The 61770-nt window shown below is 35.2% G+C and overlaps 6 protein-coding genes across 7 annotated transcripts; 4 read left to right on the top strand and 2 right to left on the bottom strand.

Annotated features, from left to right (window-relative positions):
• Positions 1–4320: 4320 nt before the first annotated feature.
• LOC133852243 (uncharacterized) lies at positions 4321–13221 on the top strand. The gene is made up of 15 exons (XM_062288956.1): positions 4321–4634; positions 4730–4826; positions 4979–5092; positions 5438–5535; positions 5642–5725; positions 5874–6028; positions 6185–6257; positions 6371–6416; positions 6538–6647; positions 7996–8103; positions 8188–8241; positions 8658–8719; positions 9460–9772; positions 11657–12557; positions 12647–13221. The coding sequence occupies exons 1-14, from the start codon at positions 4563–4565 to the stop codon at positions 12500–12502; spliced, it is 2232 nt and encodes a 743-aa protein (XP_062144940.1). The 5' UTR covers positions 4321–4562; the 3' UTR covers positions 12503–12557; positions 12647–13221.
• Positions 13222–15942: 2721 nt separating this feature from the next.
• LOC133851818 (G2/mitotic-specific cyclin-1-like) lies at positions 15943–19068 on the top strand. Its single transcript, XM_062288407.1, has 10 exons — positions 15943–16106; positions 16218–16350; positions 16475–16531; positions 16763–16808; positions 16932–17087; positions 17176–17301; positions 17738–17827; positions 17936–18157; positions 18255–18532; positions 18621–19068. The coding sequence occupies exons 1-10, from the start codon at positions 16052–16054 to the stop codon at positions 18763–18765; spliced, it is 1308 nt and encodes a 435-aa protein (XP_062144391.1). The 5' UTR covers positions 15943–16051; the 3' UTR covers positions 18766–19068.
• A 917-nt stretch (positions 19069–19985) lies between these two features.
• LOC133851430 (phosphoserine aminotransferase 2, chloroplastic) lies at positions 19986–21727 on the top strand. Its single transcript, XM_062287858.1, has one exon. The coding sequence runs from the start codon at positions 20087–20089 to the stop codon at positions 21362–21364; it is 1278 nt and encodes a 425-aa protein (XP_062143842.1). The 5' UTR covers positions 19986–20086; the 3' UTR covers positions 21365–21727.
• Positions 21728–22641: 914 nt separating this feature from the next.
• LOC133851697 (protein GRIP) lies at positions 22642–33583 on the bottom strand. Of its 2 annotated transcripts, none has more exons than XM_062288240.1 (22): positions 33352–33583; positions 32132–32625; positions 31843–31958; positions 29982–30151; positions 29690–29783; positions 29145–29231; positions 28935–29015; positions 28393–28518; positions 27991–28099; positions 27830–27909; positions 26691–26819; positions 26494–26594; positions 25947–26080; positions 25730–25827; positions 25528–25650; positions 25379–25406; positions 25180–25238; positions 24465–24536; positions 24343–24390; positions 23910–24015; positions 23711–23769; positions 22642–23246 (listed from the first exon to the last, which is right to left on the bottom strand). In XM_062288240.1, the coding sequence occupies exons 2-22, from the start codon at positions 32598–32600 to the stop codon at positions 23136–23138; spliced, it is 2400 nt and encodes a 799-aa protein (XP_062144224.1). In that variant the 5' UTR covers positions 32601–32625; positions 33352–33583; the 3' UTR covers positions 22642–23135. The 2 variants fall into 2 exon arrangements, with proteins under 2 accessions (XP_062144224.1, XP_062144225.1); XM_062288241.1 differs by having other exon boundaries at positions 32132–32612; positions 33352–33576.
• A 2199-nt stretch (positions 33584–35782) lies between these two features.
• Positions 35783–40585, bottom strand: LOC133852181 (serine acetyltransferase 2). The gene is made up of 10 exons (XM_062288878.1): positions 40072–40585; positions 39359–39556; positions 39213–39272; positions 38604–38699; positions 38436–38460; positions 37933–38027; positions 37121–37287; positions 36933–37006; positions 36212–36271; positions 35783–36058 (listed from the first exon to the last, which is right to left on the bottom strand). Exons 1-10 carry the CDS (start codon positions 40333–40335, stop codon positions 35946–35948), a joined length of 1152 nt encoding a protein of 383 aa, XP_062144862.1. The 5' UTR covers positions 40336–40585; the 3' UTR covers positions 35783–35945.
• A 15981-nt stretch (positions 40586–56566) lies between these two features.
• On the top strand, positions 56567–61393 carry LOC133852482 (protein STRICTOSIDINE SYNTHASE-LIKE 6-like). The gene is made up of 4 exons (XM_062289245.1): positions 56567–57094; positions 59739–60046; positions 60143–60275; positions 60962–61393. The coding sequence occupies exons 1-4, from the start codon at positions 56651–56653 to the stop codon at positions 61229–61231; spliced, it is 1155 nt and encodes a 384-aa protein (XP_062145229.1). The 5' UTR covers positions 56567–56650; the 3' UTR covers positions 61232–61393.
• Positions 61394–61770: the final 377 nt, after the last annotated feature.

Raw genomic sequence — 61770 nt, 5'->3', positions numbered from 1 at the left:
AATTTTATAAGATTTATTGTTTTGAAAAATGTGTTATAATCTAATAGAATTGTGACACATCAGATTTGAACCAAATTTTAAAAAAAAATGTTAGAATATCTAGTATTTCTCTTGACAAATGACCTCCCAAATGTGGATCGACCCACTATGCTATACTTTCTAATTGTGAGTCGCTAATTTATGCCCAAATAAAAAAAATAAGAATTTATTTATTTTATTGAACATCATCTAAAATTTTTAAATAAGGTGACAATATATTATGTAACATCTATAAAATTTAATTCGAACCATAAAATAAATGTTCTTTATTTAACTGAAAAAAAAAAAAAAAACCCAATCTGCCCAAAATATCTAATTAAAATGGTGTGAGTATATGATTCTCCAATTTTTATTATTATTTTTAAAAATAAAAATAAAAATTAGAGTCCTTACGATGGCCAACGTGCGGCCTCAAGACAGTGGTCGCCACCTTTAAGTGGCCACAACACCACCCTGACTCTTTTTTTAAGAAAAATATTATTTTTATTTCGTATACATGTAATCAGCATTCCCTACACCTACAAAAATTGTACATGAACAAACTATTTTCTAAAAAATATAATATTAATTATTTTTTATAAATGTTTTGTATTTTATTTTTTAAGAAATGCTTTGTAGAGTTTTGTAATTTTTTTTTTTTTTTTTTAACGTAAAAACCTTCTTCATTCATCATTTCCGGAACAATCGCCCGGAAGCATCCAAAGGATACAAAGATCATAACAAATACACTGAACAGAGAAAGAAGGCATTTACAGTCGCTCAAAGGCGAAGCTAAAACTAAGGCCGAAGGCCGAAAGCAGTAACTAGAGGTAGAGAACCTCTAATCACAAAGCCAGGGTATACCCTAACTTAAAGCAGCTACCGGAAATCGGTAGACTGTGAAACAAATGAAGGATTTACAACCAAACAAGAAGAAGCTCAGGAAACTAGCACAGGAAACAAAATGGCCGGAACAGCCAGCGCGTGCAGGACACACATCGTCTCCGGGAACCTCCCCATCAGCGAACGACCATCAGAAGTCCAGATCGACACCTTGCGAAGCCGGAGGAACAAGCCATAACCCGCACGGGCGAGGGCCGGATGGAAGACCCCCGGCGCGTGCGGATCACGCGCCGTACAGGAGAGAACAACACAGTTCCGCCAGATGACCATTGAGACCGGAGAGGGCCGAAGACCGCCACAGGAAGATTCTTGTCGAAGGAGAGCCGACCAAGGTTAATAGATCTAGCTTTGACCGCCATCTCCATCAGCCCTTCGCCCACACCCGTCTATCTCCACGAGCCAGAAACCAAAGCCTCTGCTTGCACCAACAAAGACGAAACAAAAACAAAAGAAATAAAAAAAACAACCACAACAAAACTACCTCCACCAGTGAAACACTGGGAGGAAACAACTCCAACAGCCCTAAAGGCTTGGAGACAAAACCCTGGCCCTAACGGTCAAGGGAAACTAAAGCAAAAAAACAGAGCCGAGAAGAGGAGGCGTGAGGCCTCCCCCCCCGGAAGACAAGAAAATGCTCGGAGCCCTCGCTTTCTAGAAAAATCTCAGACTTTCTCTCTCTTCAACGAAAAGAGAGAAAAAACCTCAAAGCCTATAGAGTTTTGTAATTGGTTTAAAGGGTGTGTCAATGGTGGAACTAGATCTCCATAAATGCGTTTGATTAATAAGTATTAAAAAAGAGTTTTCGGGTGTATAGAGTACTTAATACATGGATAACCCTAAGGGTGGCCACCATTGTCTTCCGGCCGCACAATGACCACCATATCACAACCATGATGGCGGTCTGATGGTGGCTATCACCACCATGGATCAACACTTTGTGTTTTAATTATTTTTTTTTTTTATTTTTCTATTATTTTGTAAAAATGTTTCTTAATATTTTATTTAAAAAAAAAAAAAACATTTCTCAATATTGAATCAAACCAATTTTCATTCATGGACTTTATATGCAACACTTTTTTCAAATCCAAAACTCAAAATGCTTCTAAAAACCAGGATTAGTATTACTATAAACTAAAAAATACACTTCTATTCTCCTATTATTTTACTTTATTGATGTATCAATGCCAATTAATATATATTTGTTTTTTGAACAAGCTCCTGAAATTTCATTGCTGAACAGAAACCCCAAAGGAGAATACACCAAGGCCAAAGCCACATAACAAATACAAGAGCAAGAAGGCTGAGAACATTGCCCGAAGGCTACATTAGTGCCCGTAGGCCATTGTGGTGGATAAAGCTAAAGAAACTTCATCCACTAAGCCAGGAAAAATCATGGCTTAAAGCAGCTACCAAAAGGTAGACTGTGAACAAAGATTCAAGAATGTACAAATACAAATAGAAAAAACCAGAGGAACTAGCACCAGGAGAACCGCTGTTGGAGCTCAAGGTGTACGTGTAGAAAATGCACCTACTCCGAGAATCCTTCAAGCATCGAACGACCTCTAAAAGCCCAGATCGACACTAAACGAAACCGGAAAAGCAAACGATGACCCTCACGCGCTAACTCGGGGAGGACACTCCCCGGCACGTACTGGCCACGCGCCGCGCAAGAAATAACCACACAGCTCTGTCGAGTGACTACCGAAACCAGATGAGGCCGACAACCACCAAAGAAAAGCTCCTGTCGACGAACACCTAGCCGAGACTTATAGATCTAATAATAAAGCATAACTCCATCGGAGGCCCACCGACATCCGCCATTCCCACAGGCCAGATCCTGGGAATCCTTCTGCTTGCACCAACAATAACAAAACCAAAACAAAATAACAAGAAAACACTAACCTCACCAGATCTAACTCTGGGAGGGACCACAGCTCCACAACCTTAAGGTTGGGAGAACAAAACATCTACCACTGGAGACTAGTGTGATGACAAAAGCCAAGGCTAGGAGGAAGACCAGCACCGGGAGGAGGGGAGGCTAGCCTCCCCTCCCAGTGAAACAAAGCTCAAAGTTCTCTCATTGTATCTAGAACCTTTCAGAGACAGAGACAAAGAGAAAAAGCTTATAATTATGGAACTCTTAATATATATTTGTTGTTAACAATAGTTAATTGGCAGGTGACGCATTACTCTTAATATAAATGGTCAATATTAAATGAGTTTGATGATTTTGTTAACAACACACGTCTTTTATTGTATAAAGCAATCCCTACTCAAAAGGTTTCCAGGAATATTCCGAAAAGGATTACTCAAATGATAGCTTGCTCTTAAAGTCTAAACTGAAATACCCTATATGCATGATTAAAAACCCCCGCGATTGCAGGGTCAGCAATTTGCAACGAGTCATCTCAATGTACGAAAGTCGCAATTCGAGAGAAAAAAAAAAAAAAAAAATTGTATGAAAGTGAAAAGAGAGAAAAAGTATTAGATTCCTGTAATTTCAAAAGTTAGAGAGATTAAGCCGGATTAGGATTTTTTATAATTATTTGAAAGAATTTGAGCAGGTGATCGTGAGAGATTACTTATAAAATTTACTTGATTAAATAAAAATTAGTATATCTAATTATTTATCCGATCACGTAAGTTTCATAAATAATTTTTCTTAATTACGTATCTAAATTTTTTTAAATTTAGATAAATAATTATAGAAATACGTATTCAAGATAAGCCAACGTAGTAATCCATTATTTCAAAATATGATCAGAGGTGGTTGTATTGCCTTCAAGGAGTCGTTGACTATCCATTTTTTTTTTTGGGGCCGTCAATCATTACAAAACAGTTGGAATTGAGAATGGCTTAGATATGAGATTCGGAAATGTAATTTCCTACAATTTTTTTTAAAAAATTTACACTGCCGACGTAATGGCTAACACCACATGTGTTGTAACATTTTTAATTTTAAAATTTTATGAGAAAAAGAAAGTAAAATTAAATATACAACACTTAAAATCAAATTATTTACCATATTAATTTTATATCGATTGACGTGTTTTAAATATTATTATTATTATTATTATTTTTTTATAAAAAAAATTGTTGATATTAAAACCCATTTAAGTCTTGGTAAATAATGAATGTGATAAATAAATGTGAATATTAAAGGCTGGTTTGGATGTGTAATTTTTTTGTATTGTATTTTATTATTTTTTATTATATTTAAAATTGCTGCTGCTGAGAAAATTTATTTTTTGAAATTATGTATGCATGGTTTAGAGAACTTGTGACAAAATTAAAAAAAAAAAATTGTTAAAACTTGTGTTGAATTTGAATTTTATAAAAATAATAAAATATAATAAAAAAACTTGAGTTACCCAAAATGCCATTACTCTTTCATTTTTGGGTGCCCTACATTACTCTTTCATTTTTAGGTGCGTCCGGGCACGATTCGTCTCAAATCCCGGCCAGTTGACGGTGGAAGATGACGCAGTGAGTGGCGAGTGCTAATGGGTCACCGCCAACAGTTTATGTAGCACTAGGTTTTAAGGACGCACGCCCACCAGCCCTTACGAGTTACGACCAGAATAGAACATAAGGCAGTGAGCTTGGACTCTGAATAAGCGCGCCATGACTTTCACGTTGTGATGGCAGTATCCCTGAGAGGCAACGGCAGCAGTGGTTTGTTATCTCGTCTAAAAGCCCTAGTTAACTTACAGGTCTCCCTTCCCTCTGTAGTTATATCTTTCGTTGGTTTCTCTGAGGCGTTTCTTCGAACAGTTAAGTAACTATTTTTTTTTCTTCGTCTGGGCAGACGTTTCATGGGCAGAGGTTCAACCACACGTCAGCCGAAGAGGGATTGCAAGCTAAGTTCTACCCAGAGATGAGTTCTGATGTTGTGGCTCCTCGAGGTTTCCTAATACCGATATTCACTGTATCTAGCTAGTCATTTATAAAGCTTGATATGCATTTTGTGCGGGCATGATTTTGATTTGACTTTTTTCGCCATTCCTCGGATACACTGTTTATGTATTAGTAAGGCTTGGTTTCAATGATTACTTAGGAAGCCACATTGACATGTCGAAGTGGAAAAAGTTGGATTCGAGGATGTTTGGGATAGACCGTTCAATGATTCCGCTACCCTCTCGGACTGTATTGCAAATTCTTAGGAGTGCAGGTAACGTTTTGAAACTTATTTCCTTTGCGTATTAGATTTTAGCATTTGTGTTTCATTGACGTATGAGCAAATAAGTAGATATTATTTCTAGCTCGGTGATGCTTGACATGCTTGCCTGTAAACAGGAAAGGCAGTGGTTAAAAGGGTCGACTAAATGGATTTTGGTCTAAGCTTGTGTTCGAAAGAAAATGTATATTGTTAGATCGAAGAATGTTTTTAGGAGTGTGTTGTGTTTTAAGTCTGCTCCCATTTTATATGGTGTTCTGCTTTTATTGTATGGGTCTTGTTGGACATGAGTGTCTTTTATTCATAACTAGGTAGTTTCCTTTTCCTTACGATATGCAGGGTTTGAAGCCTATCTAGTAGGAGGATGTGTGAGAGATTTACTCCTAAATAAGATACCAAAAGATTTTGATGTGGTCACCACAGCTCAACTTAAGCAGGTTTTGTGACACCGATTTGGTTTTTATTCTGATTCCTACACGTATGCTGATGCGGCGGTGTGATAACCTTCAGAGTTTTCTATTGTTTTCTGAAAACTTATTACAGATCAAGAAGCAGTTTCATCGCTCCATGATTGTTGGACGACGATTTCCTATATGCAGGGTGCATATCAAAGGGTCTGTAATTGAGGTTGGTGCATTTAGTAACTTTATATGCGTCGATGTAAGATTCTTCCATATGACTCTTTGGTATATAATTTACCATATATTCTGCAGTCCTGGGTTTAATATTCTATCTTAATTTTCTTGTTTTATTTTCTATAATTCTTTTGCAACAGGTATCTAGTTTTGATACTGTGGCAAAACAGGATGAAGAAAAAGAAAAAGAAAAAGGAAAAGAAGATGTTCTTTCCTTACAAATGCCAAGAGGCTGTGATGAGAAAGACTTCATCCGTTGGAGAAACTCCATAGGTCGAGACTTCACTATCAATAGGTAAGGTTTCTCTTTTTGATGCCTTTTTTTTTTTTTAGTGTTTTTATTTATGGGTTTCGGGCTCTGAAAGTTTTTTTAGCGTCCTTGCTTATTTATATGTGACTTTAGTTTGATGCTATTTTAACTCAAAATCTTATTTTGGTTTTGTGGAAGCAGCTTATTCTTTGACCCTTTTGTGAATAAAATATATGATTACGCCAATGGAATGGCAGACTTAAGATCCTTGAAGGTGACTCTTCATTTGCTTGCTAATACAAGTCAAGTTTAGTTTGAATTAATCTATTTCAAAGTTGCCATTTGAAGTTTACTTAGATTTGATATTGTTGGGTGATGTGGACTCAGCTGCGAACATTGATCCCTGCTCAATTGTCATTCAAAGAGGATTGTGGTAGATATTTTTTTTGTTAATTTGTCTATAACCTCTTTTAGCATCATGATATTTGAAGCCATTGGCTGAATCTGGTATCAAACTAAATGACTCTGATCAATTATATCAATTGTTATTGCAGCAAGAATTTTGCGTGGCTTAAGAATTGCTGCCCGTTTGGGCTTGTCATTATCAAAGGACACGGAGAATGCAATGCGTAACCTTTCTTCTTCTGTTCAGGGTTTAGCCAAGGTAGTTGCTGAGGATTTAAACAAGATTTAGTAATTTTTTTTTTTTTAATAAGTGAATGAAATATCATTGAAAAAGAAGAAGAATATCATTAAAAACAAAATATCATTAAACAAGATTAGTATCCTGAATGAAATATGTCACTAAAAAGTTTTTGGGTGTTTGTGGCATATTTTTTTTGATAAGTAATAAAGTTTTATTAAAAAAGTGTAAGACACTTCTAAGTACACAGGAACATCCAAAGCAGCCCACAAAAAGAAAGAAACCCAACAAACCCTCAAATACCAAAATTCCTCAAACCCTAACCCTCAAGAAGCACTCCCTGCTACAACACGTGAGCCTTGTCTTTCTTATGCCGAGTGGACACACTTGCATCACCGTAGTTAATGGGGCTTACCAAATTCAAAATCCCTCTTACCTTTGGTCTTCGGGCCCGCAACCTTAACTTCCCAAAGAAAGTCCTCTTCAAAGGCATCTAGAATCACCAAGGACGGATTCTCGTCCTCAACACTATCCAACTCACAATCCAATGCCATGTTGGGAGGAAGAACACCCAAAGGGTAAGGGGAATCTCCATCCTCCCCATCCCAAATCTTATCTCCCTACTCTCACACAACCACTTCCCCAGACGGACCAGAACCTACTGGCCACTTATGAGATTGGGACAAACCATTCACCTTGAAATCATCACCCTTTCCAATGGTAGGAGTGACACAACCACTAAAAGGGGAGGGAATCCTTACCACCCCATCTTCCTTTACATCTAGAGTCGATGATGACACGACCGATTCTAAAAGCGAGATATGAGGAGTAAAAACTTTCATAGCCGGTCTCGGGTTGAGAAACCCCCAGCAAAGGAAACCCTTCTTCGAATTAGATGGCTTAACAATATCCTTCAGGAATCTGCCACTCCCGCAGAAACTTTCACAGCCGGTCTCGGGTTGAGAAACCCCCAGCGAAGGAAACCCTTCTTCGAATTAGATGGCCTAACAATATCCTTTAGGAATCTGCCACTCCTGCAGAATCCATCACTGGAAGCACTGCAGTTGTTTCCTCGACTGAAAAACTGACAGGGAACCTCATTGCTACCACTGACTCTGCAAATAAATTCTCAGCCAAATGCACTAATGTGCCTTCCCTTACCTTCCGGTAGTACCATCTCCCTTTTTGTTGTTTATGGTAGAATTGTTAACCACCTATTGTTGTCCTTTTAAAAAAAGAAAAGAAAAAATGTGCTGTTTCTCATAAAAGCTGCTTTAGAGGAGCTCTTAGATGTACTAGCAAATGTAATTTTATGTTATCAACTTCTGCATCCTACTCCTTAATAAAATGGCATTGTCTATATATACAGGACAGGATAATGTTGGAGTTGAACTATATGCTGTCTTACGGTGCTGCTGAACCTTCTCTCTGCTTGCTTCAGAGATTTAGCCTGCTTGAACTCATCCTTCCATTTCAGGTAAGTGGTTTTTCCAGGATCTGATTCACAACATTGTAATGATTTCTGTCATAGCTTACATCTAACTTGAAGTTTGGATTACAGGCAGCATACCTTAAAGAGGCTAAGGAATCTGTTAAGGGTTCCGTTATGTTGATGGTAAGCTTAACTCTACAAGGAAGGAGTAAAACAAACTCTCTATTATGTCATTATTTAGTTAGTGACAAACATGCGCCTATGGTATGAGATGTAGTATGAAATTGATTCAATCTTGGAATTATTTGATATCATGGAGTTAGACAGGAAATAATGGATATACTGGTAGATCGGCTAAGATACAATATGAAGATACAATATGAAGTTGGAGTAATGTAACAAAAGCTGTTATGAAGTTCTTTTTCAACTTTAGTCATTGTAGTAACATTGTTTGCTCTGGTACTACTTGTAGATGCTTGCGAATGATCTTTTGACTCTACTTTATTATGAGCTTAATATGGCTTAGAATTTGTCAAGCACAATTTTTTTTCCCTTTCATTGTCTTACTTCCTAACATGTCCTCTTTCATTTTTGGGCAGAGATTATTCTTCCATTTGGATAAATTGGTTACTTGTGATCGGCCTTCTGGTTCCATTCTGTGGTGAGCCAATGCTTTATTTTCTCTGTTATAAATATAAATAATATCATTATGTTGTGATCATCATAAACTTGATTGGTGGGACATAGTTGCTTGACTTATTAAGTTATCTCGAATTTGAAAAAAATTGAATAATTTTGCTCAAATGCCTTTTCACTCCAGCCTCGTAAAAGCCTCGGCAGATAATGTGGGAACCCATGAAGGGTTTTATTGTGGGGATGTGGGTCTAGACAGGAACTAATATGTAACAAGGTGAAGAATTTGTTCAAGTTCTGGGAGAGACTTCAGGACCACCAAATGTAAGCTGAGTTTCCTAGGCATGAGCCTCAAAACATTTGGAACTCTGTCCTGTATGATTATTTTACCAATACACATGTTGCCTCTTCATTTGTGTAGCAAACATCCTACCCTTGTGGATGATGATCTTTTAGTTCAAGAGGGTTGCTGGCTTCCTGTCAAAAAATGTTTTTACTTCCCGTTTCAATTATAGACACGTGGTTAGGAACTCATTTATACCTTACTGTAGATACAAAACAGTGGTCGGTTGTTTTCATTTGAGGGAAAAAAAAAAGTGGATCATCCGTGCGACTTGTTTATTTATGAAAAAGATGCTTCATTTTTGAGCTTTAGTCTTGAATAGACTTGTCTCAGATGGCTGATGTAACTGGTGGTTTTATATGTTTTTGTTTCTTTTCAACAATGGTTTCCGTTTGGATGGGGTCATATTTTTGTGTATGGAACAGGATCGGACTGTTGGCTTTTCACCTGGCATTAGTAAATAACCCTCAAGAGGCTAGTGTGATTTGGGCATTTGCTTCTACTCTGTACCATGGAAACCAGGAGAAAGGTGTTAAATTTGCTAAAGAACATGCTCAAATGCATGTTAATTTTGTACCGGAGATCTCAGGGTCCTCTGATTTTAAATCAGATGAAGAAATTGCTGAAGGAGTTACTCTTTTAGCATCTTTGGTGCAGGATTCCATAGCTGCTTTGACTAATAGAGATAGTCTTTTCGAATCAATGTGCAGATACCCAACTTCTCCATGCTCTGGTTTTGTAAGTACATATATCCCATAATTTATATTGCTAATAACCTCATATATGCAGCATAATTAACCCAAGCATAAATATGCCAAATGTTGGTTACATATCACTCGTCTGAGGTAATTTGAATCTGACATTGTAGGCTTTCATTGGGGGCACATTTGGGTTAATGTTTTGACTGCAGAGCCAGAAATATTGGTCTGCAATTCATCAGACAAAAAAAAAGAGGCAAAAATGATAGCGCTGCAACTTGTGCGGGCTGGTCTGGGTTGGAGGCTGACCCACACTCAACCCCAGCTCTCCAGCCTTGAACCCTGACTTAGTCCAACACAACCATCAAACCATATAACTCAACCCAATCCTAGCTTGTGTATTATTTTTCGTAGTTGGGTTGACTTCGACCTACCTTGTAATTCAGGTTAGGTCAAGTTGATTTTTGATCTGGCTACCTTGTAATTCTTTCTCTTAATCATCATTAGAAAGCTAAAATTTCACAAATATCAAGTGGCTACTGAGATATAAAATTAAGATTGATATGCTCCAAATAAAAAACTTAAAATGAAACATTATAAACATGAAATTCATGAGTAAAACAATATATTTATTAGCTAATCACAAACAATCTGAAATTGATATGTGGTTTACAAGTATTTGAAATGTTATACCTTTTTTGAATTATGGCTTGTTAGGTCTGGTACGGGTTGGGCCATGGGCTGGGTTCATGGGTTGGGTTTGGGTCGAAAGATCTTCAACCCTAGGCCAACCTAAATTTAATTCATGACTGAATTTTTCAACCCAGGCCCACCACCAGCTTGTAAATTGTAACCTAGCTTGGCCAAAGTTCAAGTTGGGATTGGATTTGTCTAGCCTCACTTGCCCATTGCATCCAAAAAAATAAATAGGAAATCTGCAGACTCAATACCTCTATCTTGCTTTTTCATCAGTGGATGATAAGGCAAATGCTTTGGCTCGTGTATAAGTTAATAGTGTGGCTGATTTCATCTCATCTTATTCTATGAATCGTCGATCACAATGTTACTGTGTCACATGATTGCGTAAATCTGGTTGAGAGAAGTTGTCATCTCATTCTAGCTTGTTACATGACTGATTCATTGTCACATACATACTGTGTTACTGATTCATTGCCACATATATACGTGCGCAATGTGTTACTGATTCATTGTCACATACATACCCAGAGTGTGTTTCATCATCATCATCAGCATAATTTTCTCCTTGTTAATGACTTTACAAGCACAGGTACTTGTCATGTGTGCATGTGCATGCATGAAAGTTTTAACATAAAAATGCCATATACTGTATAAGGAAGCTATCTAAATTCCAACCTATCTAAATTATCAACATACTAACCTCATTTTGCGGTAAGTTAATATTTTAGGTTAAAAAGAAATCAAATGTGGATATGCTTGACGGTTTCAATAGTTGGCAATGGTAATGTGGCACATGTAATATGCGGGGTCTACCCTGTGCATCTACACAACTGAAGGCCTGCATATATAGGGCTGGTTTTGATCAGTGTGCACCGATGGTCACAGCTGTTGCTGGCATTTCTCATGCCATAAATCTATGCCCATGTATCATGTTCAGGGGAAAACGGTGTTAAGACAAAGTTACTGAACGGGCAAGCTCACAGCCTATTTCCTTCCACCACAAACTCCAATTTTGACCCTATATTTAATGATTTACGAGCCGGATATCCATTGTGGTTGCTCAGGCATGTTACCCAGTTATGTCTCACCATCTCCTTCCATAGTGGAGATACTTGTCTCAATGATTATCCCCATGGTTTCTTCCAGTAAACGTATGTGTTTTACAGTTTTACTTGTATATAGTTCTGATGTGCACCTGATCTGATAAAAAAATGCGGTTCTTTAGGTATTCATTTCGAAGACAAAAGGGGAAGATGTTGCTGAAATTTTCCGAGTGCTCTTGAAAGATATTGAGTCCTATAATAGTGGAAGAAAGAATTTTCAAATTGATTACCACACGCTTGGGAAGGGATATGTGCACGAGATAAGATTTGTTCTTGGGAAGATTATTTTGGAAACAATGAGTAGTGGTGTTGTTAAAGGAGGAATTGAGGTTGTCAAGGTGGAGAAAGCTCATCTGCAGCCAGACGTCACTGAGGAGAGTTGTGATCTGTCGCTTTCAGATCTCATGAAGCATCACGTGTTGAAAGATAGAAAACACGAATGTGGCCTATCAACATCTAATCCTGAACTAAAGCACGAGACATTGAAGAAACGGAAGTTTTTTGAGAAGAAAAGCAGTCTCTCCAAGCCGGAGGTGGCTATAATGAACCCAGAGGTAGTTGAGAGAGTGGAGTACCAGGAGATGGCTAAGAAGCACCAGAAAATAATTGAGACATGTCAATCACCCCCAGAAGAAACAAATATGAAGCAGGGAAACGTTTTAGACGATCAAAATTGCCATTTACAGGAGCATGAGGTTAGTGTTGAAATGCAAGAGGATGTTGAGAACGATAAGTGCAAAGATAATAGTAAGAGGCATTTGAAGGTAGTAGAGAAGATGGAGCGCCTGCTATCACAGGATAAGGTAACTAAGAAGCCTAAAGTAGTTGGCAGGAGTAAGATCAAGCAGAAAAAGATGCTAGAGAAGAAACAGTTACAGTTCTCACCTCCGATGGTGGTCAGGGAGAAACAAGATGTAGTGGTTAAGGAGAAAGGCAGTCGACCTCTATTGTCAAGCTTCTTCAAGTAAATTCGTCGCTGTCTGTTGTAAAATACGTAACAGTTTTGGACAGCATAATTGACAGGTACCTTCCCTCCCCCCCACCCTTCGGCCCTCCCCTTCTCTCTTCCTCTGTCTTTTATCTGGATTTCTAATCTTTGCTTTTCTCTGCAGATGTAGGATATATAATCACAAGAGCTGATGGAAACATGCTTCCTCATTTACTTTAAAGGCTATAATCATCAAAACTTTACTCTTTTCGGATAGAAAAACAATTTTGAAATTATTAGTATCAACTCTTGGTTCTGGGTATATGGAACTAATGTTGTAATGGCTTATAAGAAGTGTTAGCCACGTCTATGTTATCACTCCAAAACTGAACTTGTCCTAGTCTTAGTCCTGTTGCAATTGGTGCTCATTTGAATCACTTATAAAATTAGTCACACTTAGTATTGCGGGACTTAGCGTTTATGAGTGTCTAATAATTTACCTACTCTATGTGAGTTATTTTTCTTCCCAATATGGGACTAGGATGTTACAAATGTCGTATTTTGTTTTATTTAGATCATGTTTCAAGATATTTGGTAGCACTAATGCCTGGTTTAAATCCCATTCAATATGTCCTCAGAGATGTGGGTTTTGGTAAGAAGGGATGCTTGTATACGTGGCTAGGGAATGAATAGCTTGACTTCATGGTTTTCTTCATCTTGTGCTTCTCTTCATATCAATTGTAAATAAGCCATTCACCATATGATTCTTGCTGATTGTTCTGAACTAGGTAGTTCTTAGGAAGTCCTTAACCTAATAATCTGTTGCTGAATCTCCCCAGTGTTAGTTCTGAACTGCCGGATAAATTGCATGATGTTGAGAATGGAAGTATCATACTTTTAACTATATATTTGTATACAAATTTGTTCCACTCTGTGTACTTACATCGGAAGTCTAGGCAGGGAAAGTATAAGATCCATTATGCAAATGGGATTGAGGTCCAGTGGGATACTTATTATCCGACCGTTCATCGCAAGGGGTGGCTGTTGGCGTAGCTAAACCACCTAAAGCCCTTACCGTTCAAGCTACCTCTTTCTCCTTTTTGTGTTGTCACGATGTAGGTCGTTCATGTAAAATGAATGGCCCACATAAAGGTATTGCACTCAATGTATTGAACTTTTAGAGTCTGTTTGGTCTTGCCACTTTGAAAGCAAAATGCATTTTGTTTGGGAGTGCACTTTTAAAAAATAGTGGTTTGAAAACATTAAACATACGTTTTCAAATGTAAGGAAATGACGTTTTTAAAAATGCACCATCTTAAAAGTTGATATCATGATTTTATTAAAAACTTATGCTTTGTTTGTTTTGACGAAAATAGTTTCTATCGTAAAATAGTTTCAGGAAAGTCAATTTTTAGAAAAATGTTTCTCGTCGAAAACATTTTTCGATGTTTGGTGCATACGAAAAATTACAAATATTTTTTATATTTTCATTCAACCATATTAACCTATAAAAATCATTTTTTATTTATTTAGAACATATAAATATTAATATAAAAATCTCCGGTGATGAGATTCCGTCACTGACCAACAGGATTTCGGCGAATGTAGCCGGATTTCGAAAAATGGTCGTAATCTAGCCAAAACTGCCAGAATCCGGCACAGAACGGCCTGAAGTAGGCCTTTTTATGCTGGATTCCCGCCAGAACAGCTGGAATTCGGCCGTTCTGGCTAGATCCGGCTAGCTTGCTCTGGCCCGTCGGGATCCAACAGTTCTAGCAGATCTGGCTAGCCTGCTGGAATCCGGCCAGATGGCCAGAATACTACCAGTTTGGTTGTTGAAATCTGGGCTGACCGAATTCAACCGAATCTCGGCGAAGATGACCGAATTCTGGCAACAGTGACTAGACATTGTCGGATTTCGGCACCAACGAGATTTCGGTGGTGGTCGACTGCTTGAACGTGAAGGTCGACTGTGTTGTTTAAAAAGGGTCGAATGCGTTTGCCGTCTTCGAAAAATGATTTATACTCTTAAAAAGCGTAAATAATTTTTCGAAATTTACTAAGTAATCTTGATCAAACGGAAATCATTTTTCGGTTGACTATTATTTTTGCATCCACCAAACACCGAAAAATAATAAAATTATTATTTTAAAATTATTTTATGTCAAAACAAACAAAATATTAATTACATTTTTTAAAATAATGTTTTAAATCGCACACATTGAAACCTCAAAGTCAAATATATCCTTAATCTCTATCCATCCAAATGACACGCTCCTGTTTACGTTGAAGCTTTATCAAGATTAAAAATAAAAAAACAAAAGAGGTGCATTGCACATGAATGCAATAAAATATTTCAACTATGGGCCATGGTCCTTTAGAAAAACTAGTCAGGCAAAAGACAGATTTTTTAGACCATTACAGCATTACTGACATTCCCGAGGTCCGTCAAATAATGTGAGGGGCCATGCTTCTTCAAACTCACTGATCTATTTGGCCCCTCACTAGTAGTAGTATTATTGCATGTTTCCTGAGGGGCTCATGAGTAATTTTACTGTGAGCAATAAAATAATGCAATAATTCAAAAGTTTAATTTAGCTTGTTTTTCTCTTTCCGAGAGTTAAAAAGAGTTTTCAATATTGGAAAAATGAACATAATTCTCGACATTTTACCAAATACCCCCTTAATTTCCTTCCAATAAAAAGAACATAAAAACTGATGACAGATGATATTTGACAATAAAAACTATGATAATCACAAGACTTTTGTTTGAGGCTTTGTACTAAACCATTTTTTTTAAAAAAAAAAAAAAAACTCAAAAAATTCGTGCAATACCCTTATACCCGTGGTATTTTACGAACCAAAAGCACCGATAGAGGTATTATAGTTTGCAGTACAAAAATATTCCTTACAAATTGGTGGGACAATTTACTTGGCATTAATAATATCATTCATTAAACAATTAAATTTACCTGTCAAATTTTGTTTATTAAATTTTTTTACCCGCGTGGCATCACGTTCTACTCGGGTCGGGTGGACAGTAGATTAGCATAGGAGTTTGTAAGAGAATCGTAATAAAAGCTCCAAATTTATTGCTCAACCACAATCCAAAGTTGGCATTAATTATCTATAAAAAAAGAAAAAAAGAAAAAAAGTTGGCATTAATCAGGAGTCCAAAGTAGGGAAAGGATTTGGGTTTATTAAGGTTAAAAAAGGCAAACACCGAAGGGAACCCAAGTCCGATTTAGACCAATCATTAGACAAACTCAAAAACAATAATATAATTTTGAAATCAGATGCGGCACGCCACATGCCAATTGCCAACCAAGTGACCGTTGTTAGGACAAAATTGAGAGAAAGTCCCGTATTGTCAAAACCCATGATCCAACGGTCAGAAATCACTAGCCGTTGCGTTTGAAAAAAGTAAAGGGGGCACGGGCCTTTTGGCAGACAAATACCCCCCCCACTATTGTTTTCGTCTATTAACTTTTAGCTCTATATTTCTCCCCCCCACCTTCATTTCTACATTCTTGGGAGGTAGATTAACTTTGTTCTTTGGTCTGATTGTTCTTTCAGATAATCAAAGAAAATGGTTATTACTGACGAGAACAATCCCAATTTGAACAAGCCCACAAATTTTCAAGGTAAATAAGTTTGATTCTCGCTGCCGAGTCTTAAGATTTCGGCTATTTAAGATTGGATGTGGTTCGAAAACCTCGAGATCTGACCTGGTTTTTTCATTTTTTGAATGATAGGAGGTTTTGAGATGGGGAGTAGAAAGTTTGGGCAGGAGATTAGGCAGACCAGAAGGGCTTTAAGCGTTATTAAGCAGAGTTTAGTGGGAGGTCAAGCATACCCTTGTGTTGTCAATAAGAGAGGCTTGTCAGAGTAATCTTCTCTTGATGCTACAATAATCTCTCCAGTTTTGTTACATTTTTGTTTCTTGCTTTTGTTCTCTCTTTTGAGAAAACATGAATTGGAACTGATTTTTTTTTTTTTTCCCACTGTTTAGAAAACATGAATTCTGTGAAAAGAAGCAGGCTGATCCAGTGCATCGACCAATTACGAGGTTAGAAACTTAGAATGTCGCCTTTAATTTCTTTTATGTTTCTTTAGCAGCTGACAAAAAAGAAAATAATTTAAAATTTAAACCTTAGATCTCCTTGGCTTTTGATGAAAACAAACTTTGACAAGACATATGATCCAAACTTTTCTTTGCTTTCATCCTCGAATTTCTCATCAACCAATTGAAAGTGAATGAAGCTTTCGAAGTTTGACTTTGGTATGCTTTGTTATTTAGGAAGTTTGCTCAACAAATTGCAAACGCGCAGCCACCTTGTCCTCAGGTATCGCTTCTCTCTCTCTCTGTCTCACAAATTTCTATGAGAAAATATGGATCCAACTTGCATATGTTCGGGTGCTGCTGGGATTGATTGATTGATTGATTTCTTGGCTCTAACTACGAACAGGAAACTAAGAAGGCAAACCCATCATCAGCTTCAAACTCAAGTGGATTTGGAGATTGCATATATGTAGACGAGGAACACAAGTCACCTAAAGAAGACATCCCAGTGCCCATGTTTTTAGAACAAACAGAAGTGATGCCTAGTGAAACTCATGAGATGGTATCTACCTTTCTAAACAGTTATTTGTTTTTTTTGAAAATTGAGTTGACCAATCTGCAAAGTTGTAATTGATATACTAAATTGTTAGGAGGAGGTTGAAATGGAAGATATAGTTGAAGAGCCTGTCATGGATATTGACAGCTGTGATGCAAAGAATCCACTCGCAGTTGTGGACTACATTGAAGATCTCTATGCCCACTACAGAAAAATGGAGGTAAACTGAGTTACTTACCCTTTCACCGGATAAAGTTACATGTATAATAGTTGTCATGATGTCCATCTTTTACAATTGAGGAACCCCTAAACCCTTCACCTTTACCCTTAAAGCTTGTTCTTTTGGTATATAAGGTTTGTCATAATAATTAATTTAAGTTAGGAGTCTTGAAATGTTTGTCATAATAATTAATTTTGTCTCCATTATGTATTTTGAATATAAGGTTGTGATACCACCATCATTTTTCAGTTGCTTGTATTGTTCATTTTAATTGAATTTCCAGACAGAATTTACCAAATTAATATTCCAAGAGAATATTATGATATATGCTTTAAATTTTCAAAATCTATTATGATTACAAATGCGGTAACTAACAAGGAAAACATCAATTTCTACCTAAATTTGGTTACTAATCACCAGAATTTTTTTTTTGCAGAGTTTTAGTTGTGTCTCACCAAACTATATGGGACAACAGGTTGACATTAATGAGAGGATGAGGTCTATACTAATTGACTGGCTTATTGAGGTATACATAATAATGTCTTCTACTAAACCAATGCCTAAAAAGGCAATAATTGAGTTTCTGGTTTACTATCAATTTTGAGCAATGTACTGATTGTTTGAATTAACACAGGTCCACGACAAATTTGACCTCATGAAGGAGACATTGTTCCTTACCGTTAGTCTAATAGACAGATTTTTGTCCAAGCAAACAATGGTCAGAAAGAAACTTCAGTTGGTCGGTTTGGTTGCCATGCTCTTAGCATGCAAATATGAGGAGGTTTCTGTTCCTATAGTCGGGGATTTGATCCTTATATCAGATAAAGCTTACACAAAGAAGGAGGTTCTAGAAATGGTACTTTCTTTTGCTGTGATTATGCCAACTTCATACGATTCAAACTACTTACTTTTTAAACAAAGTGACTGACCTTCAGCTCTTCATAAACCTGTAGGAGAGCTTGATACTCAATACATTGCAGTTTAACATGTCAGTTCCAACCCCATATGTTTTCATGCAAAGGTTCCTCAAGGCTGCTCAAGCAGACAAAAAGCTCGAGCAATTGTCCTTCTTCTTGATTGAGCTTTCTCTCGTTGAGTACGAAATGCTCAAGTTTTCACCTTCTTTATTAGCAGCTGCTGCAGTCTATTCAGCTCAATGTACTCTTTATGGGTTCAAGCAGTGGAGTAAGACCTGTGAATGGCATACCAGCTACTCAGAAGATCAGCTCTTGTGAGTTTCTTACCATCTCAACTAGAATTTCGAGTTTCTTTTACATGAACATTTGATCAATGAGATGCTATGCTTTGCTTGCTCACAGAGAATGCTCAAGACTGATGGTCGGTTTCCACCAAAAGGCAGCAACAGGGAAACTCACAGGCGTACATAGGAAATACTGTACATCTAAGTTTGGGTATACTGCAAAATTTGAACCGGCTAATTTTCTGTTGGATACCCAACTATAGCAGGGCATGTACAGCTACTAACACTGCATGAATTTGTAATTGGGGGTTGGTTGGTTGGGTGGGGAATACTCATACGGCAACTTGGGTTGCATTGAGAATTATTAATTGACCTAAGTTCTAATTTGGGTAGGCACAACACAGCCATAGAGTTGTTTTTTTCCTAAGTTTCTAATTGGGTGAGCATATATATTCATTGTTTCCCCCTTCAAATTATTATTGTACTTTCTATTGCTGCTCCCTTGAGCAATAATGTGATGAAAACATCATATTTCATTTTTCAGTAAAGAGAGCTGGTTTCATTTATGGATGTTCTTACAAATTAATTTTTATTTCATTTCCCTTCATTCTTCTGTTAAATATTGTGTTAATTGTCTTTTTCGCCCCCACTAGTAAAAGACAATTATATCCCTAAAAAAACACTAACCAGAACCCCTCCCATTCAAATCAGTGGGGCTAGAGAAGTGGAGCTGTCAAAAAAAACCTTGGGAAAGTTAATCTAAACTCTGATGTGACTTTTTGCCTACCAAACCCAACAGCCAACAGACCAATTGCATACTTTAGTGAGAGTTGAAATACAATTCTGATTCCTAATCTATTTCTATATGATATCTTGAATAATTCTTAAAATTACTCTTTTACTTTTAGCCTACTATTTTACCCTTAGACCCCAACTATAAGCTATATATATATGGTAGGCATTTTTGTGTATATACCCCTCATCATATATCTTAGGCCTTATATTATTAGCCTCTCAAAATTAGAACAATAGAGACGCCTATATTTTTACTTATATATTACTATTAGCTTCTATTTTGAACCTTTTTCTCTTTCTTTTTTTCCTGGGCAAGTTAAGCTCCGATTGTTAATTTTTTTAGAAGAAGTTTTTAGTTATTTTTTTATTTTAATGTGACATAATTATGAAAGTAATTTTGTTTTGCTTGTTAATATTTTTGTTTTAAAAAATAAAAAAACAAAAGTGAGAAAAACTTATCAATCAAAGGCAGTTCTATATTTTGACCTACCCGTGAGAAAAAGACACCCTCTCAACATCAGAGAACTGAGAACGACACCGTTTCTAAAATCTAAAGCTTAAAAGCTTCCCAGTTCCCACCAGGCACCAACCACGCTCGGCGCTCCTGAAAGCAAGCATTGAACAACATCTCTTTGGGTGGCAATATCACTTTCCCACTTCAAATCTCCAATAAATATTCCTTCCACCCATCATTTGTTTCGTATCGTATCGTGTTAAGCTCTGCAAAACTCTCTCTCTCTCTCTCTGACTCTGGGTCTCTGAGATCTCGAATCTGAACCGGTGAACACCATGGCTATGGCAACCTCACCCCACTCACTCCTCCTCCAGAACCCCAACCGTCCCCTCCTAAAAAACACCATCAGCCCCATAACCCACCTCAACACTCTCCACCTCCCCGCCAAGCCCATCTCAATCAAATGCTCCGCCACCGCAGCCCAGACCCAGGATCAGCGCCCACTGACCCACACGCCGACCCAGTCCCAAGATAGGGTCTTCAACTTCGCCGCCGGGCCCGCCATCCTGCCGGAGAACGTCCTCCTCAAGGCCCAGTCCGAGCTCTACAACTGGCGCGGATCCGGCATGAGCGTCATGGAGATGAGCCACCGCGGTAAGGAGTTCCTCTCCATCATCCAAAAGGCCGAGGCGGATCTCCGCACCCTTTTGGATATCCCCTCCGAATACGCTGTCCTCTTCCTCCAAGGCGGAGCCACCACCCAGTTCGCCGCGATCCCTCTGAACGTGGTTAAACCCGAAGACTCGGTCGATTACCTGGTTACTGGGTCGTGGGGCGACAAGGCCTTCAAGGAGGCACAGAAGTACTCTAAGCCCAAGGTGATCTGGTCCGGCAAATCGGAGAAGTACACGAGAATCCCGGCCTTCGAGGGGCTGGAGCAGAGTCCGGACGCCAAGTATTTGCATATATGCGCCAATGAGACAATTCACGGGGTCGAGTTCAAGGACTACCCAACTCCGAAGAATGGTCTTCTCGTCGCGGATATGTCTTCGAATTTCTGTTCCAAGCCCGTGGACGTGTCGAAATTCGGGATTATATACGCTGGGGCCCAGAAGAACGTGGGTCCATCTGGGGTCACCATTGTGATCATCAGGAAAGATCTGATTGGGAACGCCCAGGAGATCACACCCATCATGCTCGACTACAAGATCCACGCAGAGAACAACTCGCTCTACAACACTCCTCCTTGTTATTGTATCTACATGTGTGGGTTGGTGTTCGAGGACTTGTTGGAGCAGGGTGGGTTGGTGGAGGTTGAGAAGAAGAACAAGAAGAAGGCTGAGATTCTGTACAAGGCGATCGACGAGAGCAATGGGTTTTACAGGAGCCCGGTGGAGAAGTCGGTGAGGTCGTTGATGAACGTACCGTTCACGTTGGAGAAGCCGGAGTTGGAGGCTGATTTTGTGAAGGAGGCGGCTAAGGAGAAGATGATTCAGCTCAAGGGGCATAGGTCGGTTGGAGGCATGCGTGCCTCTATATACAATGCTATGCCTCTGGCTGGGGTTGAGAATTTGGTTGCTTTCATGAAGGATTTTCAGGCAAGGCATGCTTGATGATTTTATATGCTCATAAGCTTTTGTTGGCTGAGGCTGATAATTATTAGACGTTGTAGCAATTTTGTTGTTTCTGGTCTTGGTCTTGTTTGCTATTTTGTTTGTTGTTGTTGATTGAAGGTGGGCTAGTATTTTGATTGCATTTCAGGCTAATGATCTGGGATGGTGTTGATGTTCATGTCCAGCAACAGAAATTTTAGTGGGTTAGGTTTTAGATTATTATAATGTCTTGCAAATTGGTGAGTTGAGTTAGAAGCTCCTGTTTACAATGTTACATGAGTTACTGAATTGCAAAATCGTTATATGGATATCTTGTTTTGAGTTTTGATGATTCAATAAAGAATAAAGAAACCTTTAGGTGTATGTTTGTAAATATGGTTTTTTGTTCTCCTTTTTGTTTTTATTTTTTCTATTTTAAAAATAGAAAACAAAATACAGCAAATAGATAAAAAATTTAACAAACATGTTTGTTGTTAATATTTCTCTATTCTTCATAGCTCCAACCGTGTGTGATTGTTTGTATTTCAAGATTGTGAAATATCTCATTGTTTGTTCACATATGAGAAGCTAAAGAAAGAGCTTAGAAAAAAAGAAAAATGCTATCTACAACAGAATGATGGTTAATAACATATTGTAGAAAAAAAAAAAGAAAAAAAAAGCGGAGGGACAAAAATTTCTTCCAACAACATTTGACATTTCTCACTGTACATACTTCACGCTCCTTAAATGACGCCGACAATCTCAATGTACTTCACGCTCCTTATTTGACATTTGACATTTCTCGGTGACTTCACACTACTTAATTTGGGTAGCCTCATTAAAACTTAATTGTTCGGCAGGTGGTTTAGAGTTCAAAATTTATTTGAAGAAATAAATTTCACATGGACTCTCACTCTCTCATCATTGATATACCCAAATAGCTAGAAATTTGAACAGATTGAGATTTCTAGCAATTTAGTAAGAAAGTTCGTATGAGACAACTTGCCCAAATAAATTTTAGATCACCCAAACAAGTGAGTCTTATATAATCTCACAATTTCAATTTGGAAATTCCAATTCTATCAAGGTCAAGTCCTCTTGGTTCAACAAGAGAGTTTATCAAAGTAATGCCATAAGTCTATCTTGTGTCTCTCCACTAATGATGTGGTTTTTAAAATCACAATTTTAATCATTATTAAATTTTAATCAAATTGTGATTTTAAAAGCCACATCATTTTTAAAAGAATGCAAAAAAGACTTATAGAATTACTCAATTTATCACGGAGAAAAAAAAAATCTAAGAAAGAGTCGTTATATAAAGTAAAAAAATAAAAAGACACCCAATAGGGCCAATACATACTATACATGGAGAGAGAGAGAGAGAGAGAGAGAGAGTCCTTATCCCATTTGTATTAATAAGTTCACTGGGAATTGCCTTGTTTCTCAATAGTATCATTCTCACGTATACTTTACATTGAATTGTGAAAAGAAAGAAAAACATTGAATTGTGAGAAAAAAAATAAAAATTGTCTGGCTTCATGACACTTCTTCCAGAAAGAGTAAATAAAGTACCGAAAATATTTCTCCTCCCTCTCTTGATATTTGATGTGTGTCATTCCCTCTTCTAATTGTTCTTTACAATATCTGAACCTTATCATGCAACAATATAGTGTCACAAAAAGAATACAGCATTTACTGAGGCCAAACATGCACTTCCCTATCTGCATGCGAGCGGCCAACGTCATTGCAGCTGAGTTGCAGTGAGATTATCCACTGACTATTTAACCCACTGTTAAGAAAATGAGAATCTTGAGAAAAGAGAGCGAGCAGAGCCCGAAGTATCGCTTGCTGGGCTTGGTGGAACATCTCTAGAGGCGTGGTATGCTTGTTGACACTTTAGTATCTGCATTTGAAGATGCTGTATTGAACCTCATTGACACACTTTTAAGAAAAGTTTCTAATGTCTACTTGATTCACATTCTAGCATATAATATAATAAACTGAAATGCAGCATCATCACTTGAAACTATGTCAGACATGACATACATGACTTAGAAAAAGGTCAACAGATAGGCCATTTAGTTCTTGCTCAGCTCATCTGATTTAAATGTTCTGAAGTTTTGGTCAAGTTTTCTCCCAAGGAAGCCAAGTGAAATGACAGGTTCAGATTGATTACTTGTAAATTGTAACAATGCTCTTTTGTGGCCCTAGGCTACCATCTTCGCATGCTAGACAGGTATCCATATGCAATCTTAAGGGCAGCAGCTTACCATGACTTGTTTCAATATGCACAATAAAGACACAGACCATGACTTAAATCAGAATAACCAAAAAAATGGAGCATCAAGTACAAACTGAGAATTTCACCTCTTGAGGACTAAATTGAAGAAGCATCCCAATCACGGGTAATAGAGCCTCCACTTCACCTGTTTTGGGAAAATGTCATGATAATTAAAAGTACCAAAGTTTTCTGATATCACTAATGTCTAGATACTTCATTGAGAAAAGGAAGTAGACTTCAACAATTAGTTTTGCGATTGTAACAGCTAATCTTTCGTTGAGATACCTGTTTCAAGAAGCTTTAAGATAACATTTTTCAAGTACGTCATATCTACCCCATCCCTCTTCTGTGCTCTTTCAATATTGCGAAGCTCGGCCTTCAGCATGGCTTCCTGCACTTATTAGGTTCAAAATTGTATTATAAACTAAAAAATAATCTGATCTACTAACGCAAGCCCAAATCCCCCTCCCCACACTTCTTACAAAAAAAGCAGAACACAATTGAACAAAAACGCTTCATATATGAGTAGTCCTTGATTTTGTGGCACATGGATGAACAATCTTAGTCCACTTCCCCACATATTCATAAACATTCAATGGCCATTCATCAACCTAACATTTTCATGGAAATGTTTCTTGATAGCCAGCATCTCTTTGTTTTTAACACTAAGTGAACAAACAAACAATTGCACTATGCAAAAGTTCAGACAAATGTATACCTGTTGGCTATGGAGACGATTCTCACGTTCAAGCTCCTCAATTTCCTCCTGAATTGAAACAAAAATCAGAAACTGAACTGTGGGGAAAAAAGAATTTGATATTTAGACTTCATGTGACATACTTGAAGTGCTAAAATGTGCCGTTGCGACTGAGCTAGCTCTTCCTCTCTCTGAGCTTGCTGCCTTGCTAAAACCTGAGTTTCAAAGGAAAAACCATCACCAAAATATTTGGATGGTTCCTGAACCTTCTACTTGCAGGCAATGCATGAAACAAATTATTTTGAAGATATACCAATTATCAAGCATCCCCTCATATTAAAGAAAACTATGGGTAAATGATACGAGTCTCACAGCGAATTGTCCATCTCCATTGAAAAAGTGAACCGGCACTAATATGTTGAATTACAAAGGGATACCCATAATTTTTCAGGGTGTAACTAATGGATCCTTGAACATTATCCACAAAAACTTCAATTAAGTGACGCATACAAAATTTAATAAAGATATAAAGCAAGCCTAGGTAGAAGCAAGAGAGGTTGAGGGGAAATATCAGGGACACTGGATTGGCATACAAATTGGAGCCAAAAAAAAAAAAAAAAAAAGTTGCCAGTTAGTGTGGGTTTTTATCTACACCAGCTCATTTATTCAGGCACATAAATCTGTCCTTCAGATCTGGCTGAAACTTGCTTCTCTAAGATAGAAGTGGCTACCTGCTAAAACTGTTGTAAATAAATGAGTGGCTACCTGCTAAAACTATTGTAAATAAATGCCTTTGGAGACTCAACAAACTACATTTTTACATGAGAACGGAATTTTTTAGAAAAGACATGTTTATACCAGAATCTGCTGTTCTGCTGCAGTAGTGCTTAAATTCTGTGCATCCTGCTTTTCCGTGGCTGATAATACCAGTTTGAGAAAAAGGATATGTTAGGACATCAGCAGCCAACCAACAGTTTAGTTTGTTATCCAGAAAAGCTTTCAACTTTTATCTAACTAATACAAATGCTAATAAGTGGTACCAAGAATGGCTTCATACCTGTGTCGTAATTATTATTGTGATCAACCTGAGATTATTAATCACCATGTCAGGGCAAGGACTAGAAATATAGAAAACCATGTCATGGGAAATTATAAGTATCAGGTGAAATTTTACAATTATTGAAGAAGACAAAAGAAGGAACATACAGTTGGTGGTCTTGATTCCAGAGATCGATGAAGATTCTTCTTATCATCAAGAAGTTTAGAGATTTCTTTGTCCTTCTCCTCAATCATTCTATCAGCAAGATCACGAAATGAATCATGCTCTTCCTACAAGGTTAAGCATCCAATTAACACAAGATCATGCTAACAATTAACCCAATCCCCAAAACAACAAGGTACAAGGTACCTTCAATCTTTTATAACGTAGTTTGAGCTCATCTAGTTCTTTTTGTATATCCTGGCCAGAGGATGCTTCATTTTGAGCCCGTATTGCGTCGCATCTGACTGTAAAATTATTGATGTAACTTTATAAAAATGCTTAATTGATATGCATCTACGGATTGGACAAAGACAAAGGAAAAGAAAGTAAGAATCATCATTATTTGACTTGGCATGTATCTTACGTTGCCATGTTTCTTCTAAATTTTGGAGGTTCATTTCCCATGCTTCCTTATCTGATTGGTGGCTAGCATTAGCAGAAACAATCTTTACTTCTAAGCTCTTAATCTGCTGCTTGGCATTGTCAAGGAGCAAATCTCTGGAATAATGTGGAATTGAAGAGTCAAAAAGGAGTTCTTTGCACTTCTTCAAAAGTCAGTACATTTTATTGCAACAAATACTGGTAACTTAGAATTTCAAATGAGGGAGTTGCAAAACAAATATAACATATTAATGAAGAGGTGTTCTAATCACAATTATAATAGTAATAATAATAATAACATAAACCGGCATGTCCTTTTCAAACACATCATGTGTTGCTCATTTACCTGATGCTTTGGAAAATAATTTTATACAAAAATTATAAGCAGATAAAGTAAGGAAAATTTCCCATATAAAATACAGCAACTGAGCTCAACTCTACTAGTTTACTTTGAATTCCATATAAAATAAAGCAATAGAGAGAGGATTTGAATGAAAAGCCAACAGGACATTATCAGCATTATTAATCACCTTTCTTTGAGTTCTTTTACATGATTAGCCAAAGCACCCTGAAGATCTTGAAGGGCCCTATCCCTTTCTGCAGATACAGATGAAATTTCTTTTTCAGCCTCCTACAGGACAAAGAAATGCCAGTGGTTTTAACATGCCTATAATGACCCATGTCTTTCCTTCATATTATAAGATAAAAGGAAACTACAAGCATGTACTTTTAGTGCTTCCTCAAGAACTTTAAGTTGTTCGGAGTCCTTAGCTGCAGCTAGGTCTGCATCCTTCTTTTGGAGAAGTGCATGAGCACGAATCTTGTAGGAAGAAAACTCACTTTCAAGGCGGCTGATCTGCAAAATTTATATTAAGAAAGAGGAAGATATGAGGTCAGGCAATGGATCAGGAAAATTAAACATATGCAACTTCACATGAAAGAGCAGTAATATCAGAGTTAGATAAGCAAGAACATGCTCTTCAGCACAAGTATGTGTGTGTGAGTGTAATTAGATGTCCCTCATGGGAAAAGGTTCCCCGTTTGCTGAACTACAAAGCCATGAACCACCAAATATTCCATTAGTTAATTGATAGCTGTGGAAAATAGGTGCATAATTTCCCCAGATGAGATCCAGGAACTCCATTGCAAGAATAGAAGTTTGTGTCAGTATCTTTCTCCAGAAAAAATTCCATTGCCAACTCCTAATAACAATAGAAGTCAAAAGGCCATCACCACTATAGTTAAGGGGGATGGTTGGGTATCAATGTTTCAAAGCCCGAGTAAACGAAACTAGTTTCTATAATATTTTCAGACCAAAGTCAGCAACAAATGCTTTCAGGCAGAAGGTAAACAAAGTTGGATATGCAAGCAATTAGCTCTAAGTTATATTAGAGCAATATTCACAATGCATCAACACTTATTCCGCTTCCGATAAAGCACAACATCAACAAGATGGATGAAATCCTCTGGAACAGTAGATTATGATACAGGAATACGACCAAGATGGTTCCCTCACTATGAGCTCTTTCCAGAAGTTAGCAGGTCAGAGCATACCCCAAAATCTGAATGGAACAAAGTTCAGGGAATTTAGTGGATTGCCAAGATAAAGAGGACGTCCCTTTAAGAATAAAAGCACCCTCCATATAGCTTTTTCCTCTCAAATAACCATTTAATTGGCCCCTCATCCCAGACATATAAGGGTAAGATGAAATACATTTTGAGCATGCAAACAACACGTAGTTATTTATTCTCTTCATGTTTTTACATTTTCTTACCCACAGGATCAGAGCTATATTTCATGCCCAGTGCACTATATATATAGAATGATTTTCAGAAATCACGGGGGAAGTAAGAATAATTTTATACCTCCTCCTTGGCAGCCACTAACTCAGCATCTCTAGTATTTAGCATCTGAGCTTGTACACACACCTCAGATTCTAGTTGACCTGCCAAATAAGAAAAGAATGAATATTCATTTCACATATATATGTAATTTGAAATTTTTTTAATAACGGATGCAAATATACTTCTCATTTTAGCTGCTTCAATTTCTGCGCGTATGCAATTACTCTCGGCAATTTCCAGTTTAGTTTTAAGTGCCCGGGAGGCAGCTTCCAAGCTCTCCTTTTCTTTCTCCTGATGCATTACATATGAGTGTAGAACTGAATATACATATATGCATGTAACTAGCTATATAGATGAGAAGGTCACAATACAATTCACAAAGTTTTGTCCTGAAATAAATTGTCAAGTATCTAACTCTTTTCTTCTGATCCTTTCATTTTAATGGAAGCCCACCCCTTCTTAAAGAAGCACAAATTGAAAGCCAAAACTTGTGATCATCTCTTAAACGATAATATTCACGTCACAAAGACCTTTAATGCGATTGAAGAAGGAAAATTTACTAATGCTTAGTGTTTGACTCATACATGCTCATGTTTCAGGTGAGCAAGCTCTCCCTTTACAGTTTCCACAGAAGCTCTAAGCCGAGCTGCTTCACCAGTTGAAGCAGCATCCATCTCTGCAATCTTAGACTCTTTCTCTGCAACTAGCACCTGGCAATATATTTCCAATCCTTAAGTCCAACTCATCATGAGAAAATTTCTAAGACATCCAGCACCAATAGGCTATAAAAATAAGCAATTGACTTTGAAAAGAAAAAAAAGTTAAGATTTAAAATACAGCAGTGCCCTATATTATTTCCCTATTCTGAAAGCAATTATTCATGCCTTTACACACACACACACACATTAATAACGTTAAAACACTTTTTTTTAGAAAATCTATTCACATAAAAAACTGAAAACGTGTCATCTTAATTAGATGAGTGTTGCATCCCTAGAAGTTAACCGAGAAAGTTGGAACAAGAAAACAACCACAACCTCAGCCTCCACCCTGCTCTTACGTGGGGAGGAGGGGCCATTTACACTAGAGCAAATAAAAGAATGAACCTCATATGAATAACTCTTACCTGTAGTGAAGAAATAGTTTCAGTTGCTTTGCTTCTATCAGATAATGCATCAGCAAGTTGGGCTTCCAAACTCTCCAAATTCTGAAAAAACACAGATAGTTCTGAAGCTAGAGCACTACATCTTGCACAACACGTAGCAGTGCAAAAAACACAAAAGTTCTTAATGTTAAAATAAGGAACCACATTTGAACCATCTTAATGCAAATTTACCCTCTGATGTTTAGCGGAGAGCTCAGCTAGTGAAGCTTGCCTTTTTTCATCCGCAGCTTGTAATAATCCCCGCATATCTTCCAACATCTAGGACACAAGCAAGTTAAGACATCAATTTTTTTCATAAATGCAACAATAAAGGCAGTAAAGGCATAACAATGCTAGAAAAATTTCAACGAAGAGCCTAATAATAATACATCAAATCAAGTTAGAGAGATATAAAAGCCTGTCAAAATAACTTGTTACATTACTGTGATTTAGTTGTCATCATCAGAAGTTTGTTAATGAAGTCACCAAGAATTTTACTCTTGATCAAATAATTGATGTAGTTAAAATTAAACCTTAATAGTGAGGTGGTATAAAGCACTTGTACATGCAAACAAGAATAGTAACCAAAGTATACATGCAAAACAACCATGAACAGAGACATATATATATGTTATATTCTCCCACATGCCTTTACACATGAAAATGCAGGGGGTTCTATATTTAGCAAAAGCAAAGTTCTGTAAGCCAAATTTCATCATTTTCAATGATATGCATACCTGGTCCTTCTCCAATTGCGACTGTTGCAAAGCCTCAAGAGCGCTCTCTTTTGGTTGCAATGAACGCCGCAATTCCTCAATGGTGTCTCGGAGTCTAGATTTCAAGGACAATGTTACAATTATGAAAACAGGACTGTAAACAGAAAAATTTAAATCCTCAATGTTGCCTAAACAAATGGTACTATTGTCTGTCCCATCAAATACACCAGCACACCCACACACACGTCTCACATGCCGACAAAAACATACATAAGTTTCTCAACTCAAATAAACAGTTAATTAGAGATTTTACTTATTGTTTGTACTCCTTAATTGTTGCCTCTCTGCATCCATTGCTTTTAATGCATCATTTGCTTGTTGTCGTGTCCGCTCCAGCTCTTGCTGCAACGCTGACTGTTGGGATGATGCTCGCTCAGCTGTTTCACTCAGTTCACGAAACTGGGCCTCAAGATCATCTTTTTCCTGAAAATGACAAACCAAATAACATCTGAACTTAATTTCAGAGCAAACGTGACCATTTCCCTTACTACTTTTAAATAAAAGGCTAACAACACAAAAGAAGTGGACTATAAAATTTAATGTAGAATTTATCGAGCATTATATTTGGCCCTTGACCAAGTTATTTGTTCATCCTTTTCATGTAAAGGAAACTCAGTGACAATCAGTTTCATCACAAATGTTTTGTAGCAGCCATTATGTCACTCCTCCAAAAATTGTGTGCAGTACAAATTAAAAATAAATGCATGAACTCTTAATCCTTTATATCAGTTTCCTGGGTTCTATCTATTTTAATGAAATATTTACCACAAGTATTCCAAGAAAAAAAGATCCAAACCAAAGAGAGATACTTTCTCAAAGCTAAATTCTCCATAGGCTAAACGATGTTTGGTGTGGGGAGCAACCTTTGAAGGTCTCCTTTCCGGAATTATTCACTATTGCTTGTGGCAAGGATGTGTGGGAGGCAGATAATATGCAGCTACAGAATGGAAACATTCATTAGAATATTATATTTATTAGACTGGTGCATGATTGGGAGGTGGAAGTGGTTTCGGGGTTCTTTGAGATGTTGTATTCTCAAAGAGTAAGGCATGGAGGCGAAGATACAATTTGCTGGATTCCATCTAAAAGGAAACATTTGAAGTTAAGTCGTATTATCAGGTATTATCTAAGGTCCAATCTCTCTTGGAAGAGTATTTGGAAAGTTAAGGCACCCTCAAGAGTAGAGTTCTTGTTTGGATTGTGGTTTTAGGGAAAACCTTAACTTTGGATAATTTACAAAAGAGAAATGTTATTGTAATAGAGTGGTGTTGTATATATAAGAAGTGTGTGGAGTCTATTAATCATTTATCCTTCACTGTGAATTTGCAACTCAATTGTGGAATGTGATTTTTCAGCTATTTGGTGTTGATTGGGTTATGCCTCGAAGGGTGAGTGATTTGTTGCGAAGTTGGAGGAGACAATTGGGAACTTGTCATGCTTTGCAAATCTGGAGGTTAGCTCATTTGTGTTTAATGTGGTGTCTTTGGAGAGAGCAGAACGCAAAGAGTTTTGAAGATCGTGAGAGTGGTTTGCTAGAGATAAAGAAGATGATGCTACAATCCCTATATACCAAGGAAAGTGGCCCGGAATAGTGTGCATGTCTCTTGTTTTTTTTTTTTTTTTTCCTTTTATACAACAAGACCTTTGCCAGTATACAAGTGCCCCCTCAGTAGTTCCACAAGCAGCATTATGCCATTACCATATTGGGAAAAGCATCATTGGTCAAGGAGGTGAGGCACAAAGCTGACCATGACCAAACAATGGCACCATTTCTGCAGAAACTTTAGGAATTTAGATAAGACATTAAACCTTGGTACCACAATAACATGAGTAATGTTACGATATCACAGGAAACATATAGTCCCCAAGAAGATGCTGTTTCAAGAGCAAGGTCATAGTAGAGTTTTTTTGGGCTTAACTAAAAGTCTCCCAAAGATGATCTGTCTAAACATGAAAGCATCCCAAATTTGTGAAAACAAGACAACCAAATAAGTGACTTAGAATTTTAACATTCAAAAACACTTGCGTCATAAAAATTTCATTTTAAAAAATAGCAAGGTAAACAGTATCATAGAGTAGCAAGCTAAGGCAGAAAGAAGTCAAAGACCATGTACCTTTTGAACATCTTGTATGCGTTGTTTTGCTCGTTTGTGAAGCCTGTTAAATTTTGAGTCAAGTTCAGAGTACTTCTCTTCACGCTCTTTTATTTCTTGATCCAGCTTCTGTTCAGCTACGCAAAGAAACCATGCTATCCATTCAGACTAAGAAATGTTCTATAAAGGTAAGACTCTTAGATTTAGGTGAATGTGCAATTGCATCCGCTCCACCACTTGGCGACAAATATTTTTAACAAGTCTTATTGTATAGATGAAAAACTTGAAAATCAAACGGATAAAATCTGACCTTCAGCAAGCTTTGCAGAGAGCTCTTGGGCTTTTGCATCTGCCTCTGAGTATGCCGATGTAAGATGCTTCAAAGCCTCCTCTGCCGCACCCCTTGTCTGTTTTTCCTCCAAAAGTTCTTTCTCCAAAGATTCTATCTTTTCACGAAGTTCTTTCACATCTTCGGACTCTCCACCATCTGTCTCACTTGCTATTGTTTGTTGGTTAGACACAATCTCTTCCAATTGAAGATTTTTCAAATCCTCAAATTGACACTTCAAGAATTCATTCTGAAATTTTAGTTCAGTAACCATTTGAACCAACTGATCATGACTATCACCCGAACATGGGTCAACATCAGGCAACCCATTTTCCAAGGCAATATTTCCATTGCTCAAGTAATTTGTGTCGGGCAACTGTTTCTCGGGTTTTAAAGCATCTTCTGCATGAATTTCCAACACTCCAGCCATATGACCTCCTTCAGCTGCCATCTTTTCACTCTTCTGTCCACATCAGCTGCAACATATCACATACACATTATACAGCTTATGAAAGGAGCTAAACATTGGTGATATACAAACCAAAGCAAGAGGGTCCCTTGAAATTATAAATCATTACTAGCTAGTAGCTAGACCCCATTGAAGCTAAGCAATCCAAACAAGCCCAGAAAAGTACTTCATCAATCGTGGACCTTATTAAAGAATACAATATCTCATATTAGAATTATCACAAGTTGGAAGCAAGTAAACGAGCAACCAGCCTAAGCATAATGCTTCATTTTCACCCTTTCCAACTGATAGCAATGCAAGTTCAAATTCGGAACTTATAACACAAGCAGGATTCAATTTCTCTCTCTCTCAATTTCAATTTCTACGATTTATCGAAAGCATCATATGCCACCAATTGCATTAGCTTGCTCTCTATGCGTACACAGATTATGCAATGAAATTCCACATGCTTATGAAGGCATTGCTTAGTTCTGCTACTGAATTGAGCAAATTGACCCACTATATTCCATTTCTCTTAGTACAACATTATAATACTAAAAATAATAACAATTACGTGGATCTCATTATAACTGAATCTTAGGAAAGCTTGAAAATCCATCAGATTTCAGGTTCAGAAGCATTTGATTTGAAACGACAATATATGTACAATGCTAATGATAGTACAAATTTCATAAATCGTAAAGGGAATTGGCCAAATCGAGAGGAGTATTTGAAGGTTTCGCAATGAATATACCTTCTGTGAACCCAAGCACCGGCGATTCAATTCAGACTGAGAGCCAAACGTTCCCAATTGCTGAAATCGCCGATGTGTGATTGGATCTCAATTCTCAAGCTAGCTAGGGCAAGCGAGCTTGGAAACGGTGTTGTTTTTGCTGTGTTTCTCTAACAGGGAACCATGGCCGAGAGACATGGCTCCGACTCCGCCATATGGAGTCCAGAATGGCATACTTCGCTTTGACAAGGGTGTTTCAGTAATTTAGCTTTGTCTAGGCCAACGAGTGCAACCAGGCCCGCGCTCATTGGTATTTCGGGAGCCCAATTTTGGCCCACTATTTCTTGCATTAATCTCATTCTTTTATCCTATCTTTAAAGGTCAAGTTTTCGTTTAAATTGGGTTGCAAAATATTCTTTCAACTAGTCTATCAAATTGACATCTATTTTTAGAACACGTAATTTTTATAAGCATTTTTTTAAAATGTATATAAAAATCACATGTTTCATTAATCCTATTAAAAATGCATGTGATAATTATATGCTCTAAAAATATATCAGTTTAATAGATTGAGTTGACCCTTAAATCCAATTTGAAAAAAAAAAGAAAAGAAAATTGTCCTTCTCCAAGCCCTATTCTGAATTGGAAGGATTCACATTCTTCTCCTTACTAGCTTTGTCTTTATGAGAATCACGCGCTTTGTTAATCCTATTAAAAATGCATATGATAATCACATGCTCTGAAGATATATGTCAATTAAGTAGATCGAGTTAATCCTTAAACCTAGTTTGGAAAAAAAAAAAAAAAAAAAAACTCCAAATCCTATTTGACTATTTCACATCAGAAGGATTTACATTCTTCTCCTTCCTAACTCTGTTTTTTTTAGAATTACATGCTCAATAAATCCTATTAAAAATGTATGTGAAAATCACATATTTCAAGAATATATGTCAGTTTAATAGATTGGATTGATTGTCCAACTCAATTTGGAGAAAAACTATCCTTCAAACCCTATTTCGTATTGAAATGATTCACGATCTTCTCCTCCTTAGCTTTGCTTTGCTTTTCTTTTTAGATAGTGATAAAAATCTTATGTAGCTCCTTTCATTTTGTGGCTTATATTTGTCCAAAAAAAAAATCATATTCTGAATAGATAACTTTTTTTTTATTATTATTATTAACAATATAATAAGATTTATTTTACACCATTTCTAAGGGAATCGTTGCTTCGGGCCAAACAAAATGATGTTGTCAAAGATTATAAATAAAATAAAACAAAACAAGATAAACAATGAGTCGGTTGTTGAAAGTGTTGCATCAAATGGGGCCTCTCTTTAAGGTCTAATTTCTATTGGTTTCTAACCTCTGACCTTCTAGGAACTACGATTAGGATTATTGATAGAATCTAAATTAGATATTCAAATTTATTAATTTTTTTTTAAATTAATTTAAGCTTTTAAAATAGTTGCTGATTTAACATGTATTACAATAGTCTTGAATTTGAATATTGATTTCACAATTTATCTATTATTCTAATTAAAATATTTCACTTCTTGTATGATCTCACACCTGGGAAGAAAAAAAAAGAATATTAATTAAATAATCAAATTTCTTATTTATTATTAAATTAAAATTTCAAAAATAATTGAGGATTTAACAAATTGCATTTGCACTGCAAGTGAATGGCCAAGTAGCAACTCAGACAAAAAGATCATAATTCATGAGGACCCAATTGGGATCCCCTTCAGTGCTTTTGGTCACCTTTATCCCCACCACAGAAAAGATCTGAATGTTCTTTTTGAGGATTCTGGTTCACAACATTTCTTGAAGTGCAATTATTAAGCTTGACCATGGAGCATATCATCTTTGTTTTCTCCTAATCTGACTTAAAAAGAAGCCATTATATTCAGAACATGTTTACTTTATAGGTATGCATTAGAGGAGATGGTCAGGTTGTGATGAGCCAATCATCCCAAAGAGTGGCCGACCAACCTTTTATCCTTTAAATTTTATTGGTTTGTTTTATTTCTTTATTGCTAACATGACTCCATTTAAACAGTTTACTTTGAATGAATGGCCTGATTCATTAGAATTGCAAGCAAGGACTTCAATTCACATACAAGTATCTTGTGAAAGTTCATACAATTCCAGACTTACTTTAGGACGATTTTGATGAGTAAATGATTGATCATTTACCATAATGGAAAGTATTCAGTATTTGAAGAAGTATTTTCTATAGAGTACTGCTACGAACTACATTTTTATCCCACCACTATCGCTCTACTAACGTGGTCGTACCAATCAACCCTTGCTTCTTTTTTTTTTTTAATAAAAGTTAATTGATTTTGCCACATTAACATGGTGAAATAAAAATGTGATTTATATCATTATTCTTTTATATAAGTTTGTCATAATGGATGGTTGTGGGGTGTGGACAAGTATTTTCATGAAATAGAACAAATGGGGGGGTCGCTTCACTTTAAGATCTGTTGAATTTTGCAATATGCCAGCATAGATTACAAGGGATTATAAATGACTAACGACATTCCACAGCTACCCTGGACAAAATATTTCATTGTTTTTGTTGGATTTAACATGATAACCATTGTCCCGCTCTAGAGTCCAGGAATTGCTTTTGCATTGGCATTGGCAAAGGAGATTTGAGCCTTGAGCCTAGCCACATCTCTTATTAGGTTGCCTTCATCATTTTTTTCACGATCCTGAGCTCCTGAAATTAACAGTTGCCAAGAGTTATACCAGCGCCATTGGTTTCAATAGCATAAAACCAACAGAGCTCAGAGAACACATGAAAAGGCAAAGTCAATGATTTGGTTGATTTTTAATGCTTCCGAACCAAGAAAAGATGATGCGAAGCGCTAACCAGTTGATCTTCCATCTTTAGAATTAGCAGCCACATGTTGGAAAAATTCTTTGGTAGCATCTGCACATAGCAAAAAGCATGATAATGAATGATATGAGAGAGGTACTTACCAAAAACTTTATAGCTAATCTGTTTTCACATATGAAGTGTTAAATTTGAGAGCAAAAAAATAGAAGAAGATTAAAATCAGGATATTTGACATATATTACCAACTCAAGCTTGATGTGGTTCGAAAATAGATCCAATAGTTAGTTTATCATCCTAAATTGTTTCTATACCTTCCGGCATCAAACATGGACCCAAATATAGTTGCTACAGAGAAATTAAGAATACTTATGAAGTCCACCTTTTGCCCGGGCGACCTTTTTGTTGGACCAATATAATGCCTTGATAAAGATTCCTATGTTTTTCATGTGACTGCTGCTATACATTAGTTTAGCACAAAGCAACTAGTCTTTCAACAATAGGTGTTCCAGATTCTAGGAGACAGAACCATTGCAACAGATTAGGGAAGTAGCCCAACTATATTATATAAAACAATATGGGCTCAATTAATATAGGTTTCATTCCTTTAAGCTATTTGCTGCCTTAGAATAAAGATAGATCCTCGTTTTCCGGTTAAATGCAGAAAACAAATGCAAGTTCCAGGCTAAATGGAATATAAAATAAAATAAAATAAAAACCCTTATTTGTAGGCTTGATTCATAGATACACTACATACCATGCTTCATAGTCAATGATGGATCTTGCTCAGCTACACATCCAATCACTTTTGCTGGTATTCCTGCCACCATGCTTGTGAACCAAAAAAGAAAAGGAACGTCCCTTAACTATTATTTCAAAATTAACAACATGAAAACAGACTGATGACAAAAACGATCGGGCCGAAAATTAGAAATTACTTTCTACCTGTGCGGAGGGATGTCTTTTAACACAAGGGAACCAGCAGCTACCATTGCACCTTTACCTATTTTTATATTCCCGAGTATAGTTGCACTGGCTCCAATTAGTGCACCTTCACCTACTTTTGGATGACGATCTCCGACTTCTTTCCCAGTTCCTCCTAAAGTCACACCCTGTCAAAACATTTTTCTGCAATAATCATAACATAATCTGGAAATGCAATTTCCAAAGTACATATCCAATGCAAAGACATGAAGACACAATGATATGACAAAGATTAATTTGATTTTTTGCTAGAATTTAATACTAGTTGAAATTTAAATTAACTCAGGAAATTCAAATAATGCAATTTAATATGAACAAAGTAAAAATTTTGGGGATTTTGAAATTTCTGAAATTTCCCCTGATAAACAAATGCTCATATTATCTTTGACAAAACCAACATAATGGCCATGCTTTCATAGCGGGAAAAAAATAAAAAATAAAACTCCAAATTTAGAACTTCTTAACGATCAACAGTATTAGCAAAAAGTCTTCATTATTCATTTCAAGCTTCAATATGCTAAAGAAGTCATCCAAAGAAGACATTTCTATATGTGAAAATTTAAAAGTTTATTTTACCTTCTTTTATGTCCCAATTCTCACCCAGAAGTTCCGATGAATTATTGTTTAGAAATTAAACAAACAAACAAATGAAAGAAGTATAAAAAGAAAATCTAGTAATGTGTTATCAAAGTATTTGGTGGCTTGAAACAATGATAACTAAACAACCCTTCCATTAAATAATGGGAACAAAACAGAGAATGAAATTGACTTACATGCATCAATGAAACTCTGTTGCCTACAACTGCAGTTTCACCAATAACCACACCTGTCCCATGATCCAATAATATTCCCTCTCCAATTTTTGCAGCTGTACAGAATCATAAAAAAAAAAAAAAAAAAAAAAAAAAAAAAAAAAAAGGTAAAAATTAGCCTTACATAATAGAGAAATGACCTTCATTATCTCAAATAGATGTATATTCTCGAGGTAACAACCATCTTTCTGCAGAAGAATCAAGTTTTGTACATAAACCTTCAAGTAGTCAATATCCACCATATCTTTTCACTTTCTAAATCCTTTTCATCAAAATGTTTGGTGGAAACAATAACACAAATATGTTTCAAAAAATATATCTAAGCTACATTCAGCAACGTGTCCAAAACCTTAACATCCCTTTACATTTAAATATGCCAGTCTTACTCTTGCCAGCCTCAATATCAGAAGGTTTAGAGAATTAGAATAGCATAGAAACTGTAACAACTACAAATGAGAATATACCTGGATGTATGTCAACTCCAAAAACCTGAGGAGAAAAAACAGTTGACAATTAAGAGATGATAGAAAACAAAGAGCGGAGGAGGAAGATATGCTCTACAGGGATCATCCTTTTCACTTTTTTGTTGATAAATAACTCATCGAGGATTATACAAGAAAGTACAAAACTACCTCACTGATTCGGCTTTGTAGTGCCAAGGCCAATACTTTGCGTCCTTGGCTCCACAATGCATGTGCTACTCGATGCACTTGCAAAGAATGATATCCCTGCAATAAAGCATGACTCACAACATCAAGGATGTACTTGGTTCTTTTTTCTTTTTCATACATATATAAAAATAATAAATAAAAAAATAAAAAAATAAATGATGGCTACCACTTCCACCCACTTTCTCAGAAACAAACAACAATTATCAGAACATTTCTGGTCGGCAATCATATGAATTTGACAAGGCACACCATCATAATTGATCACATTGAAACAGTTTTTACCAAATTAACAGCATCATTATTTATAGCAATCCAGGTGAGTTATAACCAAATTTGGCCCAATAAATAAATCTTAACATTACATGAATGTTTTTATTTCAACCTTTTCTATTCATTTTTGGGTGTGCAGGGGAGGTGGGGACCATGTTATATTTTAAGTCTGATCCTGTAATGTTTCTTTTATTTATATCCCAAAGCATAACTCATAAACTACTTTTTGTCATTAACATAGTCTTGCAACCAAGATCAATATATGGCAACAACAAAATAAGAGGTTTTTGCCAAAAGTACCTTAAGGTACAACAGAACTGAGCAATATGACAAACAAGCAGGATCCCGGTCTTTAAATGCCTGTAGAAAGAAGTTCTCCAAACATTAACACGAATTCAGTTATTCCAGAACAAAGATCACTCATATTCTTTGGAACATTGATTTACCTGCATATCTAGGCGGATCGAACGTTGAATGCCTGTGTCATGCAATATCACATCACAGAATATATCCATTAGTTGGGTCGCCAAGAGTGTAGGATTCTGCAGTCGATTGGCAAGAACAAACCCCAAGGCTTGCTCTAAGCAATTATGTGACAATATACTAGCATACAAGAAGCTACTCAAAATCGGCTCCTTTTCTGCCTGCAATGATGTGTGGCGACAAATATAAGAGGATGGATTGAACAAAACACTGTTCCAAATCCAAATTATCTATATGCTTGTATGTGTGTCCATAATCTTACTAGGTACCAAACAAGTTGACCCTATATGTAAGATTTCACACCAACCATTATTAAATGAGAATGTTTTCCACTGAAAACCACTGCTATTACCCCAATCCATGAAATTTCACTACCCATGGTTTGATTATACAAAGACCATAAAATTCAAACTAAAGTCATCCCAAGACAAAGTCAAACATATGTACAACCAACTCCAACTGACAACCTTAAAAGCCACTTCCTGTACCCATCAAAGTTAGTTTCTAAGTAACATCAATCCTACACAACAACCAATAAAAAAAAAAACTAAACATCAAACTGAATATAACAGAATCCAATTTCTGAAACATTGAAAACCCATCACTCACAATCCAACAAAGGAAAAAATAATAATAAATTTTCATAGAAGTATTAGAATAGAATAGTAGTGTGTACCTCCAGCTTGGCCTCTTCTTTCACAGCATCCCAAATAGGGTCAGCAACCGGGTCACCCGAATTGCCAACCAACCCAGCACAGTCCGAGTCAGACCTCGAAATCCCCATTGCATAAACAGGAAAAACCTTCTCTAACCGGTACTGAGTAGTCTTGGAATCAATAAAGCTCTTCTTTTCCTCCTCATCCCGATCCCCCCTAAGAGAGAGGCGCTCCGAGAGCATTTTGGGAAGAGAAACCCAGCTCTCATCGCTCAGACAAGCCATGGAAAGCAGAGCTACACGTCCTCCTCTACGGTCTGTGTCTCACAACCATAAGAGAGAATTGGAGAGAAAGCGGTGGCACTTGGCAGTGTTATAAAGAAAGCAAAAAGGAAGAGAGAGAAAGCTGTTCTTTGTGGGGGCGGCTACTCGAACGGCTGCGTTTCTTTTAGTCTCAGCTTTCAAGAAGAGAAAAGCAAGACTACGAGATGCGATATGCTAATGTCAGCCATGATGATGATAAGCATTATGAATGGTTCACATGGTAGTCTGTTGCTCTGCTTTTGTAGCCTCCTGGAGTGGTGGGACTTTTGTCCTTTTTAGCCCCTCATGAAACTCATATAAATATTTAACTATTAGTTTAGTTTACTGGTCATATAATTTTTAACGGAAAAAAAAAAATACTTTTTCTTTTCCCCTTTAATTATAAAATTATAAAGTAATTTGCAATATTTTCTTAAATTTTCAATTATTGCAATGTCCCCCAAACTACTGTCGGAGTTGCAATGATTCTTTTTTATGCAAAAATATCCATCATAACAAAAAATAGAAGAAAAAAAAAATCTTCATTTTTTTGTCTTTTTATTTTTTCTAAATTGTTTGTCAGGGGCATTTTGGTCAATTTTTGTACAAAATGAGAACATTGCAACAATTAAAAATTTAGAGAAAACATTGCAAATTGCTTGAAAGTTAGAGAGAAATAAGTGTACTTTTCTGAATTTTTAACTATTAGTGGTTATAGAATCTTAAAGAACACATGAGGCTTTGTTTTTGTTAATATATTTTTGGATTTTTTTTTTTTTTTAAAAAAAAAAATGTTTTGATGTGATTAAAAATAAAATTTGTCTTTGTACTTTTAAGAGTGTTTTGTGTTTAAATTTTTTAATAATATTTTTATTTTGAGAAGAAAAAAAAAAAATTAAAAAGGAAGACTTTGTTTAAGCAAGTGATGATTATAAGAGAGAGGTAGAGGGCATCGAGCGTGGGCTCTTCTCCCTATATGTCAAGATTATGGAAGGGGGAGAGAAGATGCGAGCATGGAGCCAAAGATTGTCAATCATTGCATTAGGGGTGCATGGGTATTTTAATGAGTAAAACAATACTTAAAATGATAAACAAAGTAATGTGATGTTTGTAAATAATAGATCTGGTTTTGCTTTGTAGCTACGCTATTATTTAAAAACAACTCTTCAAATTATAATTAAACCTTTTAGAATTATTGGTATAAAGTTTAATAATATCAACTAATAAGGAATTAACGTAAAATACGATATTTACAAGCAACTATATAATTTGTTCACTCAATGTGAAAATTTTGGTGCACTTGCATATCTCGATTGATAGTAACCCGAGTCGCAAGTGTGAGGGGACTCCTTAGGGGTTCACATGTTTAGACAGGTGTGCTTTATAAAGGGACTTCTCACAATTAGCTGCCCAGTTTACTAACAAGTCTAGTGGTTAATGTTGGGGATCTGGATTTTAATAATTTACTAAGACTCTACATGCGGATGCGGTTGTTGCCTATAATCGCATTTGCATTATGTGATTATTATTTTTTTGGTAATCGCATCAATCCGCTTAGGCGTGCGGTTACTAATCACTATCCGCTCGGTTATTGATGGCAAAATTGCACTTCGAACCGCCTAATAAGTAATGGGCATTTTGGATCTATTCTAGTGTTTTTAGCCTTATTTGAACCTCTTTTATGACATATTTTAAACAATTTTGAAACATTTTGCACCTTCTTTCTTTCTTCTTCTTCTTCTTCTTCTTTTAAAAAATAATAAAAAAAAATAATAAAAAGGGCATGCACATGCAGCATATATATATATATATATAAAAGGGCATGCACATGCGGCATGCATCTACATACCCGCATTTGCATGCGGATAGTTATATATATATAAAAGGGTATGCAGATGCAGCCCGCATCCGCATGCCGCATCCGCATGCTGCATCTGCATGCGAATAGTGGTTAGTAGTGATAAACGATTAGTTTTTATTAATAACCGTTACTTGTCCAGTCATATATTATTATTCTTCTTCTTCTTTTAAAAAATAAAATAAAATAAAAAAAGCTCTCCTGTTTTAGATGAAACCCTATATATATATATATATATATATATATATATATATATATATATATATATATATATATATATATATATATATATAAAAGGGCATGCAGATGCATACCGCATTTGCATGCAGATAGTTATATATATATAAAAGGAAGAAGAAAAAAGTTTTATCAAACCAAACCAACAAGTGCCGAAGGCATGTTCAATCTTAAAAAGGGATGAGGATTGTGAAATTGAGACGGCCTAAAAAGAGGACCGGAGAATTCACCTGCTCCAACAGTTTATAGTGTGGGATTTATCTGTCCGAACAAATAAGTGTCATAAACTTTTCTCTTAAATTGTCCAAATCTTACAAAAAAAATTGACCGTCAAATTTCGGTCTCATATTGAGAAGATAAGTAATCCATATGAAGGAGGTAGTTTATAAAGATAATCACGAATATTAAGTTTCACATTGTCTTCGTTTGAAGATGCGAGCATGGAGCCAAAGATTGCATTAAGGTGCATGGGTATTTTAATGAGAAACAATACTTAAAATGATAAACAAAGTAATGTGATGTTTGTAAATAATAGATCTGGTTTTGCTTTGTAGCTACGCTATTATTTAAAAATAACTCTTCAAATTATAATTAAACCTTTTAGAATCATTGGTATAAAGTTTAATAATATCACCTAATAAGGAATAAACGAAAATACGACATTTACGAGCAACTTTATAAATTGTTCACTCAATGTGAAAATTTTGGTGCACTTGCATATCTCGATTGATAGTAACCCGAGTCGCAAGTGTGAGGGGACTCCTTAGGGGTTCACATGTTTAGACAGGTGTGCTTTATAAAAAGGGTCTTCTCACAATTAGCTGCCCAGTTTACTAACAAGTCTAGTGGTTAATGTTGGGGATCTGGATTTTAATAATTTACTAAGGCTCTACATGCGAATGCGGTTGTTGCCTATAATCACATTTGCATTATGTGATTTTTTTTTTTTTGGTAATCGCATCAATCCGCTTAGGCGTGCGGTTACTAATCACTATCCGCTCGGTTATTGATGGCAAAATTGCACTTCTAACCGCCTAACAAGTAATTGGCATTTTGGATCTATTCTAGTGTTTGTAGCCTTATTTAAACCTCTTTTATGACATATTTTAAACAATTTTGCAACATTTTGCACCTTCTTTCTTTCTTTCTTCTTCTTCTTCTTCTTTTAAAAAATAAAAAAATAATAAAAAGGGCATGCACATGCGGCATATATATATATATATATAAGGGCATGCACATGCAGCATGCATCTACATACCCACATTTGCATGCAGATAGTTATATATATATAAAAGGGTATGCAGATGCAGCCCGCATCCGCATGCCGCATCCGCATGCTGCATCTGCATGCGAATAGTGGTTAGTAGCGATAAACGATTAGTTTTGATTAATAACCGTTACTTGTCCAGTCATATATTATTCTTCTTCTTCTTCTTTTAAAAAATAAAATAAAATAAAAAAAGCTCTCCTGTTTTAGATGAAACCCTATATATATATATATAAAAGGGCATGCAGATGCATACCGAATTTGCATGCAGATAGTTATATATATATATAAAAGGAAGAAGAAAAAAGTTTTATCAAACCAAACCAGCAAGTGCCGAAGGCATGTTCAATCTTAAAAAGGGATGAGGATTGTGAAATTGAGACGGCCTAAAAAGAGGACCGGAGGATTCACCCGCTCCAACAGTTTATAGTGTGGGATTTATCTGTCCGAACAAATAAGTGTCATAAACTTTTCTCTTAAATTGTCCAAATCTTACAAAAATATTTGACCGTAAAATTTCGGTCTCATATTGAAAAGATAAGTAATCCATATAAAGGAGATAGTTTATAAAGATAATCACGAATATTAAGTTTCACATTGTCTTGGTTTGAAGATGCGAGCATGGAGCCAAAGATTGTCAATCATTGCATTAGGGTGCATGGGTATTTTAATGAGTAAAACAATACTTAAAATGATAAACAAAGTAATGTGATGTTTGTAAATAATAGATCTGGTTTTGCTTTGTATCTACGCTATTATTTAAAAATAACTCTTCAAATTATAATTAAACCTTTTAAAATCTTTGATATAAAGTTTAATAATATCACCTAATAAGGAATAAACGTAAAATACGACATTTACAAGCAACTTTATAATTTGTTCACTCAATGTGAAAATTTTGGTGCACTTGCATATCTCGATTGATAGTAACCCGAGTTGCAAGTGTGAGGGGACTCCTTAGGGGTTCACATGTTTAGACAGGTGTGCTTTATAAAAAGGGTCTTCTCACAATTAGTTGCCCAGTCTGCTAACAAGTCTAGTGGTTAATGTTGGGGATCTGGATTTTAATAATTTACTAAGGCTCTACATGCGGATGCGGTTGTTGCCTATAATCGCATTTGCATTATGTGATTATTTTTTTTTTGGTAATCGCATCAATCCGCTTAGGCGTGCGGTTACTAATCACTGTTATTGATGGCAAAATTGCACTTCTAACCGCCTAACAAGTAATGGGCATTTTGGATCTATTCTAGTGTTTTTAGCCTTATTTGAACCTCTTTTATGACATATTTTAAACAATTTTGAAACATTTTGCACCTTCTTTCTTTCTTCTTCTTCTTTTAAAAAATAAAATAAGCTTTCTTGTTTTAGATAAAACCCTATATATATATATATAAGGGCATGGCTCGCATCTGCATACCCGCATTTGCATGAGGATAGTTATATATATATAAAAGAGTATGCAGACGCAGCCCACATTCGCATGTTGTATCTGCATGCAAATAGTGGTTAGTAGCGATAAACGATTAATTGTGATTAATAACCGTTACTTGTCTAGTCATATGTTCTTCTTTCTTTTAAAAAATAAAATAAAATAAAATAAAAGCTTCTTGTTTTAGATGAAACCCTATATATATATATATATATATAAAAGAGCAATTGCCCGCATCTGCATGCTGCATCTGCATGCGAATAGTGGTTAGTAGCGATAAACGATTAGTTTTGATTAATAATTGTTACTTGTCTAGTCATACATTCTACCCCCTCCATATAAAACTAACTTTACGTGTAATGTAAGTAAAGTCTATAATTTTATTTGCACTTTTAAAAGTCCTAATTAAATCGTTGTATACTCATTATGCATATATAATTAGCTTAATAAGTTAAACTCTAGCTAATAGCTATTTGTTGAAGTCTAAAGCCGTCGGAACTTGGGTGGATGCCGATTTAATTAGAATCCTTGACGTGTTAATTATATAAATGCACACATGTCCTTAATTTAAAACAAACGTGACGTGTTAGACTACATTATCGTTATCAACTTGCTGGTTTTCAATTGGATTAACGTGACATCCGATTGATTTTGGTTTCATATATATATATATATATATATATATATATATATATATATATATATATATATATATTACTTGGATTTTGGGATTATTTATTGTTTATTTATTTATTTTTCTTTTGTGGGTCAACTAAAGGATGTCGTTTACTTACCCCCAAAAGCAAGGAATTAGTTTAAAAATGTAGGTCCTAGAATCATTATTTATTAATCTTATGTTGGGATTGAAAGCATTAATTGTCTCTAATCTATATGATCAATGATTTGAATTGAAAGTATGTCATTTGATTTTCCAAATTATTTAATCATCTAAGATCATAAGTAATTCGTGCAAACCATTTAGCCTTTGTTTTAATTTGTTTTTAACGAGAGGATACTAAAAATAATATATGGACAGAATTTTCCTACAAATTGATTTGTATGAAATATTATATAACCCACATATAAGATTGACATGTGTCCCTTGGCATATGCTTATTTTAATAGTATGTACTTCTTACATACTTTTTTAATAGTATTAATAAAAAAAAAATGTGTTTCTCACATGTTTAAAGGACACATGTCACTCTTTTATGTGAATTGTATGAAATTTCATACAAACTGATTTGTAGAAATTTTCTGTCCATAATATATAGGAGGGTTTTTTTTTAAAAAAAAAATATTATTTATTTCTTTCATATGTAAGGTTAATAAGAGAAAATTCAAGTATTTTTAATTTAAAGTATTTGTACCATGTGACACGTACAGTTGAAACATGTCATGTCAAATAAAAGTCACGTGGCATTAATTGATTGATCTGAGATAACATATTTATAATTAATTGAACATTAAGTTGACAAAATTACCTATTTGAAACCAATAACTAACTCGATAAATTTTTGGTGACTAAGCAATTGCAATTTCATTTATTGGTTATTTTATAATATTGATTTTTTGCTTTTGTGATCTATATAATTGTAAATATTTTCTCATCTCAAAATAAAATTATATGGTTTGCAATGACACAATTATTGATAAAATAATAATAATAATTAATGATACGAATTTGGTAAAAATATTATTTTCTTTTAAAAAATATGAAGATATTATAAGGGATTAAAAATATAATTTGTTTTTACTTTTGAAATTTTTCTTTATATTTTGCAGCAATGTCGTCCTCTCCTTTTAAGAAAGAGATGTAAAACGAAACAAACTATAATTTGGGCTACTCCGGACCTGAGTACTATTTTGGCCCAAAACCATTCGAGCCCGGCGAACACGCAGGAACATGAGCCCAAGCAAGCTGTCAAGGTATGCCTTCCATCATAGCCTGATGGGCCGTAATGGACCAAGAAAAGAGTTTAGGCAGAGCCCAGCATGAAAAAATAATGGAAAATAATGTCTCGGATCTCGATTAGTGTTGTTAAGGACACTATAACTTTTACTATAAATTCTTTATGAGCTAACTTGATAGTCCATACGACACTTATCACGTTAACAGGGCCGTTTGAATGCTTAGACAAATTAACCAATCGCCTAAGGCCCATAATTACATAACGTCCTAAATAGTGATAATATAATTAGATTTCCTTTTATATAAAAAAATAATAATAAATTTAAAGCCCCAATTATGACAAAAAAAAAAAAAAAAGTTAGTCAATGCTACTTCATTAAGGCCCAAATTATGGAAAAAAAAATAATATTATGACAAAAAAGTTAGTCAGTGCTCTTAATTAAGGCCTCAATTACATAAAAAAATAAATACATAAAGAATTGAATCCCAATATATTAAGGAGGAAAAGAAAGAAAAATGGAAAATTACATTAATTGCACCCCTAAAACAGTTATCAAACTTATAATTTTCCATGAACTTAAAACCAACATATTGACTAAGTTCGTTCATTAAAATATTTTTTATAATAAAGCAAATTTCATTTTGCGCTAGATTCTACATAAAAAGAATTATACGTAGGTTAACACAAAATATGATATTTGTTGAAACTAAATGTCTCTTAACATATATGAATTTTGCAAGTCGTTTGGAAAAAAAAATTAAAAAAATTAAATATAAAAATGCCCCACTTAAATTTGTCGCCTTAGACCTCAAAATCTATTAAGTTGGCCCTGCACTTTAATCATTAAAATATGCACGGTCACATGGCAATCTATATGACACTTATCACGTTTACAAATTAATGTAACAATGCACACGACATTTATAACATCAGCCATTAAAATATGATCCGCCACAACGCAATCTCTACTATACTTATTTTTATAAAATTTAAACGGTTACGTAAATTTATATAAACTGTAATGTCCCAATCATTTTCCTTTATTGAATTTAGACCCCTTAAGTTAAGGCAGAGAAGGAGAGATCAGGTCCTTCCCTATCTAATCGACTCTAACAAAACTAACCTCTCGTTTAATCATATAAAAATGTATCATCTTTTTTTTTTTTATCTAATTGATTGAGAAAAAGGTTATAAGAAATGATTATTTTCACTTCTGATCTAAAAAGAATAAGAAGTGGATGATCCTACAGACAAATAAGGGGTGGGCTCCCCAACAATAAACCTAACAACAACAAAAAAAACTCTTCCCCAACGGAAAAAGCAGCCAAACAAAACAAACACAAAATAACAACAAGCAATGATTATTACCTATGATTCCAGAGGAATCACAAACAAGTTGGACCTTTCCAAGGGCCACGCGAAGCGAATACAAATAGCAAAAGGGTTCAAAAAGCCCAAACCAAATATCAAACATTGCCAAAAACCGTTGAAGAAAAGTATCACAAACAAGGAAAACACCCAATAAAACAAATGTAGTAAGATGAACAACAGTCGATCGGTAGAGGAAGATGGGTGAGAGCCATCTCTGGAAGCGCGTGAGTACCACGCACCTCCAAGGGGAGGCCTCTCATCAATGGGACACACCGGAACCGTTTGGAATCACCGGGAATCGAAGCGGAGGAAGGTGGAGGAAGTAGACATGAAATCCACACGCCTATTGGGTTGAAAAGCTCTCAGGCGCGTGGAATACACGCACCAGTAACCAAGTAGCTGCGGGGTGAAAAGAGACTACCAGTGAAATCCAGAGATGCCGAATGACCCGTTGCCGAGGAACTTGTCTTGTACAAATGTATCCCATTTGATATGTAAGAGAAGGCACAAATCTTTTGGAATGGCATCAATTTTAGAAACTCTACTGCTTCTGCAAATCTCTGTTGGCATAGACACCGGTGAAAATTTAAAAAGAAATGGAATTAATCTTAGAGTACTATGCTTGATTGTCATCAAATTTTATTTATTTATTTATTTATTAAGTAAAATGGAGTACTCTATGGATGATTTAATTTGTTAATGCTTTTTAAATGTTTTATTTGAAAAGGTATTTTAAAATGGGACATAAAAATAAAATTAATTTTAAGTGTTTTATGTCCTTTATAAATATTTTTCTTTTGAAAGAGAAAACAAAATGGCAATAGAAAAAGCTTTATCAAACAAAATCTTTGAAAAAAATTTGGGATCAAAATGGAACTTGTAAGTGAGCATTGTGTTCCATGTTATAAAAAGAAAAGTGTTCGGTACTACAGCTCTTGCTTTCTTTATAAATTCACTTGATAGTTTACATTTGATGAAAAATGAGTATTTACGTGAACACATTTATTTACTAACGTATTAATAAGTGTCACGTGGACTATTATGCTAGTTTGCAAGCGTAGTAAATGTCATATAGATCGTCACGTGACAATTTAAAATATTTAGTAACAGACATCATAAGTATCGCATGATACTTATGAATTATCACGTGAATTTCTAATAAAAGTTATAACATCCCTAACATCATTTTAGTATAAAACCAAACATGTCACTTTAAATTAACCATACACGTCAGTGTGTTCTCATTAAAAGCAAATTAAAACAAAGGCAAAATGGTTTACAACTTTACACCAATTACTTATGATCTCATAGGATCAAAGAACCACATTTGGATAGACATTTATTTTTTAAATTGGGTCTGATGAAGTTTTTCAAATTCTGTTTATAAAACTGTTACATGTTTTTTTTAATAGATTTTCTCTCCACTCTTTAATGCTATTAAAAAAAATATGTATGTTCACGTGCTTAAAAAATAAATGACAATTTTATAGATAGAGGTCTCCAACAATTTTACTGTATGAATTATTAACACTTTAGACAGTAAATTATGTAGTCCATCTACCTAAATAAATTTCAAACAGTCCACCTAATTACTCGAACATTCGGGCTCCATAGATTAGGTGATATCTCATATATTAATAGTAACTAGCATATAACCCGCATCATGCGCGGGTTTTTACGAATTAAAACTGTCATGTACTTATGTTTAAAAAGTAATAGATAATGTATAAAGTAGTTTAAAAAAAAGTTTTGAGTTATTCTATTAGAATGCTACATTTAATTTAAGAAACAAAATACAAATCTAAGAAAAAGAATGAAAATAACTGTATCGATCACCGCAATGTGTAATTCTGATTACAATATTGAATTCAAAAATAAAAAGTTTAAATGCATAATTAGAGAGCCATAAATAGGAAATGTGATTTTATAGTGTAAATTTTATCTTGAAATTGATATAAAGTTTGTTCTTAAGTAGAGACCGGCCACTACAACTTTGCAGAAGAAGAAGCCCAAAGGTCCTTGGAAAAAAAACCAAAGAAAAAAAATAAACTGTTTGATTAAGATAGAAACAGAGTTTGTTTTCACTTTATCTAGTTTTATATAATTTAAGCAAAAGAAAGAAATAGACAGACAAATGCGATGTTTAAACTTTAAACATTTAATTGGTTTAAAAACTGAATAGGCAGTTAACTGTTAATTAGCAACAATTCTAGTGAAATGTTTTATACTTAAAAAGAAACGCTTGACATATGGCATCATGAAATAACGTATGGCATTTGCTTTCGCAATAAAAAAATTTAAAAAAAAAATCCAAAAATTAATGCCTAAAAATTTGTGTAAATCATACCAATTGGTAAAAATTCCATAAAATATTCAAATGAATTAAAATATAAGATCCTTGATTTTAGTTTAATCCATATAAATTAAAATACGTTGAAATCATAGTCCCTACAGGAGTAGTTTAACATGAAACGAAGTATAGAGGGAAGAAAAAAAAAAAAAAAAACAAAGGGAGCAAGAAGAAAACCTGGAAATCAAGTGCATCACATAAAAGAAAGAAAAAAAAAATCACCTAAAACATTCAAATGAATTAAAATATAAGACCCTTAATTTCAGTTTAATCAATATAAATTAAAACATGTTAACATTATTGCTCACATAGGTGTAGTTTTAAATTAAATGAATGGCAAGAATAAAACCTGGATTATGATTATCAAATATTAATAGACAATTAGTTTGAATATTTGATATTGTTGGTGTGATACATATTATATTTCAATATAAATAAAACCAATATAATTTTGAACATTTAAAAAATACAAAGCAAAATAAACAAAGTTTTTTTTTTTTTTAATGGATACAAAATAAAATAAAATAAAATATTTCACTTAACATCTCATTTGGTGTTTGGAAAGTATTTATGTTCCTTTGCTGCATAATAATGAAATAATTTTGTTCCTTCTTTTGCTTTTAAAAGTATAAAATGTACTTACAAAAAATGCCTAAAAATCTGTCAAATCACACAAATGAAAAAAAGAAGAAGACAACATTTCAAATAAAGAACACCTCAACCAAATATTTCACAAACAAAATGAAACATATTCATGTTCATGAGAGGGAATGGAGAGAGAGGGAATACCTTCTTTGAACATAATTTAATCGGAAAAGGCCGAAAGTTTTTGGTTCATTGAATTGTTTTCTGCTATAAGAAGCAAATTTTGGAGAGAACTACCCTTCGGATAAATCTGACGCAAATAGTGCAGCGGTTGTTTGTAGTCCTGACCCAATGAAGAGGATAATTTTTTTTTTTTTTTTAAAAAAAAAGCAGTAGGAAGAAGATGAACGAATGGTTATGAATTCGCTAGAATACTTGGTTTGGTAACAAAGACAATAACAGAAAATCATATGCAAGAACACAACAAATTACAAGTTGAAAAAAAAAAAAAACAAAAAAAATAAACAATCATATAATCTTGAAATACGTATGATCCTCACAATCTACAAACAGAGGGAGAGTACCGTTTGATAGCCGATGATTACATAATATAGCCAATGTTTCCAAAGAGGTTACCTTCCTTTACTGTTTGACTTTTCTTCATTGCAGTTCTTGAGTAGGGTAATCAATATTTCTTCTTGCCAATATATGCAAAATGCAAAAGAAAATGACGTTCAATCTCAAGATTACGTTTAATGGGAAGGGAAGCGATGTTTCAGTGAAAGTGAAAGTGTGAAGTATGGTGTATTAAGCCAAATCCGAAACTGACGTCTTGGGAAGAGAGAGTTTCAGTTGTTTTTAACTCAATGACACTTGTCACATTTTTCAGATACAGTTATTAGTAGGTAAAAAAAAAAATGGTCGCATCTTTTCCTTAGTATTTGATTTCAAATACAATTATTTTGTTTTATAGAATAAAACTGCACGCATGTGAGGTGGGTTAACGTTTAAAAGAGTTTTGCTTTGTATTTGATTATTAGGAAAAAATAACTGATGCATAAATGAGTTAGTTACCCATATTTAACACAAAAATAGGGTTTTTTTTTTTTTTTTTTGAGAGAGAGAAAAAATAGGGATTCAATTTTTTATGTAGCATGCAAATAGGGATTGAATTTACTATCACATTTTAACACAAACCTAAACTCACCGTTTAACTTAAAATGAATACTTGGCAGCATTTCAAGACGCCACTTGTCACAATATCATGCAATGTTCTAAGTGTTTCCCTATTATATATATATATATGATATGAGAGCAAATTGCAACAAGGCGTTAATACTACTAGCCTATATCTTGTCTAAAACGTCTCAAGGGATGGCTCAATTGGTTGGAGACCACGCCTCATGAAACGGAAGTCACTAGTTCGAATTTCTCATCCCTTCTTGTGTAGACATGTAAAAAAAAAAAAAAAAAAAATCTCGTATAAAACAAATCTCCATCTAAAACGGTCTATTCTATCAAATAATTCAATAGAAAATATTTATATGTACATGTTAATTGGTTTTACCTTTTAAGATTTTGGATTTACATTAAATAATTAAATATGAAACATGGTAAAAGAAAACATAATATACCGTGTTTGAAAATATTGGCTAGAAATAATTAATCATTACAATGTTACCAAGTTGTCGCTCCAAGAGTCTAAATAATAAATTTTAAATGTATAATTTTTATATGGACAAAAATTTATTATTGAAAATTTGTATAAACCAAACCCTTAAAGTAACGTGTTCTTTAAGCTGTTAAAAAGTATGTAAGAAACGCATGAAATTAAAGTTAGCTTCAAAACATTTTATTTTTTTATATCACATTAATAATATTTTAACAATTATTTCACTTTTTTTATATTACATAAATTATTTTTTAACATTTTTTTTTTTCACTTTTTCATACAAAAAAGCTTAAATTATCAACAATTTTTTTTTAATTATTTAAAATACAAAACCACAACCAAAAAATTTACCAAACACACCGTTTATCTCTCTTGTTCTCACAAATTTCACAATTGATACTGACTTATTTGCGTGGGTCCAAATTTGAAATGGATCTGGCTTGCATGCGGTAGTGAAAACTACCACTTACATGCTGTAGTGGAAAATTGTATCGTTTTCTACTAAATGGCATCGTTTTTCACTTAAAAAATGTTGCTTTAAAAAATAATTAATAAAAAATAATAATAGCTTAAAAGTGCATATTTTCTCTATTAAAATAAGCATTATCATACTATATTTTATCATAATTCTTGCATTTAATACTTAATTGGGGAATATTGTTTAATTATTCAATTTAAGCTTAAATTGATATAAATGCAATGAATTGTATTTCTTTTTGTAGGAATGGTTGTGGCTTTCAAGCGGCTGGATCACTTGGTGGGACCAAAGAGAAGACCAAAAGAAAAGAAGAAAGAAGTGGACAAAAAGTAGCCGAGCCGAGCCGTGAAAATAAATGGAAGGTAAAGCAAAAGGAATAAGGAAATTAATGAATGAAAAAAACGCGTGGAGGACCAAGGAAATAAAGAATAAATTCATAGGCCCACGTAGAAGAAAACAAAACATGAAAAATAAGAAAAGCATCTCTTTCCATAACAAGGCAATTGATTTTCTTTCATTACTTGACAGATTTATGGGGACCTAACTCACACATATTTCCTTCCATGAAAGGATTAGTGCCTAATCAGCTCTTTCCATGCATAACTCACCAACACATGTATGGAGACATGGAAAAGTCATGCGCTGCATTAATTGTCGAGATACATGATTTGTTTTCCATGAAGGGCCAAACTTGCAATAATTCTTAAACAAGGAAAGAATCAAGAAAGCATGTGTGCAGCATCGAAAGACCTAGCAAATTAATCTATATATATATCATGTTTTGCTTGTGCAAAAAAAAGGGAAGCAGGAGAAGCCAAAGGGAGAGAAGCGAGAGGAGAAGAAACAGAGAAGGGTAGTTATGGAGGCTCTCAACCGGTTTTGTTGTTTGTTATTTTTTATTTTCATAAACATAAGTGGTTAAATCTTTAGTTAAGGCTAGGGGTGAAGCCTAGTATTTTTATTATGTATTATTGAGACTATCAGGGATAGAGCCAGCCATTGGTATGGGGAGGGGCCAATTTTTTTTTTTTATTTTTATCATTGTATTGAAATAGGGAGACCAAATTATAAATGAAAAATATATTATATTTAAATATTAAATTAATATATAAAACATTAAATTTTTATAAAAATGGAAAAATCTAAAATATCCCTCAAAGCATAAAGAATAACATGTCAGTGTTGGACTCAAAGATTGCTCGCACACGTGTACTCTATCAGCTTAATTTCCCTTCTTTTTTCTCTTCTTCAGATTGAAGTTTCCATACCTTTAAGAAAAAGCGGAGAGGATCCTTCTAAGTTTTATCTTCCACTCTCTCTCTCTCTCTCTCTCGTGTTTTTCTGCATATGGAGTTTCATGGAGGCCCTCGTTTTGATCACTCCAACCACCCCTACTTTCTTCTTGATGTTTCTCCTCGCTGTATCTCTTTACTTTATTTCTGGTTTTTTGCAACAAGGATGCAAAGCATCGACTAGAAGCTTCTAGCTGCCCCTCACGAAAAAAAAATCAAAGGAGTTGGGGGGGGGAGGGGGCCATGACCCCTACTGGCTACCCCCCAGCTCCATCATTGGAGACTATGTTATTTGTTCTTCATAGATTAATGATTAAATTTTGAGATGATTTTTATTTGATAGTAATTTTATGATTTTTGTTTATATAAAATGCTTACTTTGTTTGATTTGATATGATTCGAAAATATATTGAATGTTTAATTTATTGTGTCGTGTTTATGAAATCAAATTCTCAATCAACCCATGTTTGATCTATTTTATATTATGTCTCAAGAATATGTAATAAATTGCTAGGTAGATCCCTGAAGTCTTAGTGTTTTCTTTTAATTTTTCTTTTTATTAATTTAGTTTAATTAATTTTATTTTAGTTTATTATCTATCCATTGCTCACTTTTTAGTGAAAAAATCAATTCAATTTACTTTTCTGCACAATAATAAGAATTTAACTTAATATCTACCATTCCCTGTGGATCGATTTCGTACTTACCGAGAATTATTACTTGCGAAAACCTATACTTGGGTTTACACTCTTTGTAGTCCAACAAAAAACAAAAAAAAATATTAAAAACTAAAAAAAAGAAAAAAAAAAAAAAAAGAGGTCGCTAGCCACTCCATTTTTGGCCAACCACCCCAAAAAGGCGAAAAAAAGAGAGAAAAAAACAAAAGTTTGGGTTTTGGGGTAGCCGAATCACTCCCGAGGGCTGGGGGTGTTTTCAACTACCCCTTACGGTCGATATGGAGGTGGCCGAGCCATTCCCGAAGCCTTTGAGAGCGGTTTCGGCCACCCCAAACTAATTCAAAACCATACAAATAGCTTTTAATTATAATTATTATTTATAATTTTTAAGTTTCAATACATTTTTTATTATTAGGAGGGCATGCTGTAGTGAAAAACGGTACTGTTTTCACTGCAACATGATCATTGATCCATCCGAAATCAGCATACTTCTCTATCACCACTACTATCTATTAATATTGTCAGATCACAACGTGGACAGATCCCTGAGGCAGTGACGCTCCATTTTCCAATTTTTGGTCAATTTAATGAACTACTGCACGCACAGAGTCACGTTATCGCGAACAATTCCCACTGACCAGTTAGATTCTCAAGGCACATTAACTGTGGATAAGATATGATTTTTGTCCTTTCAATAAAAATGGGAAATGGCCATTTTTTAACATGTGTATAATTTGTACACTCCTCTTCCTCACATGAGGATGAGTCTAGTGCATAGACCCTATCTTCATGTGAGGAGAAAAGTGTACTAGTTGTAGCGTACCAATCAGTTCCCAAAAAATGTATGATTTTTGTTTAAAATGTGCCTCTTAATGGATTAAGAAACTTATCTTTTTTTTTTTATGTACAAATTGATGGATTATTAAAAATTAAATTTATTTACCATTTTTTAATTTTTAATTTTTATAAATTACCAAATTTGTTAGTGCCGACATTTTTTACTATAAATTACAATAATCACGTAATACGTCAATCATTTTCGTAATAAATATCCGTGATCAGAATTTGACTTTTATTTTATGGCTCTCCTTAAGTCCATGAATAGCACGGAATTCATGATATCTCGTCATTTCCTGAAACCGGCGAGTCACTGAAGTCCCCAACCATGTCCGAGTCAAAAAGCCCCGACTCAGCTTCCCTACACAGCGCGTCTAACGTAATCTCCAAAAGAGAAACCTCATGGCCCCTCACTTTTCTTATTACAGCACTGGTCCCCGTTGTCGCTGCAACAATCCTCTACCAACTCGACACGTTCGACCCGGCTCCTCTGCCCCCGGGCGAGTTGACTCGGCATGTCATAGCCGCCCCGGCACGTAACAGTCGCATGCTAGAAGGATCTGAGCGCGTGGGTTTTGGGCATTTGGTCGGCCCAGAAGATATTGCTTATGATCCCAGCTCCGGAGTCTTCTACACTGGCTGTGCTGACGGGTGGATCAACCGAGTCACGGTGAACGACTCGGTGGTGCACAAGTGGATCAACACCGGCGGAAGACCTTTGGGAATCGCTGTTGGACGTAACAACGAACTTATTGTCGCCGACGCCGCAAAGGTAGGCCCTCTATGCGCGGACTTGTTGATATTTGTAGCCACATCACTCCGGTCTGGGTGCATGTTTCAGTTGAGTTTGGGAAGTCACCAGTTACGTTGATAGGAATAAATGATCTTTAAAACTATAATAAATTACAGCTTATCCAAAAAAAAAATAGATTATAAAAATAAATAAATTTAATTTATATTTTGATAGAATTGAGCCTAGTTAGATAGTAATTTGGTACTCTCGTTTTGTTAAAACTTTTGAGAATAAGTTTTTTCTTTTTGGTTATGCGTATGATATAACATGATGATAAAATAGTTTGTGAATGTTATATGTTTGAAGTTGTTTGTTAATGCATTTTTTTTTTTTTTTTATTAAAAAGCAAATAACTATCCTAGAAAGTATTGCCAAATGAGCCTATGTTTTTTTCAATATGGGTTTGAAGAATTTTTTTAAATTTAATCCATAAAATTATCATCTATCTATTAATTCGTGATAAATATATGCCCTTTTAATAGCAAATAAGAAACACATGCATTTTTAATATATTTTTCTCTCTCTATTAATGTTATTAAAAAAGAATGTGTCTCATGTGTTCAAAAAAACATATGATAATTTTATAGCCTAGATTAAAGGAAATTTATTTTAACTTAATTTGAAGGAAACTCTCTCCAATAAAAAAACAAAAAATGATTTCATGCTTACCAAAACATTTTTAGAAGCTTCTTAATTAGCTTTTGAAAAGTGATAAAATTAGTCTTTGACATTAATTATGAGATATAAGCTAGATTAGTTTTTCTGTCCCCATTTGTTATTTATACAAAAACAAAAAAAAAAACAAAAAAGTCACATAAGATCCATCAAATGTTGTCACATGTGCATCTTTTTCTAATTAGAAGTTAGGAAAAAAACAAATGAAAGAAAGAATGGGAGAGCACGTGGTAGAGAAAATCTTCTTCACAAATAGTACTGTTGAGATTCTTCAGCAATCTACCGGCGCGCGAAAGTCTCTTGCAACCCACCCTCTCTCTTCCTGGAAGGGCCCCAGTACGTACATCTTCATTCAAGGGGACTTTTCATTCGCCAATAGGTGCGCCTAACTTACGTTTTGCCCCGCAAAAGTGGTCATGAGGATTATTGAGGGTGAAGGAAGGTTCGTCGTAACCTCCCTAACACGGAGAGTGGGTGATGACGGATGAGGAACCCTAACCCACCCTAACGATCGACCACCGTACCTCCTCCCATATTGTGGTTGGTTGTAGGGGACTCTAGCTTGTAGCCGGCGCCTAGCTACTCTCTATTGGATGAGAGGAGGTAGTCGCGTTGGTGATCAGATCCCGCGCAATCAACCTGAGCATGGAGATTGGAGAGGGTGGATTGCGATAGACTCCCAATTCCCGGGACCATCTCGATCTGCAAGGTGGGGTTTTCCGAAATGGGGCAGGGGGCAGGAGAACCGCAACACCACTGAGAAGAGGATTTTTTTTTGATAACTCTTGATTTTGTTTTCTTTTGTACGTTGACAACTTTGTCCATGATGTGATTTTTTTGAACGTGACAGATGGTCCTGACAGCAAATAAAGGAAAAACTAATCTTATAATTAAACTCAAAAAGCACAACGATCGATTTTATCACTTTCCAAGGCAAGAAATATTCTGATGAAGAAGAAATCCGGACCATTTTTGGACTTTAACCCATTGGTAGTATCAAGATCGAACCGAGCATCGATCACGTTCTTTGAACTCATCGTCATCGATCGTCCTCTCACTATTAAAGAAATTTATATTAGGCCCCGTCTGTCTGTTTCTTAGTCTCAACTTTCAAGATGATGACAAAAGCAAGGGAGTGAGACCATGAGATGCGAATGCAATGATCATAAGCATTATCAGTGGTATGTCTAGAGTAGTTGTTTTTTTTTACCTAGGAAAACGGAGAAAGAGAAAATTGTAAAGGAGGATGGTCTTTGCCACTGCTCAAACATACATAAGAAAGTAAAGGAGACAAAGTGGGAATACTTCCTAACACAAAGTGAAAATTAAGCGGCCATCTAGCAACAAGATGTGAACCATGTCTAGAGTTATTTGGTGCTTTTCTAGCCTCTGCCTGGGTGGTGGGACTTTTGTCTTTTTTTAGCAGTTAGTACTCGCATATTATTGAAGCATTACACTCTTTTATATAACAACTTGCGTAACAACAGAAAATAGAACCGTCTACAAGCATATCAACCAAAAAAAAAAAACTCAAATTAATTAGACAGATAACTTGCACTTCTCTACACCGGAGAAAAATCATGAAGGTTAAAGTTGAGTGAGAATGCAACAAGTGATGGCCATAACCCAATATGATGGATAAAACCATCATGCATAAGAGAAACTCCAAAATATTTAGCTTTTGATCAACTTTCAAAGAAACTAAAGAGTCTAAGAAAGAATAATTATAATGGTAATGCTATGTATTATATTTTTATCTTATAATTCAGAAATGACAGCTTCAACTAATTTTTGAATATAATTTTTTCTTTTTTAATAAAGATCAATGACTGATTACGATTATTATGTTCACATTGTGAGATAGTTATAAATTAAAAATGTAGTTTATAGTATTTTTTGGTCAATGATTAATAATTATTTATATTAATGAAAAATGGAGTGTAAACAGGGTCTACTGAACGTGACGGCAGAAGGTATGGTGGAGCTATTGACAGATAAGGCTGAGGGGCAAAAATTCGGAATGATAGACGGTGTGGATGTAGCACAGAATGGCATGATTTATTTTACAGATGCTTCATATAAATATAACATAAGCGAGTTCATTTGGGACTACTTGGAGGGTAAGCCCCATGGCAGGCTTATGAGCTATGATCCTGCAACCGGAAGGACCAAGGTGCTGGTCCGCAACCTTTTCTTTGCTAATGGTGTTGCAGTCTCACCCGATCAAAATTATGTGATCTTCTGTGAAACCCCAGTGTATGTTTGCTATTAATGAAAGTTTAATTAGTTTAGTTTTGGTTTCGCATTTGTCAAAGTTTTGATGATTCCTCAAATGGGTTACTTATAATGCAGGAGAAGGTGTAGAAAATATATCATACAAGGCAAGGAAAAAGGAAAAGTAGAGAAGTTTGTCGATTATCTACCAGGCGTGCCTGACAACATCCGATATGATGGAGAAGGCCACTACTGGATTGCATTCCCAACGGTAAACCAGTTCTTTCTTTCTGATGCTCCTGCTTTTGAATCAGTGATAGTATGTTGTGAATGACAGGATTGTATATTGAATTACACCGAGAAAAGTATATACATAGAATTCATGCTAACCTAGCAGTACAATGGTTAACCTAATAGTATTGTTGAAACTAGTGACCGCATGCCAAGTTGCCAACCACTAGAAAAAGAGTTAAAAAGGTCTCACGATGGTCCGGCAAAACCAACTCTGACACTCAAATTAGAAAGGATAGGAAGAAATGCAAATTGACAGAGGGAGGTACGCATAAATAGGTACCTGGTGAAAGGATCCTCCCCTTCTTATACATGCTCGTCATTCCCGCATCTCGTTGTTAGGGTTTGACCGTACATATATAATCTAACATATTTGAATAGAATCCAAAACCAAGAATCCTTAATTTAGACTGAATTAATTAAGCTGAGAGGATGAGAAAAATACTACTGTTTGCTAGTATTTGTTATTCACATATATAATGGCAATGGTGATAAGAATCATTTACGGTTGATGCTAGGAATGTTGATTGAAACAAAATATCTCTATACTTTATTGATTTTGGAATAGAGAAAAGCAAGTTGGTTTTTGTGGATGAATTTTAGTGCTCCTAGCCAAGTCCTAACATCAATTTCATGTGTATCTTTTTGTGCAAAAACTGAGTGCAGGAACCTACACTTTCATGGCATCTAGCATTCAGATACCCTTTCATTCGGAAGGGCATAGCAATCATGGAGAAGTACATTGGGAGACCAAATATGGAGAAGAATGGCGGGGTTCTGGCCGTTGATTTGGCAGGAAAACCTACTGCCTACTACCTTGATCCTGGATTGCCAATAGTTACGACTGGGATCAAGATAGGAGATCATTTGTATTGTGGCTCCTTTGTCTCTCCCTATATTATCCGCCTCAATCTCAAACAATATCCTGCGACATGAGCAACATGACGTACGTTGTACTTGTTGCTGCAGATCGAATCGATCCTTGATGGCATCTATTTTCAATAATTGATGGTCTCACCTCAATGTATTTTGAGATTGTTTGTTTGTTATGCATGTATCACAACCCTAAGACAATTAACGGAACTCTTTGCATGTGTATGCATGAATTAGTGGACATTTGAAATGGTACAAACAATAAAAAATTACATATTAGTTGCAAGGAGATTAACATGCATGCTTCAAACACTTGGTAATATATATATATATAGCCTTTGCTCTCTCCTTCTCTCAAAATAAGCCTTTTTGTTGAAGAACTTGAAGTTTTTTGGAAAAATGAAAGTCCGAGGAGCCATATATATTCATGATTTCATTATTTAGCAAACAACAATATCCAATCAAATTCATTTAAATTAATTAATAGCAAACAAACAAAAGAAATTGAAAGGTCCACCACTAACGCAATATTGTTTAGTAAATGAAGTTTCGTTAAATAATCCAGCTATTTTTCATAATTCGGGCTACTGAAAAGTACTATA

The sequence above is a fragment of the Alnus glutinosa genome, chromosome 12 (assembly GCF_958979055.1).
Source record: "Alnus glutinosa chromosome 12, dhAlnGlut1.1, whole genome shotgun sequence".
Classification (NCBI taxonomy): Eukaryota; Viridiplantae; Streptophyta; class Magnoliopsida; order Fagales; family Betulaceae; genus Alnus; species Alnus glutinosa.
This window is presented reverse-complemented; position numbering and strand designations above follow the sequence as displayed.

Coding starts and splice junctions, on each gene's coding strand:
- LOC133851697 (XM_062288240.1), bottom strand. CDS start 32,600: ATGGCAGCTGAAGGAGGTCATATGGCTGGAGTGTTGGAAATTCATGCA. Junction 26,595..26,690: donor TTCTTGAGGAAGCACTAAAA/GTACATGCTTGT, acceptor TTTGTCCTGTAG/GAGGCTGAAAAAGAAATTTC. Junction 24,016..24,342: donor ATCGTCTCCATAGCCAACAG/GTATACATTTGT, acceptor TAATAAGTGCAG/GAAGCCATGCTGAAGGCCGA.
- LOC133852482 (XM_062289245.1), top strand. CDS start 56,651: ATGTCCGAGTCAAAAAGCCCCGACTCAGCTTCCCTACACAGCGCGTCT. Junction 57,095..59,738: donor TTGTCGCCGACGCCGCAAAG/GTAGGCCCTCTA, acceptor GAGTGTAAACAG/GGTCTACTGAACGTGACGGC. Junction 60,047..60,142: donor ATCTTCTGTGAAACCCCAGT/GTATGTTTGCTA, acceptor CTTATAATGCAG/GAGAAGGTGTAGAAAATATA.
- LOC133852181 (XM_062288878.1), bottom strand. CDS start 40,335: ATGGCTTGTCTGAGCGATGAGAGCTGGGTTTCTCTTCCCAAAATGCTC. Junction 37,288..37,932: donor ACAGAGTTTCATTGATGCAT/GTAAGTCAATTT, acceptor ATGTTTTGACAG/GGTGTGACTTTAGGAGGAAC. Junction 36,059..36,211: donor TAAAGATGGAAGATCAACTG/GTTAGCGCTTCG, acceptor TGTTAATTTCAG/GAGCTCAGGATCGTGAAAAA.
- LOC133852243 (XM_062288956.1), top strand. CDS start 4,563: ATGGCAGTATCCCTGAGAGGCAACGGCAGCAGTGGTTTGTTATCTCGT. Junction 8,242..8,657: donor AGGGTTCCGTTATGTTGATG/GTAAGCTTAACT, acceptor ATTTTTGGGCAG/AGATTATTCTTCCATTTGGA. Junction 9,773..11,656: donor CTTCTCCATGCTCTGGTTTT/GTAAGTACATAT, acceptor GCGGTTCTTTAG/GTATTCATTTCGAAGACAAA.
- LOC133851430 (XM_062287858.1), top strand. CDS start 20,087: ATGGCTATGGCAACCTCACCCCACTCACTCCTCCTCCAGAACCCCAAC.
- LOC133851818 (XM_062288407.1), top strand. CDS start 16,052: ATGGTTATTACTGACGAGAACAATCCCAATTTGAACAAGCCCACAAAT. Junction 18,158..18,254: donor AGAAGGAGGTTCTAGAAATG/GTACTTTCTTTT, acceptor ATAAACCTGTAG/GAGAGCTTGATACTCAATAC. Junction 18,533..18,620: donor TACTCAGAAGATCAGCTCTT/GTGAGTTTCTTA, acceptor GCTTGCTCACAG/AGAATGCTCAAGACTGATGG.